Genomic DNA, 71,907 nt, shown 5'->3' on the forward strand with positions numbered 1-71,907 from the left:
CTGTGCACCAGCTAGGTCGGGCCGACGTAGCGCAAGACGATCGGCCGAGAGCGGCCAGAATCCTCGCCTTTATCTCAGTGGGCAGCGGGCAGCGGGCAGGGGCAGCGGGAGGAACAAGCAAACGGAGAGCAAACAGACTAAAAATACTTGGCCCACAAGATGTCTTGTGGAAATTTTATTATGTAGAGTGTAAAATGAATTGTCAGTCCAATAAAAACAACACTTTTTTAAAAAAACAACATGCATAACATTTTCCAATTGCCTTTTTTAATAGTTAGACATTTCAAGCATTATAAGGAAAATAAGGAGAAAAACCCCAGACACTGTAACTTCAGTATATCTCAAACGGAATGTCCCCCAGGTCAATTGAAAAACGCAAGAAAAAATAGCTTCAATTCCGTTTTTCTTTCCTTTAAAAATACATGTTATCTGTACAAGATACACTACAGTAAACACTGGAAATCATATTATCCCTTTTATTAAATCAAAATTATTTAATTCATATTGTGGTTAATGGTAGATTTATTTATTCATCTAGTTAATCTGACAAATATTAAGAAAATATTTAAAAGAAAAAAGCAAAAAACACCTTGGAATTAAAAAATAGTTACTACATTTTTATGCGGTTTAATGTTCCACAGTGTTTGTTAAAAGTTATATTGAATTTATTTTTAATATTAAAAATAACAGTATTTATATTTCTGAGAGAATAGAGAAAGGTTTTTTTGTTTTGTTTTTAAAACAAGCTTGGAGGTCTTAGATACACAATTGCAATCGGTAGGTAATGGAGACATGAAAAAACGTCTGCTAAACACACAAACACATTTTTATATTATTACCCCTTTAGAACTCTAAGAAATTATACAAACCCTATAAAATGCCCCCTCCCGATCCCTGTTGGACAGCAATACAATTATCTGTCTCAATTCAGAATTCACATAATTAATTACAATACATAATAGTTCAGTTTTTAAAAAAATGCAATAAAACCAGACAGCCAAGATACAAGAAATTAGAAGTAAAACATTTAATGAATTTACACATTTAAGAATATTTAAATACTGTTTAAAATTTTTTTTAAAGAATTTGTTACAAGCCACCTAAGACTTCCAAGCCACTTTCTGTTGCAACAGAAAAAACTGTAAATAAAAAGACACGCAAACAAAACAAAACAAAAACACACCATGTTGAAATGTCACTGCTCTGCGGCACATTCTGGTGCCCGAATTTGCAGGTATTGCTCCAAAAAGAATCCCAGAGCTTACACATTTGAAGTAACAAACACAAATAACAAAACAAAAATTATCAGCAATTTTTAGTAACTGATTTTCCCGATTTTTAGAAAAATTCTGTTAATCTAAATATAGTGTTTCACAGAACAAAACAAAGGTTCTTCATCAAAAGGTTTTGCAAATCTAAAAACCTCTGTTACAAATAGGTTTTGCTCACAATGGTTTCGGGGGGGGGGGGGGGGAAGGGAGCTGCAGGCCACTGTCCTACTGTTCCTGCGGAAGGAAGGGGGAGAGCAGTTAGTCTGACGGCGAGTTCTCAAGGGCTGGCCTGGGGTCGGGGGCTCTGTCTGCAGGGAGGTGACAGGAGCTGACACACACACACACACACGCACGCACGCCCGCGGGCACACGCCATCCTTCCGGGCCTCGTCATGGGATCTGGCCCAGACAAAACCTCTCTTGCACAGGAGGCCCCGGGGCACCTCCTTCCACAGGGGATGCTGGGCGGGGAGAGGGGAGTGAGCGAGTGATGCTTCTTCTCAGTCACCTACCACCCTGACACCTGTTCCCACCAGGCCCAGGCGCAGAGGGCCATTTTGGCAGTGAGATGAACGACTGGCCTTGGGTCCAGGGCCTGTGGTAACTGACACACTGTCCACAGGGACCTGACTGGGATCAGGTCGCCTGAAAAATGCACCTGAAATGTGACCTGCAGGAGTAGTTGGTCCTCTTCCCTGCATTTAGAAGAAAACCATTCTGGGCCTCTGACTAGACAGAGCCCTCCAGGTTTCCAGGCAGGGCCCAGCCACCAGAGGGTGTGGACTAGCCCTGCTCCTGCGGCCCCTCACTGCTGACTGGGGACAAGCGTGACAGCCTGGCCACACCACTCTTTTCAAGAACAGGCCTGGGGACTGACCCCAACGCGAGTCCTACTCCCTGGTCACATGCCACGCTGGCCCAGGGTCAGCTAAATCTGCCACGCTCCTCTATAGCTGGGGGACCTGGGCTCCAGAGGAAGAAACTGAGTGCCACTCAGCACTGCGCTCTGGGTCTGGATTTGAGGGAAGATCAGGCCCGTCCTGGTAGGGGCTGCCCGAACAATTCTTCCACTTGGCTCAAACTTGTCCTGTCTGGGGCGAGGAGGGGGCCAGGGAGGCTGCCGCGGGGCACTCTGCAGACGGCGGCCGTGCTGAGCAGTGCTGGGGCCCAAGCGGTTCCTCCACAGCCCAGGGGCCCCGTGCTCTGGCCCCGGGGTCAGGCACACACAGAAGGCTTGGCGGGGCGGGTGGGGGGGGTCAGGGTTGGTCTGGGAAGTCTTGGCAGTGCTGGCGATCGGCTACAGACCTGGCTGTGGGCCTGAGCTTGCCCTAATGTTTGCCCGTAGAATGCGACCTGCTGTCTGTAATACTCCGCCCAGGCCATTGTGTAGTCCGGCGGGGAGCTGGCCTGAGGAGCGGCGCTGGCAGCGTGACCTGATCGACAAAGCAAAGCACGGGTTACTGGGAGCAGGGACGCACTTGTGGGAGGCAAGGACACCGTCAGCCTGGAGGGATCCCTTCCCAAAGCCTCGGGGGCATCCGCAACAAGTGCCCGATGCTCAGCTCTCCCTCCAGACCCCTCAGCGAGCTGCGCCAGGACTGGTCTGCCCGAGCCCGGCTGCAGAAAGCGCGGTTATCAGTCTCTCCTCGCCCGGTCCCCGCTCCACTCCTACAAGACCTTCCTGTCTGTCTTCTCTCTCCAGAATCACATTCTCTGCATCCGTCTGCCTGTCCTGCCAGCTCCCAGTCAGTGCCCCAGGCCGGAGGGGGACAGGGAGGAGGGACGGCGAGAAAGCGGGTGCCCCGGCACGGGGGTATGTGCACCTGCGCAGGGCATCCCGGCCCATGCGTGTCTGGGAATCTGGATGGGGGGCTCTGGGAAGACTTTCACCAGGTGCTCCAGGTGACGGTGACCTCCCTGACCTCCACCCTGGCCCCCAGAAGGGTACTGACCTGGTAATGATCCCAAACACAGGGTGAACATTTCTTTGACGGCCTATGACCTGAGCTCTTCCAACTAGCAAGTAACACCCTTCAGACTCAAGATACGTGAGACACCTCCTTCCAACAATACCCGAACATTCCGGTTCAGCAGTTTTGGGATTCACACCAGAGACTTTAGTACTAATTTTAAATGATTCACTTAGGGTTTTTTTGTTTTTGGTTGTTGTTATTAGGTTTCCTCCTCCTCTTTTTAAAAAGACTGGTTTAGTTAAGAAAACTGGCACAGTTAAGAGCTTACTTTGGAAGAAAAACAACTCAGCACCCGTTCCGACCTTGGACTCCCTGCTCTGAGTGTCACCGTCCCCTTCCTCTTCACCTGTCCTGAAACGGCCAGAAAGAGCCGGGCAGCGGCAAGACCGCAAGGCAGTCAGGAAACGGCTCCCGGCTGGTCTGAGTCCTAACCAAGCGGTTCTCAAGCGGACGGCCAAGGCCGGGACTGTCCCTGAGGGCAGGTGCCATGCCCTTCCGGGCCCTCTGGAGTCCAGAAGAGAAGCGCGAGGAGGGGTGGAGGACGGCAAAGGACGACCGCGCATCTCCCCTGACAGGCACACGCGGGGAGAGGGCAGCAAAGGTAGACGCGGAGATCCGACTCACACAGGGAAAGCGGGAAAGAAAAAAAGGAGTCAGGGGACCACGGACTCTGAAGTCTACAGTCTTGGGGGCTCTGTGGCTGGGGAGCTGCTTGTTAAGAAGGCCAACGCACTCACTCTGTTTTTTGTAATAGTCTTCCCAGGCCTTGCTGTAGTCGGGCTGGCTGCTCTGCGGCTGGCTCTGCTGGCCTGGGCGAAGAACACAAAAGCAGTCAGGCCTTCGGGCTCCCGGGGCCTCGGCCCCCAGCCCGCAGGCTGCAGGCCCTGCTCTCTGCACTCACTCCCTTGCCCCTGTGGCCCGGGGTCGGGGGGGGGGGGCGGTGAGGAGCCAGGCCGACCCCCAAGAGGGCCTCCACTCAGGCCGGCGAGGCTGGGGCTGGCAGACAGCTGCCCCGCAAGGGCGACCAGCAGGCAGGGCCTCAACTCCCTTCAGTCGGGGACTCTGGGCTGCCACGAGCAGAGCCCCCGGGGCCAGAGTGCTGTCTGCGGCTCCCTGGATTGGCCTGCAAACCGACAAAGAATCCAAATGGCGCTGACCACTCCCTTTCCCTGGCCCTTCTGTTCAAGGACTGATGGCTTTGCCTTTGCACGAGGAGAACTACAGGGGACACACAGGGAAAGTGTCCAGAGACTGCGCTAAAGATGACGACAGAAGACGGGGTACACACCTGACCCCCAGCCTCGCGCCTGTCCGGGGTGAAGGCGAGGACGTGTTGGGGGTCGTCCCCGCCCTCCTCTCCACATCACTGGGGGCAGAAAGGCTGGGCTGGGGGGAGCAGAGCAGCAGCCTGCCCAGGGGCACGGGGGGCGGGTAGTGTTTAAAAGACTTGACCACAGCGGGAAGTCGGGACCCTCCTTCTGCCGAGGGCCGCCCCCCACCCGCCACAACGTCCTTTCTTCAGTTAGAAACACAGCCTGCAGCAGGCAGGAAGGACGTGCTCAAAAAACACATTTCACGGCACAATGCTTTCCGCAAGAGTTAATTTCCTCAAGGCTGAGGAGGGGCGCAGGCACGAGGACAGTCGGTGTGTGTGTGTGGGGGACCCCTCCTCCCCGCACTGCGGCAGGACGGGACTCGGACCTGGACACTGGCGCCAGGAGAAGGCAAGGCCTGGGCAACGCGGCAGCAGGAACTGCCCCCTCAGACACGGAGGCTGTGGGCAAGTGGGATTTTTCTTCTAAACAAGATTTCACTGACCAAAACCAATTCTCAATTCCCCTGAATGAACCCAGCGACACCACAGGTGAAGGCTGGTGCACGGCGCAAGGAGCAGGCGCTGGCTGCGTTTTCTCCCGCTCAGCCCACGTGCCTTTGCCAACTCCTCGCCCGCCTGGCCTGAGGCGGCAGCGGAGCGGGCTCTGCGGGAACCGTCCCCCCGCAGGGAGATGGACGTGTCCCCTGGAGCCTCAAGGGAAAGCCTCCCCACAGTCTAGGGCTTCTCCCGGCTCCTCTGTCCTGGGCGATGGGCACTGGGGAACCCTCTCTGGGTTGCCTCCCACCCTGGGGGTGCCCTCTGATGGAACAGGAGGAAACAAAACACGCCCGGGCTGCGGGGTAAGTGAGCAGAGTGAAATGGGGAGGGTAGAATCTGGGTGCTGTGTAGGTGTTCGCGTGAAGTTCTTTACGATACTCTGCACGTTTAAGGTATTCCGTAAGAAAAGAAGAAAGGGGGAAGGGAGGGAACAAACACAACCATGCAATTTCAGAGCTCACAAGTACTTTCGAAATCAAGTCCAAACCCTTCATTTCACAGATGACAGAACTGGAGCCCCAGAGAAGCGGGGACACGCCTCAGGCTGCCCAGCACTGCTCCAGACTCGTGGGGCGCTTCTCCAGCTGTGAACCTGACCAGGCGCCCCGGGGCAGGGTCCCACACCCAGCACTCTGCTCAAGGGGAAAGGGGTAGAACCCCGGGCCCAGCCCCTTGTGGGCAAAGCTGCAGCACGGGTCCTGCAGCCTGGTGCGCCGAGGGGAGCCTGCAGACGTGCTGAAGAGTGCTTTCCAAACCCCACCAGGCTGGCCCTTCAGACGTCAAAAGAACCTAAGGTAAGGTTTTTGTTTTGTTTTGTTTTTGTTTTTGTTTGGAAGGCTGTGCAAGATGGGCTCTACCAGCAGTAAAACTCAAGAATGACTCCTGAAGCTGACGTGGGGGCCGGAGAGTGGGAGGGGGTTTAATTCCAATGAGAACCTTCTCTTTTACAATCAGTTTTCATAGAGAGCAGATTCTCTAATCGTGCGCTTTCTGGAAGTTCAGGAGATAGAGAGTCCGTTTCTAAGATGGTGCTGGGGAGGAGAGAGGGAGAAGGCCACCTTGAGGCCAGAGGAGGGGAGCAGGCGGGGCACCCATTAGGCGGGGCTGCTGGAAGAGGCGGTGGCGGCGGTGGGAGGGGCCGAGGGGCAGGAGGGACTCAGGTCAAACCACACCCTCAGGGCCCACAGGCCTTTCGGACCCGTTTCTGGGGGACCAGAGTGACGGAAGGCCGCAGCTCTGAGAAGGACGGAGTAGGTGGGAAAGAAAGGCCTGAGAAGGTGGGCCAGGAGAGAGGCGGGCCCCCGTCCCCGCCCAGCTGGAGATGCGGCCAGCAGGCCTGTCCCCGGGGGCGTCCCACCTCCTCCCGAGTCACTTACTTGGAACCTGCTGTGTGGGCTGCTGCCACGCCTGGTAGGTGCTGCCCCAGCCCTGGGTCAGAAAGGCCGGAGGACCACTGCGGAGGACAAGAGCCACTCATTCCAGGGCAGGCCACACCCCGCCCCTGACCCCGGTCCGCCCGCCCACCCCCCAGGCAAGCACAATGCTCTCTGCAGGAGAAGCGGGCAGGACAGAGTAAAGGCAGCCCACCCACCTCACAGGGGCGCTGTGAGGGTTTCCATTCACTTTAGCAGCAATGTTTGGGAAGCACCCTGAGCTCCTTGGAGGAAAGGTGCTGAAAGAAAGTGGAAAACAATGACAATGGCTGGGGACCCAACAACAGCTTTTGCAAAAACAAACAAACAAACAAACAAAAACCCCTCCCGCCACCCAGCCCCAGGGCGGTTAAGCTCTCCTCGGGGATGCTGGCGGGACCAGAAGACCCTCCGCCCTCTGGGAAGGCTCTTGCCCCAGCACTGGTCAGTGAGCAACAGACAGGCCAGAGGGACCACCAGTGAGAGAGAAGGAGAGGAGTCCTGCCCACACCCAGAGCTTCCGGCTTTCGGCTGGCACTCCCTGGAAATAGCTGGAAAAGGAGGACCCCTTGGGGGGAGTGAGTTCTTCCAGTCGAGACGAGACTCACTTCTGATGCGGCGCGGCAGGCGGCTGGCTGAAGGGGCTCTGTCCGAAGGCTCCGGGTGCTCCGAGACTGGCACCCTGTCAGGGCACAGAGGGAACTCTCACCTCCTGTCGGCTGCACCTGCACCCTCTGCCCAGGCCCGCCCCGAGGCAAACCACAGCTTTCGGGGAGAGACAAGTGAAGTAAGGATACCCTACGGCACTCGCACTAGCCTTCCTTGCCCACAGTGGGCTTCATCTGCGGAAACAGCTTCTGCCCCTTGAGCGACCGACACCACCACTCAGCCAATACTGGCACCACCGCGACTGCCCTAGCACGTCACCCTGGGGGTAGGGACCAACCTGCTGACTCTCCCGTCAATTTAGGCTGGCCCACAGCTTTCTGCCATTCTACGTCCCCTTTGAGGTGAGCAGTGGCCAATCTGTCCTCCATCAACACTCCCTTTCTTTATCTGCTTTGAGGTGCCTGAAACTAAAGCCAGAGTCAATGAACGCTGCCTGCAGGGCTGGCCGCCAGGGCGATGCCAGTGGGAGTTCAGGGGCAGTGCTGGGGGAAGGCTGCCGCCCCTGGCTGCTCATCTACGCCTGCAGGGCCAACGGCTCGGGGCCTGAGCTGCGGTGGCCTGGGCGAGCTCTGCGCGTCTGGGCCTGGCCCTGGTGTCCCTGCGCCCCGACCTTCCCCCTCAGCAAAGTGGGAGGGGGCTGTTGCCCTCACATCACGTGAGGATCGAGAGCCACAGGAAGGACAAGGTTCTGGGGAGAAACAGGTGCCTTGGACATCCAAATGAAAACCCAGCTACTGTTAGGCCAGGTGGGGAAAGGACCGTGTACGTACGCCGACTTTCTCATCTATGAGATGTCTGGCCAGCTCAATCTGCTGAGGAACCCCCCTGATGGTGAATATCCGCAGGTTGGGGTCCGTGTTGGGAGGGGGGTTCCGCTGAAGCTCCACGTGTGCTCCTGACTGCTGGTTTATGCTTTTGATGTTCTCACCCCCTGTGGGCAGGAGGACACAGAAGAATAAGTGGCTACAGTTCCCTCCTCCAGAGGAGGAATGGGTATTTTCTGCACACCAGCGCTCGTCCTAAGAGTAGACAAGTACTTTCCATTTATACTTTAAAACGGCTCTTGTAGAAACTAGAGCTGTCTCATTTGTGAAGCCAGACTCGTGAAGCAAAGCTGAGGCGCAACGACACCACGTGGCACCAGCTGGGCTCCATCTCAGTGTCCTAGGCAGAAGTCTGGAGTGGCCCAGAAACCAGGTCTGGGCCTTGGCCCACAGATTTGCACACAATGAGCTCAGCTCCGGAGAAGGCACTCCATCCTTCTCAGCATGAGAATGGTGACCTGATGGCCCCTCCATGGCACAATGGGGGCCTTCAGCCCCGGTGTGGGCCACCGCACTGCTGTCTCCCGCCCTCCACAGGTCAAACAGACGGCCACAGGCCCCAACAATACCCAGAGCCCACTCAGGCCTTTAATATCCCATCCTGTCTCTTCTCAAGTCTCTGCTTCCTCCGTGGGTGGGGGACAGGTCTAGACGGAGCGGCAGCCCGAGAATGGAGGTCACAGAAGCCTGGGTGGAGCGGGGCTAATGAAAATGTAGTTGGACTCTTTGAAAAACCTGTGAGAGTCCCAGTCTCTTAATGAAATTTGCGTAACAAAAGCTCCACCAGTGTAACAATGGTTTGATTCTTCTCTTCAAATTTCACAGAACTTACAGATCAGCTCTGCTCAATTGGGTTGGCGGAGCCAGAATTCAAGGAAAACTGGGAGCGCAGAGTTTTGCAGAACTGGAAAAAGGCGACGTGTATAAAATCTGGTGCAGGGTACCAGGGAGCCCCAAAGGGTCAAAGCGAAGACTAAAGGCCAGTCTCTGTGTCACCCCTCCCCACCCAGAGTCGAAACTAAGCTGCAGTGACATATCTCATTTCATTGTACACGTCCACAATCCTTCAAACTCCCAACCTGCCCTCCACCCGCCCTGCTGGAAAGCCACGTCTGAACAAAAGCATCAAGGAGTAGGTAAGTAAGGGACACCAAGAGCAGGCACGGCCCTCTCATCCAGAAAGCACGATGGGATTCTACGAGGGTCAGGATGCAAAGATGGAGCCCGGGTCCGGCCATCCTTCCTGAAGGCAGCGTGAGCGGCCCTTACGCCGTAATAAGGAAACCAGGAGACTGTCGGCATGCAAGAGAGCTTCGTTCAAACGTTAGTCTGGGTAGGATGTTAGCTTGGTTTAGGGTAGTTTTAAATTTAAAAGCAAATTAAAAAAAAGAAAAGCCCAGCAGACCAAAGTGTCGTATGCATGGTTTTCTTAAAGATCTGCTGCAGTTTAAGGGAGGTGTCTCTATACGTTTTCTACCTTGAACAAACACGTGGTCTCAGGGGCAGCACCAGCCAAGGCAAGAAAGTCGCAGAAAGTCTTCAGCAGCTTCACTTTGCTTCCAGGTACGTGCAAGCCCCTCCCAGCCCCACAACTACCGACCTTTACTCAGGTCGTGAATTTTACCTCCTTTGCATCATGAAAAGTACGCAGCTTCGCTCCTAGGCAAGAGTGTTCTGGGGGAGCGGCGAAGAGCTAAGAATAGGCGGAGACCTTCCCACTGCACACCCAGCGCTTGAAGGGACCCCCCACCCCACCCTCTGCCCAGACCACTCGGTCCCGGAGACAAAAGCACAGAAGGGCGCGCGTGTCTAGAACGGAGAAGCCCACGGGCCCAGACCGGCTCCCCTCCATCAGGCACTTGGACCGGCAGCCCCGGACTCCTCCCTGAGGCCTCAGGCCCGTGCTAATAAGGCGAGGAGGCACCGCAAAACTGCATGGGGCCGGAAGGAGTTAATTTAAGTTCATCTTCCTTCAAAATGAGGTCACCAGCCTGGCACATGGTGGCTGTCTACAGGCTCATTCAGCAGCCTGCTCCATTCTTCCACCTGATGGGGGGCAGAAGCGACCCACCAGTGGCCCCCGGCTGGATGTGAAATCGTAAAGCAATTAATCAAACCTGCTAAAAGGCTTGGCTGACAAGAGCAGGGCTGGCCACACTATCTGTCACTATTGCTGTATTTATCATGGAAATCCAGCAGGGGCCCAGGGAGGTGCAGCGTCTGTCCAAGGGCTGCAGGGCCTGCCTGCGTGTGGCTCCCCTCACCCCGTGCCTTTCCCAAGAAACAGGAAGACCTCATACCCAGCCCCTGGGGCGCGGAGTTACAGAAAGACCCCTGCTCCTGCCTAAACGAAACTTAGCCTGGCCTCCCAAGGCTGCTACCGGAGCACCAGGACACAGCATCGGTTACTGCTACGTTCTGCTGTCTCTTCCCTCTGGGGGTCGCTCAGGATGACTTTGTAGAGGACAAACTATGAGCGACTGTCCTGTGAGCACCGAGGTTTCACTGACTAGGAGGAACCGTCACAGTGAAGACAGCAAGGCTCTGCCAGGTGTAGAGAAGACACTTCCCATGAAAACCTCGTTGACAAAACGGTTCTCAAAAAGCACAGAAAAACTAGATCCGATTCTCGAACTCCAGGCATCAGCTGGATTTAACCTCATGGCAGCGGGCCAGCTGATGGTCTGGGCAGCACGTCTGACTTATCACAGCATTTGGGCAGCCAACAATGTCCATTAAACACCTCCCAGCATGTACGCCCTGCCAGAAAATTAAAACAAACCTACGTCGTTCCTACCACCTCTGAGAGGTTAACCACCCAAGAGACAACACAGATACAGGAGATAAACGTTTTAAAAGAGCATAAAACACACACTGTCCAAGAGTGGGACCCAGTGCAGATTCTGGGAGGTGAGTGAGGGGGCCAGGAGGAATTCCAGCCCTGTGCCCGCTCGTGACGACGTGCCACGGCAGCCTCAGCTTTCTGCTGGTGAAGACGTTCCCAAGTCAGTTTCCATGGGATGCTAGCACCCCTCCAACAGCTAAGAGATGTCTGGTGATCACAGAAATTGGGGAAACTCTAGGGAGAAAACTGTATCTATTTCTTCCATATGTCGTCAAACACACACAAAGGGAATAAACAGGCAAATACAAAACCCAATGCTGAACAGGAGTTTCCCACCAGGTCAGGGGCTTTGCTTAGAGAGCAGAGAAGCTGAGCCCACTGCCCCGGGAGCCCCCGACCTGCTCTCAGCAGCCTTCCTCGGTCGAGGCCAGCCCAGGTGAGCCCAGGCGAGCCCGCAACAGTGGCCTAGAAGCCTGTCTGCTCCCTCCCTCGCTCTTCACTGAAGGGCAGGAAGGAGCCACGTCGGCCGTTAACGAGGGTTCCCACCTAACGTTCTCGAAAACGCCTAGAAACAACTCACAAATCAATTTTTATTTCCCTCCACAGGGTGCCTGAGACTCATGGTAAGTATGTTGAAAAGATAAAAACCACTTTCACATGTTGTGTCAACAGAGAACAAATACCCAAATCCAGTAAGGAAAAAAATGACGCACTTGTCAGAAAGCAATCTTCGCTTGAGGAAATTATCTTAACGGTTCCTCTAAGCTCCCTGGAGGTGAGTTAATCACCAATCAGTCGATCGACAAACATTCAGAGGCCCCTCACCTGTTCAGGGTGCCTCTTCAACAACCTAAGCTGCTTCCACAGGCAGTGGGGTCTTCCTGACCATCTGTTTACACGCTGTAATGAAGTACTGGCTTTGCCCCATTCATGAGAAGGCCCGTGCAGAGGACGGTTCCTGCAGAAGGCAGCGGATGCCTCGGACCTGGCCCCTCAGTCAAGTGCAGCAAACAGAAGGAACTCTGTGCTTCAAAGGTATTGGACGTGGCCTGTCTGCTCTCAGGTCAAACACCTGGAAGGGGAACACCGAACTCCAGCGACCGCCTCTTACCTTTGCCTATGACGAGGCCGCACTTATCTGCCGGCACTGTGTAGGTTATCTCCTGGATGCCACCAGGGGTTCCCACGCTCCAGTCACCGCGGCCACGGCCTCTTCCTCTGGCTACCGCCAGGCCCCCGAAGCCATCTCTTTCCTGAGAAGGAAGCAAAGCTCAGGTGACATTTCTGTCACTGTCACCAGCACTATTTTTCACCTCCGGGGAAGAGGTTAAGTGACAGGATGTAATCAACGCCACGCATTAGAACCTGAGCACCTTTCCACAGTTCAGATTCTGAAGCGCTCTTTACAAGTAGAATTAACACAAATCACAGGCGCATTCAAGGAGACGTGCGCGGATAAATCACGTGGTTACGTAAACAGCACAAACACACCCAACTAAAACAGGCAGTCAGATATAAATTCCTAAGTCTGAAGCCCAGTGCCCTTATCCCTGGAGTTTTAATTACTGGGCCTTAATCTACAGGCATCAGGAGCTGGTTTTCTTCTCCATGCTGGGCCTACCAGAAACCAGATACTAGATGCTAAAGAGCTATGAGCTTTTGAAAGTGACACATGAGTAGCAAGGATGACTTCTGACCCTCCCCCGACAAAGCTGCTGTAGAGGACAATTCAGACACCGCTCTAAGAGTCAGAATACCCTGCAGTTCAACCAGCAAAAAGAATAAAAGGGTTTCAAAGAAAAATTGGTTGTCTCGCTCCCCAAGAGAGGGAGGAACAAGCCAGGCCCATCCGCCCATGGTCCGGGGCTGGAGAAGTCTCCCGACTTATTCTCACAGTTTCCCCACCAGAGAGCGAAACCCACATCCAACACCTAAGCAAGGAAGATTCCTTTCATTCGAGGGCAAAACACCCCATTCCGGCCTCTGTCCTTTGAGTCACTTTGGAGCAGCAGCATTTAAAATCTTGTAAAGGTTGAGGGCAAACCTGGTCAAGCCGAGCGCTCCTTCACGGAAGGAAGAAGCTGTGCAGGCGTTCGGCACAGCCTGCTCCTGTCCATTAAGGGTAAACTGAGTGTTCACCCAGAATCGAAACCAGCAGAGAGCCGAGCTCACTGGAGCGCTTTCTGTTGCACTCTGCTTTCATGAGCGACAAATGACAAGTAAAGAAGGTGATTTCAGGGATTTACATTAGAACACAAACACGTGGCCAACTTTCTGGGTATGCCACAGATTCTCAAAGACAAGCTGTCCCCTCATCAGCTCACAGCCTTTGCAGTCCTGGGATCAACAGTTCTTACTACTAAAAAGGATGCCAGAGATGAATTAGTGACGCTTCTCTGAACTTGCCTCATCCTAAGAACTGCCTGGGGCTGTGGGTGAGACCCAAGCCACCCTCTTGGATACTCTGATTCAGGAGATCTGGGGCGGGGGGTGGGGTCTATAAACCTGTAACCTCAGCAGGTGCCCCCAGATGACTTAGGGGATCATGTGGGGTGCATCACCTGGTACAAACCCCTTGGTTTGCCGCTGAAAAAACTAGGCCAAGAGGAGTTCAAAGGCCCGCTGAAGGTCACATGAAAAATGCCAGAGCTGGGATGGTGATTTCTAATCTCTGGCTTCTTTCTTCAGCTCCTATTGTTCTCAGACTTTTCCTACAAACCTGGGGGACATGATGTGCCAACCTGCCACCAGCTACAGTAGTTCTCCAGAGCAATTTACAACGGGGGCAGGTGTATCCTAACAGCATCACACGAGCCCGCTCACATTCCAGCGAAAGACGTGCATGGAATCAAGTGCATGAAGACAGCGTTAGGATTTTGGCAGATCGTGAAGTGCCTTCTAAAGCTGAGATCAGACTTTACTTGTAGTTTTATACTAGGTACACTGAACTGTTTGAAACCTGGCAATCTGCACTGTTACATCCCACAAACAGTTTAAATAGTCAGGAACTTTGTAAAAAAAAAAAATCTAGATTCTGAGATATTAAAGGCAGAAGAATAATAAACTAGCAGGAAAACAAAAACAAAAACTAAGGCGGGAAAGAGACAGATGTAGAGAAGCCCATGGCTATAATCTTGGAGGGGGGTAACTGACAAGAGTACTGGTTTCCAAAACCGTGGCTTGAGAGGGGGTGACTGCTCCAGGGTGCTGCCCCGAGAGCCCCAGGTGGCACTTCTGCCGGTGAGATATTGAAGCTCCAGAGAGCCAGACCCACCTGGGCTGTAAGAATAAGCTCGTTGATGACATGTGCTGCATGCTGGCATCGCTCTGGGGGTCCCATGACCTGTGCAGCTCTCTCTGGACTAATACCATCATCTGTGGAACAAGGTGAGAGATGGGATTAGGAAAAGCCCAACTTCAGAAGGAAACAAACGTCAATCTGATTTGCAATCAATGTTCCTACCAGTGCCAAAGGGGTAATAAGAACATCACCATATCACGGAACCTTTTGGATAGGGAAACGTGTACGGCTACATCTTTTTGCATGATCCATGTCAATACTCATTTCTTATGCAATTACAGCCATTTAAAAAAAGATATCACTATAGAAACTAAATTAAACTTAAAAAAAAAAAAAAGTGCCAAGGAAAACAGAGTTGAGCTACAGCAGTATTCTCCCAGAACTAGTCCATCATGATGTTTTCCCATCTTCAGAGAAATGAGGGAAATAAAGACATTGTAGATGATTTTGCTCATAAAGGTAAATTTATAAAATTTAAAGAACGGTCCTTGATTTTACGATTTTTTTTAATGGTTTTAAGTTACCTTTAATTTTATGAAATCAAAAGAACCGTTTTTTTTTTAAGTCTTTACTTGGCAAAATTAAAAACTGGAAATGCTATGTTGATTCCCCCCAATTTTACTAGTCAAAGGAAAAAAAGAAAAAAGCCTGGACACCCCTGGGCTAGAGTGTTCTGGCACAAGAAGGGTGACCCGGCCAGCAAATCCACAGAAAGAAAGGAGGGACCAGAGGACAAACCTAAATTGGAAATTTGGTAACAGAATGTTGCAAAAGAGAGAGAGGGTGAGGGAGAGCAAAGAACACACAGTGGGCTAATAACAAAGTCCTTGTTTTGTGAGGTGTTCTTTAATTCTTCATAATGCTGAGGACTTTTGAGAACCATCAAAACCTACCTGGTTTGAACTGAATTCTCACACCGGCATCGTTCTGGATCTTCTTGATCATTTCCCCATTTCTTCCTATTACAATCCCAACTGCAAACCTAGGCACGGACACCTAAGCACAGAGAAACAAAACATCAGAGTTTTTCTGCAAACCTGGGGGGGGTGTGTGTGTGTGTGTGTGTGTGTACACACAATGATTTTTATCACAGTGCATTTCTGGAAATGATACAATGAAGCATTTTTTTCCCTCTTAGGAAAATACTGTGGTTGATGACTGCATTCCTGTGCATTAAATGCATCCAACAGGTCTGAGACCTGATCAAAAATAGTTATAAAGATGAAGTAAAGTAAGAATAAACCTCATAGATAAAAGATTAAAAAAAATTTTTAAGATTAAAAATTTATCTTCCAAATTCTATGAAATAAACATAAATGTACCACACACGTTGATTATACTATGGTCCTATAAAATGTTTTTCTTTTCCTTCACTCTTTTATTGTAGTAAACTATATATAACATAGTATTAATCATTTTAACCATTTGTAAAAACACACTTCAGTGGCATTAAACACACTCACAATGTGTGTAACCACCACCGATGTCTACACCCCAAACCTTTTCATCATCCGCAATAAGAACTCCTGTGAAACCACAGTGCTTCCTTCCCCAGCCCCCGGTAACCTCTACTTCACCTTCCGTCTCTATGAATTTGCCTATTCTAGGTGCCTCATGTAAGTGGAATCATAACAATGTTCATCCTTCTGTACCTGGCTTATTTTACCAAGCATAACGTTTGCAAGGTCCACCCACGCTGTAGCGGACGCAGACACCAAGGATGTATGTCGATCCCATTCCCCCTCATCAGTAAAACGGGCTTAGGGGTCTGATACTACCACAACGTAGATCACCACGAAAACCTGGACTTCGGTCTTCACCTGGGCAGTGGGGCACGCTCTGAAGCACAACCCCCAACCAGGGGGAGCGGCCCCACCCCCTGAAATGCACGCGGCTGGCGCTCCTCACTACAGCCGCCTGCCCCACTCCTTCCTCACACCCACCCTGGGAAGCGAGTGTACTCGGAGGGTTTTGCAGGTGAGAAAAGAGTTAAATAACTTGCTCAAGGTTAAAGAGCTAACAGAAGCGTGCCCTGCAACCTTAAACTTGCCTACTAACCTGTAACTCAAGCATACCTCTATACTGCCTCCTCCCATTCGGGAGCTGAAATCACCGCGTACACCTCGAAAATCAGCTTGGTCTTTTTCTCGGATGATCTCTAATACCATTTCTCTTGCTTGCTGCATAGACACAGATAAAAGGCATTAAGGAAAGCAAAATCCTGAAAAAAGACATGACACCAGGTGAAAGATCAAACCCTCTTAAATTGATGATGGTCGCTCCACCGTATTACTGACGTGCCATTTCTTTCTAGTGGGCAAGGGTGGGGTCTGAGAGCTCTGGCAGTGGGCAGTTTCCATGGGAAGGAGGACATTAACAATGCATCCCATGGCACAGACGCTCCAGGGAGGAAAAGGGAAAAGGCCAGCCTGGGAGCCCGAAAATACCTTCTGGCACTCAGAGCTCGAACATCTTACCAACTGGCAAGACCATCCCTCACACCTGACCGTCTCTAAGGCGCATTCAGTGTCCTCACCCCCAAGAATGCACTTGAGTCAGTCCATCCCACCCATGCCAGCACTGGCCCCATAGGAGCCTGTGCTAAGGAGCAACCGTGCACAACTCAAGGTCATGTTAGAACTGAAACTGAGTCCCAGTTCTGGAAAAATCAAACCAAACGAAAACAAGAAAACCCAAAGCAGCAATGTCTCATGACATTTGGAGAAATCGGAACATGGACTGACTATAATATGATGTTATGGGATTACCGTTATTTTCTTAGGCCTGGTTTTATAGAAGCAAGTTTTATTCTTAGGAGATACATACTGCAGGATTTGGAGGTAAAAAGTCACAGTATCTGACATTTACGTACAAATGGTAAAGCAAAAAAATAAAACATAAACACACAAACAAAACAGTAAGTAGGTTGAGGGTATTCAGATATTCGCTACGCTATCTTTTCAACGTTTCTATATATTTGAAGTTTTTCATAATAAAAAGTTGGGAAGAGGGAAAAAAAAAAAAGAAACCCAAAGAACAATATACCCTAAATAAAGCAGATAGCTTCTTCATAATAAAAAATATGGAATACACAGTTTTAAAATAAAAAAAATACTGAAAACCTTTCTTTATAATAATTTTCCTGCAAATTCATGAAACATCAATGAAATAAGCTCTTTGCCCAGGTATTTTTTCTACAAAAGATAAAGCCAAACGTTCCACTGGAGAAGGCAAGAGTGGAGGGCTTCTGGGAGGCAGGCTTTCTGTGTCCAGCCAGCTCTCCCCTCCGTCCAGAGCTCTACGACACACAGCAGAGGAGTCTCAGGCTGGACTGCATGAGCCGATTGAGGAAGATTAGGTGCGGTCTGTTTTTTTTTATTAAAGCCCACCTGTTTACATCTAAAGAGGTTAGAAACTCTGGGGGACCTGACGGGGCAGTAGATAGTGAAGGGCTGCACTGCTGACGGGAACCTAAGCAAAGCAGCCATTGTAATCACCGGCCCTCAAACCTGTTTTAAAATCATTATTTTACATATAGAAACCTTGACCAAAAAAAACTACCAGTGATATCATTTGAGTTCAGCTGAACGACAGCATTAAGAACTACGGGAATTCTTTTGCCAGAGACTGGTAACCTCTGCTGGATCAAAGCCCCAAAGCCCCAAAGCCCCTGCAGAGGGACAGCTGTCGCTGACGGGCTGGCTCACCAAGGTGTGTCGCTCTGGAGCTACTCTAAATGCAGCGAAGGTCAGACAGGCTGCAGTGGGCAGAAAAAAGAGCACTCGTGTCTCACGGGGACAGACACACTCCCACACCCACAGCCCACACACATGCCTGCTAACAGCCCAGGTGCTGGAAGATGGAGCACCTGGGTGATTCAGACCTAAGCCCCCGCTTTCAGCACCTGCGGCTGTCCTCTGAGGCACACAGGACGCTTGCTACGAGGGCACACACGTGCCTTGTGTGGTACTGGCACCTTTGGTCACCTCCCACCTCAGCCAGTGATCTTGTAAAAATGGGTTTAGAGAACAAACAAATAAAAGCCAGGGGGAGCCTGCATCTGAGCTGACCACAGCGCAACATCGAAAACTGCACCTGATCAGAGCTGTGCCAGCCAATAAAACCTTCTGCGTTTATGGACAAGTTCTGTACATGGGCTGCCCTGACAGCAGCCACCATCCACACGTGGCTCTGAGCACTCTGAGCGCTGAAACATGGCCGGTATAAATGAGGAACTCACTTTTTATTTAATCTGAACAAATTCCAACAGCCACGCGGCCAGCAGCTCTGGTACTGGGCGGCACAGCCCCGTTCTTTGCATCACCAAACTTGGTTTGGGAAAACAGCTCAAGGAACACCCAGTTTTATAATTTCTTGAATGACATACAAGCTCTACAAGTACTACACCAAGTGATACCGCCACACCCAGGACCTGCCTGATCCATGGTTTCTCTCCTACCTGTACTTTAAACGGGTCTCCGGTGATGCGAAGAGGCTTGTCTGCTCCCGTGGGCAATGGGCCGTCCTGGATCATGACCATCTTCACACCTGTCCGCTCCTGTGAGGGCACACACACCGGTACAGCCCTCACTGTCAGCAAGAGGCACGCAGGATGGCACAAGCTGCACGGGTCGGGGCGTGTCCACAGTAAGACATGCCCCACCACCAAAGGCACTGCCCTCTGATCCGGCCCGTGAGGCCGGCCTCCGAGAATGCTGATGTACATGCCATGCTTGAGGGCGTCCAAGCCTGACAGAGAAAACCGTTTCCCAAAACTCTCCTCCCTTTCCAGTCCCTGGAATATCTAAATATGAATGAGCTACTTTTACAAAATGCTAATAAGCACTGAGGTAGACAATCTATTTAACGTCACGTGGTCAGAGCTCACGCACAGCAATGGGAGGGAAGGGCCACCACTTCCCGACCTCACAGAGGAGAGCTCTGAGCAAACTACCGAAGGCTCCAGAGCTGATGAGCGCGGCACCAAAATTTGGATTCTGGGATTCTAAAGTCTGAACTCTTAGGAGTCCACAGTAGAATGCCTTCCACATCCAAGGACTGGGCTATGCGAGAGCACACAGGCAGGCCACAACCCCGACCCGCAACTTTGAAAGCCCAGAGCTCGGAAAGAAGAGTTTGCTCCTAACTAAATCTGGCAGCAAAACTACCCTGAACTCACGTGAGCGTACTTCCAGCCCTCCTCTCATGCAGTGTGACTGTTAGGTTTAGCCATGGAAACCTGCACTTGGTTACGGGATGCAGCCCCAGAACTTGCTGGGGCTATGAAATTCTACAACACGTTTGGCCCACGTGTCTCACGTGAGGGATTCTGGAGCTCAGAGCAGCAAATGTTCACGGGGCATTTACTCAGTGGCGGGCTCTGCACTGAGCGTCTCATGTAAATCAAAATAACGGGTATTATTTCAGCTCATTACAACAGCGAGGCCGGCCCCTCCCTGCTCTTACAGACGAGGACCCTGAGCCTTAGAAGAGCACACGAACATAACTCTGATCTCACAACTAACGAGCAGGAGTGCTCCTGGCTCAGGGCCCCCGGCTCTGAACACAGGATTTTTATCTGAGTCCTAACAGGGCTTCATCGCCACAGTGGATGCTACCACTTCACGGGGACCCCAGGCCTTGGCGTCACAGCTGGCATCAAGCCTGGCCACAGAAAACGTTCAGAACCGCAGAGGCACTCGGGCAGAGGTTTCGAGGGGAGCTCTGCACCGTGGTGCACAGCCAGCCCAGCTCGGACACGCCAAAGCCGCGACAGAACCTCCCAACCCGGGAAGATGGAGGAGGATGAGGGCCGTCAAGCGCTGCTCTGCCAAGGGCTCACGCACCTGCAACTGCTTTATTGTCTCCCCTCCCTTGCCGATGACCAGCCCCACTTTAGACGCAGGGATGAGAATCTCCTGGATCGTGCTGTTGCCGTCTATGTCATTATGAAAGCCAGGTCCATTCCGACAGCGGTCCACAATCTGTCCCAGGAGCCGTTTGGCTTGTCTTTGGGAGGGAAAAGAACCACAAGAGAGCCAGCATTAAATGAATGCTGTAGGCGCCCAGGAAGGGGAAACAGCACCGGGGGAACACGCGAAGGAGTCAAGGCAGCCCTCCATCCAGCTTCAGCTCCTGCCCTCACAACCCGGGAGGTCTCTGCCATCCGCCATGCTACTGGGCTGGAATTTAAAAGCAACGCACACCACAACAGCAACGTTCCAAAACAGCCCCTCCACATCTGCCCTCTGCTTGCGCTTGTGTCTCGCGTGCACTCCACAGACACGCCTGTCTCCAATTCGAATGTCAGCTGCTCTGGTGGCAGTGTCTACCTTTGACCCCTCTGCACCTCTTGCTGCTCCCCGATCCAGCATTACCCCTCTCACAGAGCATATGCTCAACAGATATTTGTTAAATAAGAGCAGGAGAGAAAGCAATGAGAAAGACGGGAAGAGAGAAAGCAAGGGTTAGTAATCGTCATTTGAATTCTCAAACTCCAAATTTCTTCTCCATAACCAACCAGACTGCTCGATGACTTCTAAGCTACGGCTACGAATCACCAGTTTGGTTTCAAGGGGTGGGAAAAAAAGGAGGCAGGGCCCTGGTGCAGCTGTACAGTCATATACACCTGCTTTGTGCTTCTCATGTCAGATTGTCAAGAGCCTGCATCTCACATGGGATTTTATGCTGATGTACCTGGAGACTGGGGAGGGAAATGGCAATGCTGAAATAGAATAACCCAGCCTACCGAGGTCATCTGTTGGGCCAATTTCCTTTTCTGCACCAGAATTTCCCATGGCTGTTATTTGCAGTATTTATTCTTTAAATCACCACGTACAATCTATTTTGTGGTTCTTTTAATAGGGAAAAATTCAGCTACTAAACAGGCTGGCTATACTGCACACTGAAGAAAAAACTGTTTCCTCCTAAAGTTATAATCCCATTGCCTCCACTGCTTGGGTAGAAGAGGAAGCAGGAATGTTTAGAAGAGCAGGAAGAAAGAAGCGAATGGCAGGAAATAGATGTTGCCTTCTGTAGTCTTGAGCCTTTGTGTAGAGTCAGCCTTGTGTATCTTCTCAGTTACAGCAGCTTTTTAATATTTTGCTTGTGTACTAGATTAACCTGTGTTGGAAGAAAAGTGCCTTGACTCCAGCAAAAGCATCCTGCTTGCCCTATAATGCACACCTGCCAGTGATATTTATTCTGGTTCACTGCTTGCAATGTTACAGCAGAACAAGAAAATTTAAACTCATCTAGACTCCCTGAGAAATGGAAACAATAAAACAGCCCTACCTATTGAGCCAGACATAATCTCAGCACCCCTGTCCCCAAATGCAACGCTACTCGGTAGACTGAAAGAGGAAGGAGAGCAGACTCTAAGTTAGTACCTCCCCTTTCCCCAGGGGCTTCTTGGATTTACGAGGCCTGCATCTGGTACAAGACTCCAAGCACGCGTGTACCAGGAGAGCAATGCTCGTCTTAAGGCTGCAGTAAGGGCCCCAAAAGTCCAAACACCCCCGGCCGGTCCATATGGCCCTCTGAGTGGAGCAATGGCCACAAAGAGTAGATTCATTTGGTTCACAAATATCAGAAGGGCAACGGGATCAGCCCCAGGCCAGAGACCTGATGCCAGGATTCTCAATGCTTCCCCAAGTGAGAGGCTTACTCTGATCCAGACCTGCTCAGGTAGAGGAGATATCAACACGGAAGAAGCGAGTTAATGAGAGCATTCAGGCAGGGCGAAAGTACACTCTCGAGGACCTGGTTTATGAAGCAGATGTTATGACAGCTGTGAGAAATTCTGTGGGGTTTGAAAAAAAGGTGATACCTTATGTGTTTAAGGTAACAGAACAACAACTCCCCTGGCGTGGCAACCTCCCAGATCCTTCTCTAAGGAAGCACCTGCTTTCGTGGCCAGATTGCAGCACAGATCGACAGTGTTCAGTAACAATTCTGCCCTTCCATTTCTCCCCATCTGGGGAAGGAGGAAGAAGAGTGAAAGGAAAAAGTAAATAAAATAAACTTACTCAATACTTTCTGGGGTTCCGGTAAGTACACAGGGCCTCTCTGGAATCCCAGAACTCTCTATAAGAAGAATCAAGAAGATGAGGTGTGTTGGTGGGCATCAGGCAACCGTGCACCTTCGCCTCTGTGTACAGACTGTCTCTCTGGGCTGGTTCCTACACCAGCCCCACAGAAGGCCCGGCTCCCAGAAAAAGACAGCTTGCTTCCACTTGTGGAGAGAATATCAAGATGGTAGCTCCACCCTAGATTCTCCAAATGAAAACAAGTCCTGCAGGGGAAGCTGGGAGGACGCAGCAGAGGTCTCTGAGTCGGTCCTGATTACCAGCCTCAGCTGCACATCTGACCCGCTTGCGTGCTAGTAAGTGCCAGAGTCACTTAACCCGCTGTTCCTCAGTTTGTCCATCTGCAGTGTAGTTTAATGGTTATCTGTTTGCAGCCCTGAGGCACACTCGTAAGGAATTTAATGGCACGCACATCAGAGTTATGACCAGTAATTGCATGAACACTTCAAGAGAATAGTGACACCCACGTGGAACTGGTTCCAGGCCATTTGACAAGAGAGGAAAAAAATCTTACTTTCCAACACCACACACGACGCTTTATTTTGTTCCTAAAAACAACTGCCTCTGAAAACTCATATTCAAAAAAAATTAAAGAGAAATAGCTAACAGCAGTAACTGCCTTCAAGACACTGTACTAAGTATCTTTTAAAACGACAAACATTTCTGTGGTCGAATGTCCTCCAAATCCCATCCTCTGCTGTGGAAAGAGGTCAAACTCAGATGATGAAACTTATAAACGAAAGTAAAAACTCTTCTTCCTCAGTTTGTCTCTCTCCATATCACATGGTCAAAATGCACCAGGCTGGGAAAGGTCCTGAACCGTGTTTAACATGTGCTAACTTAGCCAGCACCTTCAGCTGGCCTCTTTCGACTAAGGGCAGGGACGGTCTACTCCAGGGGAGCTGGCGAGCAGTCCCCAGGCGTGAGCCCAGAGCCCCAGGACTCGTCCAGGCCCCACTATGTCTGGCGTAACATTCTGGTGCAGAAAACAGAGGTCCTGGACCAGCAGGTGTTTGCGAGGGGCCACACCGGGCCCAGAGCTGCAGAGGGTCTCCCCAGAGGCCAGACGGGCAGCATCATCTCTGGGCCCACTTCCGCTCTGGTTTTTCTGGTTCTCAATTGGGAGGTCAGCTCCAAAAGTGCAAGGAAAACGGCAATCACATATACTTACCCAAGCCCCTAAACTTCTAAGCAACAAGCAAAGGTACTAAATATGAAAAACTCAGTTAAAAAAAAAGACTGATTTCTACCAAACTGAGATCTATGAAAAAAAAGTAGCCCTTACCCGAGGCAATCTGAATTTTGCAACCAGATTCTGCTTGAATCCGTGAAATCTGCTCACCTCCCCGGCCGATAACTGAAACAAATTAAACAGGGTGAGAACATGCCCCCTTCATTCCATATTTAACCACACATGCGTGACAATTAATTCAGCAAACATTCCCACTTGGCTCACGGCACAACAAATCAAGTTGGCCTCAGAGAGCCCACAGGAACTGCATGTGAAACACAGCCGACGACACGGGGTTCTCTAGCTGAAGTGGGGGCGGGGGGACCCAGGGCCCAACCTTCCGGTCTCCCCCTCAGCCTGGAGAGTCCTGCAGTGCTCCGGGGCTCTAGAGAACACGGTGTGCAGAGCATTCTACCACGAGTGACACTCACACTAAGAGATTAAAATGAAAATAAGGGACAGAAATGAGAGAAAAAGTAGATAATGTGGATACTTACTAAATCCAACCATTTTATCAGGCACTTTGAATTCTTCTGTTATTACTGCCCTAAAAACAAAGAACATTTTGGAAAAATACACAGAATAAAGAATTCTGCAGTCATTTTAGGTTCCCTGAATTTCCCATATTGGCAATGTTAGAAGATAAAGGCTTAAAAGAAATCATGCCAGTTTGGCTAACAAGTCCACAACCATCCACAAAGACTGTCATCTAATGAACCCTTTGGTCCATCACTCCTTCAAAAGATCCAAGCCTCCCCTTTCCTTGTGTCAGAGGAGGAAACCTCTATTTTTTTTCATTAAACCATCAACTGCACTAACAACTGCCTTTTCTTCCTATAGCTACCCTCAGCATTGCTGAACACTTGAAGATCCTCTGGGGAGTGGGGAGTGCGGAGTGTTTTAGACTTCTATTCAAGTCTCCCTAGATGAAGAGGGACAACTACTCTTCAATATTCCTTGTTTCCCAATCTTTTTATTGCTTTCTGGCCTCCTTCTAATTTATCTGCCTTCTAGTGTGAGACGTCCCAAGTGGAACCGGTATCCAACCGAGGCCTAATCAGTGCTGACCAGTACAGAATAATTACCTTGCTTACTTGGCAACGTACTTCTGTTAAATGCTACCCCATCCATTACGTGTTTGTTTTTTTTTTTTTTTTAAAAAAAACAACTACTGCACTGGTTCTTTCAAACAAATCTTCAAATTTGCTGTATAGTGTATTGTGGACAATATCCAATTTGCCCAACACCTCAGAAAGCAATTAAATCTAAACATTTACCTTAGGAGGAAGCTAAATGCAAGTAGTTTAAAAAAAAAAAAGGTAAGCATTTTTAAACATCTCTCACACAGCTGGATTTTTCCCCATCATGGAAAGGAATGAATAAAGTGCATGTTTTCAGGGAAAGTGCAGCACTTAGAAGAAATGCAATATCATAAATAGCACTGCCACTGTATCATTCTGATGCGAGCAAACAGTCTTCTTGTGTTTACATCCTCAGATTACATATGCACAGGGGCTCTCTCTACCTCTTGGGATATCCAAATTCACACCGAAATCAGGCAATTCCCGGCTTCCTCATGAGTAAGAGTGTGGCCGTTAACGGCAAGGCTCGGCCGGCCTGACAGGACGTCGCACACTAGACGCGGGTCCCTGTCGGGACGCTCCCTGAAGGCGGGGAAGGCTGACAGTGCTCCTGCACGTGCAGCCACCCGGCTGCCGCTCACACGCAGCACACGCTGTCTACTCCCAGGAAACAGCACTGGGGAATTTACTAGAAGGGGTTCAACACCAGCACAACTCAAAACTCAGGCAGTTCCTCAGCCCGCAGGGACAATTTTAGCAGACTCTCTTTGAGGAAAAAACGTATTAGGATGAACTGCTTTGGGCTTCCTGGAAGACAAAGCTCTATGCTAAATGCAAGGCTGAAACTGGTCTAACGCACAAAGTATAAACATTTTGGAAAGTAAAATCCTGATTAACTATGGCTTTATAGGGAAGTTACATTTGATACTGACACAACCTCATTTCAATGACTGTATTTCAATTCATTAAAAAACAAAGCAAACAAAGAAACAATAACTAAAAAACCCCAGAACAGATCTTTTGGTTATCTGATGCCTGGTGATTTCTAGAAACTCCTAAACATCTGCACAGAACACAAGAGGATATAACTGTATCACTGCTGGTGAAGGTTAAGGATAACATGTTACAGTAACAAATACACAGCATAAAATTTCACCCCTTGGGGAAGAGAAGCCTTCCTGGCGGTTTCCTGTATATTTTATCCTTTTTTGAAGGACAACATTGTGACCACAAATATTCCATCTTACGGACTGGTCTTTTTAAAGCCCAGAGGTCTTTGTCTCTCTCTAAATTCTCAGTGTTTAAGGGAACTGTGTGAGGGGAAACTAAGGAAGGGAGTCAGCCGGGCAGCCATCCAAGGTTCCGGGCGAGGCCTCTCACTGCAGTGGGGGGACCCGGGCTCCCACCTCCCAGACCGTGATCACTGGAGCAACACCAGCTCCATCTTGTGAAAGCCCAGCAAGTCACACTTCTTCAGCACAGCTTTGCTCAAGCGAAGAGGTTAGGGTCCATAAAACAAATACTGGGAAAACCATCCAACGGGGAGGACAATTCTCACATTCTCTACTTTTAAATTCAACGTATGTGGGCAGAAAGAGCAGCGCCAACATCCCAGAAGTCTTCTAAGTTTACAGACGATAATGGCTGCTTTTTAATACCTTGTATTAGTTTATCCCTTCAGCTTACGCTGTCTTGGAAAGGACTACAAAAAAAGTTGAGTCTTAAGGAAATCTAGCCCATGTTTTTTCACACTCTCAACCTCTGACTTTCTAACACTCTAGTACAGATGGTGGATCAATAAACAATTAGAAATGATCAATAAATAATAAAACATAACCCACTGCTTACCTTTGATGTACCAAGGCCCCTAACTGGTTACCTACTGTGGCAAAGAGAAAGAGAAAAGAAAAATCAAAGCATTAGCACGGATAAACTAACTTCATCCTTACACAAGTTCTTACCATTTCAGGGGGGAAGAAAAAGAAAGGCAGAAAGAAAGCAAACAGTAATTTAGGCTCAGTGGCTGAAATGAACACGTTACATGATATGAAACAGGAGGGGACGTCGTGATCAACACAGTCTCTAACCCACTGTCCAGCTGAACGCAGGATAAGAAATTGATCTGTGTGTCCACATGCTGAGAGGCCTGGGAGAAAATCCTGCTCGCCTAAATCCCTCTCTCTTCCTACCTCCCTCCCGCTTGGGATCCAAACTCAATGTAAAGATGGCGAGGGTCCCTTCTTTCTCTTTTTAAAACAAATGAGAAGATTTAACCTCCTAGCTCGGAAGCATTGTTAAAGGCTGCTCCGTGGCAGCTGCAGTCCCTAAGAAAGTGCACATATGTTCCCGCCGGCCACGCCACGGGGCACCCCCCCCCACTCTCCCTACCCCCTCAAGAGCATAAGCATCTCCAGGAGAGGATCCGGCCTCCTCCCTCCCCGGGCCGTTTCACTGAGCCGCTACCGCCGTCTGTATACAGTGGACACGAAGAGTGAGCAACTGCCTCTCAAGCCCATTTCACAGAGACAACGGTGCCCAACAGGCTCTCACGATGGAAACCAACTCTGTAATCATATCCCCACACCACCACTTCATCTACGCTTTTCGCTCGTTTCTCCTCTTTCAGCTATTGATGAGTGTCTCCACCAGCCATCAGCAAAAAATGATTCTGTGGTGTTTCCCTTTTGGAAAATGCAGCCCAGGAAACACGGTCAGCAGACAACAAAAAAGTATAAATCCTAACTGTCTTACAAGGAACTGAAGGAATCTTACAATATGCTAACAAGAGCATTCAAAAATATGTCTCTGGGGAAAGTTATAAGAAGGACAGATATGCGATAAGTGGGGAAGGATCAATTACATCAACCTCAGAACAAAGACTGAAATGGTTTGACATCCGAAATCTAGGTCTCCAATATAGCTCTTCTTTCTGCTTGAACTTAACCCTGTCATTCTCTGACCGGTCATAAAACGACAAAGGAAAAGAAACCAGATCATCATGTTTTAAAAGGAGAATAAAAAAGCACGGGGAAACATGCTAGCAAAAAGTACACGAAGCTACTGAGTCGATGCCATCTTTCTCCTGGATCAACAGCAACATAATGGTCTACAGCCGAAATACTGACATTACATACTATTAACCTGCTTATCTCAGGGATAACAGAATTGTTTTTTATTGAATCTTAAAATTTTCTTTTTGCATTTCCAGTTTGAATATGACAAACGCCCTCACCTGGGATAGGCAGTGTTCATGATTCCCATTCCACGTGAAAAGTGGACATTGTGAGAGGGGAACGCCCACACCTAAGGCAGTGGGTATGAAAACAACACACTGAAGGAGAAGGTCCATGACAGAGTGTTGCTGAGTTTGGCTGGCCCCCTGTTCCTATTTAAGGGTCAAGCTCAGCTTCCCTGCTTACTGTCAGAATTCTTCTCGTAGGGGTAAAGAATCCAGGGAAGACAGAGGAACTAAAATGTCCTGAAATGATGCAAACACAGAGGAGAGGTGCCCAGTCCCCAAACGCGGCAACGTGGCCGGACCTTGGCTCCTGGTCCCCTGTGCTATTTGGTAAGAGGTGTCAAAGGGCTGATGATTTTCTGATATTTCAGCTAGAAAAGCCGCAGAAACACAGTAAAGGGCTACACTACCATAAAGAACTTCATGAGATTCACAAGAACATTCAGAGGGCTCGTGGTCAAAAGCCATTTGAAATTTTGTGCTCATCAAAAAAAAGGAAATTCCTTTTTGTTGGCAAAGTACGTGTGACGGGTGTCATGCACACCGTATCATTTCTGACAGCCAACTGCTTTGCTGCCAAGTGGAGGTGCCTACAGAGATCGAAAATAAAAGTGCACACACCACCATCCCACAAATAGATGGACTGCTGAGAGCCACAGCACCGAAGAATGAAATCAAATTCAAAGCCAGATCCAACTCTTTGAGTTGGTGGACTCTTAAGCAGGACAAATCGTCTCCCTCCTCCATGCAAATGCTGTAGCCTGAGGCTGCAACGCCATTTAAAGTTTCATTCCCTTTGGAAACATTCCCATTTGATGCCTAAAAATGAAAACCAGCAGTTAGATAAGGGGCACTGGGCACTCATACAGCAAACCGCTAACGTCCGACTCCACGAATAGGGGGCCTTCTCTGCGTCTTCAGGATGAAAAGGGGTCAGGCGAGGGAGGCACATGGGAACGCCTATCAAGCTCAATTTATGGTAACTACCGTCATTTTACTGTAAAAAAGGAAAAGTGCTGAATAAAATCAGTCCTATTTCCTGTTAATGGCACCTGCTGGTCGACCACGGTTCAGCCTGCCTCCGAAGTGCCCCTCGGCGCAAACGCGCACAGGTGTGGTTCTCGTGTACCCTGCGCGCTATGTAATGGGAGGCCGCCCGGGCGATGGGAAGATGAGCTTCCTAGAGAAAATATTCACGCTACAACATGAGAAATCCTTTCTGAAGAGTAACCCTCTGCCAATTTCAATCATGATCTTTGAAAAAAAAAGGCACTGGACACATTTTTTCCCCATTAGTGAGGAGGAAAAAAGTCTCCATTTTCTTCCCCCCAAAGAAATGCTATCAAAATATCGCTGGGGAACACATCCAGCTTTATAATACACAACCATCTTAACGGTTACCCCCTCCCACTCCCCCTCAAAAAAGCTCAAGGGACCAAAGCGTCCGTCATCCCTCGTCACAGTGCAGACAACAGGCCGGCCTCCCGCACACAGCAGCAGACCTGCGGCAGGTGAGCAGGCAGGTCTGGAGAGGAAGCGCCGGCAGTTCTTACGTGACCCGTGACGCGCAGAACAAAGCAATAAACCAAACCTTCCTCTTCAGCCTCTGAACACAACCCTCCTGCGCCCGTACTTGGATTCCAGTCTCCTCGACTCTGACCGATGCCTTTCCAAGCCCCGGTTAAGGTCAGTGAGACTTGCAGTTAGCTGCAGGGACGTCTGCAGTTTCCAAGCCCCGGTTAAGGTCAGTGAGACTTGCAGTTAGCTGCAGGGACGTCTGCAGTTTCCAAGGCATTTTTAAAAAGCTTTTCTGCCAAGGACAATACGAAGGCTTCCTGCGTTCTGAGGCAGCAACCCCCATCCCAGAGTCACAACACACTGACGCGCTAAATTCAGCTGAAAGTCCCTAGACACATAATCTGTAACTAATTTGGCAAATTATTATTTTTTAAAGGTGAGAGTAAATCCAAGTTTATCTCAATAATGTCACTTTCACTTGCAGTTGACATGGTCTGTGAGTGGAAAAAGACCACCACTAGCTTCAAAGGGCGCTCCTCTAGGTGCCTCACCTGCAAGAACCCACTTAGTCCTACAAGAGCCCTGCGAGGCAGATGCTGTTACTACCCATCCCATTTGACCAATGGAGGCGCGATCACACCCAAGCCCTCAGAAAAGGGCACAGGTGAGCGAGTGCCCGTGCCCACGTGACCTCTGCACCGTCACGCCTTTCAGGCACTGGGCACTGTGCCGGGTCCTGGGCGTGAAATGGTGAACGAGGTCATCTTTGCCTTCAAGGTGAGATTCTCATGGGGAAAGCAGACGGCTCTGTGATGGGCAGCAACCTACCCTGGTCTCCAGGAGTGCAGAGGTGTTAGGAACCCCACCTGCACCCCTCCCCAGTTCCAGTGCCCACCCAAGGGTCTCGGGAGAAAAATTAAGAGGAAAAATAAAGGGTATGATACTTACTTACAGCACTATGCCTTATTTTTATTTCATCCAGCGGTTATGAAATCGATTTAGGGGGTCATGACCAGCTTTATAAAAAATGAAATAGAAAACAGAAGGGACCATGTATATTAAGGGTATGTATTTCATAAAGTTTAAATTTCAATTACACGTGTGATTTCAGTATGTGTGTAGTAACTAGTTCTGATGGAGATATGAGTATTTCTTACATTGTGAGTAGTATTTTAAAAGTGTGAAAATAACTTCTCACAATCCTGATGATAATTTCATGAGGTAAATACTATCTCCATTTTACAGGCGAGGAAACAGACTTAGAGAAGGGAAGCAAGCTGCCCAAAGCCACACAGCTAACAACACACAGAGCTGGGATGCAAACCCCAAATTCAGACTCCGGAGTCTCCACTTGCAAGCATACCCTATCACAGCACATGAGACAGAGACCCAGGTTCAAGTCTTCCTTCTGCCACTTATCAGGTACCCGCCCCTGGTCAAACCACTTCTCCAGACACCTCTACAATAAGGAGTTCAGGCTCCAGGGCTTCTTCCGGCCTCTTCTTATTCTGTACGGGCCCTCCCACCACTCCATCTCTAAACCCTGGCGATCACTAATCTATTTTCCGCTCCAAAAATCTCATAGAGGTGGGATCATACAGTATGTAACCTTTTGGGGTTGGCTTTTTTCACTCAGCGTAATTTCCTAGAGATCCATCCAGGTGGCTGCAGGTATCAACAGTCTGTTCCTTTATATTGCTGAGCGGTAGTCCATGGAGACCATGGAGGTACCAGGTTGTTAACCAGTCACCTGTTGAAGGACATCTGGGCTTCAGTTTGGGGCTATTATGAATAAAGCTGCTATGAAGATCTGTGGGCAAGTTTTTGTGTCAACATAAGTTTTCTTTTCTTGGGGATAAATGCCCAGGAGTGTAACCGTGGCCTGAATGGTAAGTGCATATTTAGTTTTGCAAAAAGCTCATCAGGGGGCTTCCCTGGTGGCGCAGTGGTTAAGAATCCGCCTGCCAATGCAGTGGACACAGGTTCGAGCCCTGGACCAGGAAGACCCCACATGCTGCAGAGCAACTAAACCCGTGCGCCACAACTACTGAGCCTGCGCTCTAGAGCTTGCGTGCCACAACTACTGAAGCCCGCGCACCTAGAGCCCGTGCTCCACAACAAGAGAAGCCACTGCAATGAGAAGTCCGCGCACCGCAACGAAGAGTAGCCCCCGCTCGCCACAACCAGAGAAAGCCTACACATAGCCATGAAGACCCAACACAGCCAAAAATAAAAATTAAAAATAAATAAAATTTAAAAAAAAAGCTCATCAGGTGGTTTTCACATACAGCCAGGGTCAAGAACCACTCTGGGTCATATATTCCCTAAAGGAATTTTGAAAAACTACGAAACCCTCTTGATTTGACAATTAAGTTATTTTCCTAGGTTAATGGGTGCAAATAATACATCAGGTATTGTACATGGCTTCAGTTATATCTCTGCTGCAACACTGATACTGCAGATTTAGCTCATTTATTTTCATGGAAGATGTCTACGATTTCATCTACTTGGCTAAGCCAACTGTCAAACCAACCAGTCAGATCATACTTTGCCAGGAAAAAAAACACCTCACTTCCCTTTTCCAACTCACACATGTGTTAATATGCACTCACGTGACTACAACTCACTTCTGAATTATAATCCTACAACGGATGGATCAGATGGAGGGGAGGAGGGGACAGCATGAGCCTTTGCCATGAGCTGCTACCTGGATAAAATAAAAATCAGATCCTGACCCCTTTAATATTTCTTACCAAGACTCTCATGCTTTTATCATCTTGGGATTCCCCACTCGGAATCCTGGACTCACCCCTTTTGAGGCATTTGAGGATTTTACCGCTCTTGGTGACGAACCGCCATAAACTAAAGAAGGGCGATGTGAAAAGGGGCATGGAAAGGAGAAGGCCCACGTGGCATCCCCAGCAGAGACACAATTCTCAGAGAGATCCATTTTAGGGGAGAGGGTGTACAGAAGTGTAAGAGCTGGAGAAGGATCCCGTGAACCTGTCCACACCCACCCAACCCTGGGAGGACATCACGCACCCCAGCTTGAAGACTACTGCTTGACAACACCCCTGATTTACTTTCCCTACTTTGTAAAAGGCAGATCTTCCCCCACCCCCTCCAACTCTCAGGGACTGGGTTTTAGTCTTGGCTCTTCATCCCTGCAGCATCATTATTACCCTCCATGCAGGGAGAGTATGAGCATCTCTGAGATGCATTTTTTTCTCTTTCCAAAGTAGAGGCTCTGGCCCTTGCAGGCTCCTGCCCGAGGTGGTGCAGGCTCCATGCTTGCAGCTGCACGGACGCCCCTGCCACGCAGCTGCAGGCACACTGGCCCTCGCCACTCCCGAGCACGGGCACCTCTCATCCCTCTTCTCTCTCTGAAAGTCTGGAATTTAAAACATTCTTTCCTCCTCACTCTTTTTTCCTCCTTCTCCTTGCCCTATGCCACAAGTGCTGAAATAAAACTTGGAAAGGACCGTAGAGGTATTCTATTCCGATCTTCCTGTAAATCATTCATTTGGCAGTACCCCTAAGAATTCTCCTTCCTTCATTCCACAAGAAGACCAGAAAGTGTGGTAAATCTAAGATGGTACTATGTAAGTATCAAAGGTAAGTCTCTGGTAGAAAAGGCAGGCATATTTTCAAAGTCACTAGCATAACACTCCCCGCCCCCCAACCCCGATCCTTTGCAATGGCAGGAATGGTGCTTTATTCACCCCAAGTTGTGATTTTGGTGCCACTCTTTAGAGAGAAGACAGGAAGAGTGTGGTCTGTTTGAACTGAAAAAGCTCAAGGGGACGTGATTACCTAAAACTCTCCCAGAGTAAAAAAAACTGGAGAAGATGCTCTCATTGCCCCTCGAAATATGGCGGGGACAATGGGAAGAGTGCCTTTTCCATCTGTCAACCAGCTCTACGTAAACAGTAGAAACCACTTGTTTTCTCCAGCAGTCAAGACAGAGAGTGGTACCTGAGACAAGGAGATTTGTTTAAGGAAATTAGGGGAGGGGGGGACCCTCTGTACACCTTCCTAACTGACGATTAAGCAAGTGTTAGAGTTAATCATTTGACAAGGCTGATTTGAGATCAGAGGTTGGCAAACTACGCCTGAGGGCCAGCTTTCCACTTTTGTAAACAACCAGTTATTGGGACACAGCCATGCTCGTTTGTTTACGTACTGTCTAAGGCTGCTTTCGAGTGCCAACGGGAGAGCTGAGTGGGTGGGACAGAGACCATACCGCCTGAAAGCCTAGAATATTTACTACATGGCCCTTTAAGAAAAAGCCTGCCAACTTCTGATTTAGATTAAACTTAAACTTGCATTTCTAAATCAGTTAGCTAATACTATTCTCTTAAATTTGGAGCTTCCATTTCACAAAATTTCCTAAATGCTAATCATAGGATACACAGAGGGAGAACTTAGGTATCAAGCATTTATTCACTCACTGCATGAGGTAGGTAGGGAAATAAACTGTCTTTATGATCATGGCACGTGGAATCTGGTAGGAGAGGGACGTGACGTTCCCGTCACCTGCAGAATAAAGAAGATGAAATGTGCCCCAAGAAGGGGACAAGTGAACTGCTGTCAAAGTTCAGAGCAGAGTGCCATTTACTATTTCCCGATGAGGTGGGCGTGTGAGAACGGGAGGAAGAGGGGGAACAGGGAGGGAGGAAGGAGTAAAGGGGACGAAGGAAACGAAAGACGGGAGGGGGCACCCTGAGGGGGCACGCGAGCAGGGCACTGAAGAAAGTCAAAACGTGAGGATGAGGACAGGTTTCCAGGAGGAAGTCACATCACACCCGAGACTAAGGGTGAGCAGGAGTCAGCCAGGTAAAGGGCTGGGATGGGGGAAGTGTTTCTGGAAGAGCAAAGAGAAGAAACCTGACTAGGCCGCTGCAGAGTGCAGAACGGGGGAGCGAGACAAGAAGGGCAGGAGGCGGTGGCCAGGTTAGGAAGGGCTGGCCCCCCTGGTTACCGGAAGCTGCCACAAGTCATAGAGCAGAGGGATGGAACTGGTTCGATGGGCTCCAGCAGAAGCATGAAGAAAGTACTGGATGGAACCACTGTCACACCAAGACCAGCAGGGAGCTTCTCGAATCCGTAGGGTGCACCTCAAAACCATGAGAAAGCGTGGGTGCCAAGACAGAAGATGCTGATAGTTAAAATGACCTGACCCAGGGCTTCCCTGGTGGCGCAGTGGTTAAGAATCTGCCTGCCAATGCAGGGGACACGGGTTCGAGCCCTGGTCTGGGAAGATCCCACATGCCACGAAGCAACTAAGCCCGTGAGCCACAAGTGCTGAGCCTGCGCGTCTGGAGCCTGTGCTCCGCAATGGGAGAGGCCGCGACAGCGAGAGGCCCGCGCACCGCGATGAAGAGTGGCCCCCCGCTCGCCGCAACTGGAGAAAGCCCTTGCACAGAAACGAAGACCCAACACAGCCAAAAATAAATAAATAAATAAATAAATAAATTGGGAAAAAAAAAAAAATGACCTGACCCAGAGGGGGAGGGCAGCAGAATGACTGCTCTTCCCAGATCAGGGACCAAGGCAGGCTCTGGAAGCTGGGTGTGAAGCTCTTGCTGGGTTCCAAGTGAGCTCATGAACTGGCAGTTTGACGGACAACTCACAACTGCCTTGGAACACACCTAACCCAAATCGCTTTCTACATCAGAACACAACGAACTCAAATCGCTTTCCTCCTGTTTTACTGCCTAGCACTTTAAAAAATCCTCCCATTCATACACGTGTTTGCACATCTCAATGTCCCGAATAAGCCCTATGTTAAGGTTCTTTATGGTTGACTTAAGAGTTGAAGTACCTTTAAACAGACCCAAATAACACCTCCAAAAACTTCTAGGGGACTGAACTTTAACCTCCCAGAGGTCAAAGAACCTGGCTTCACGGGAAAAGTCTGCAAGTTCATATTGCTAAAGAAGTGATCTGGTGAACTTCCGACAAAAAATCCCAAGCCAAAACAAACAAACAAAAAACTGCAAAGCCCTCGGAAATCTTTACTGCTAAGAAAAAAGTGCCGGCATTCCTGCTTGTTGTTCGTCTCTGCTTTTCTAAACTTTCATGTCACAAACAGCAAGACTGTGACCCTTAGAAAGCTGTCGGGTAAACACGAACGTCACTTTCCTTGACAGGATCTGTTTATCCACATATTTATTCAAGAGAACAGAACTGGCCCAGGGACCTCACCCCTGTCGGGAGACAACTGACAAGAGGCTGGGGCAGGCCCCAGATGCCCAGCTCTCCTTAAGGTCCACAGCGAATCTCAAACTCTACACAAAGAGACCAACTTGGAGAAAAACAAACAATTTGTGTAATTCTGCTATTTAAACAGAAGAGAGGATTAACTTTATCAAACCGTTATGTAGAACGTAAAAAGCCTGAGAGAAATTTCTCATACTTCAAATACAGTCTGTCGTCATGGTAAAACACAGGCCTGGGGATGACAGGAGACGCGGTTCAAGGCGGAAAGGGTCTCCCTCAGTTCTTTCCTACTAAAGGAGACTTAATATTTTGGGGGAGGAAAGAGAAAAATTGTATTTATTCTCTAATCACAAGAACTTAGTCCCCCAAAATGCAAAAACTTATGGTTCTCAAAAAAAAAAAAAAAAAAAAAAAAGGTGACAATACACATATAATAATGAACTGGAGTTTCAAGTGAGATTCTGGACTTACTGGTAACTTAACGAGCCGCATTCTTTCAAATGGGTGTGCAAAGGATTAATGGCAGAAAAAAAGTCTGCAAGATGCCAGAGGTTTCATTTGCACATTTTTAGGCATTCATTATGCAAAGGACATAGTGATACTATTCTCTGTGGGCACAAGTTTTAGACTTCAACTCCACGCAGTGGGTGAAAACAAGGCTGAGAGTTGTGGAATGTATTGATCTCAATTTCTGGAAATGGTGGGCCAGAGAGACACACTGTCCATTAATGAGACATATGCTCAGAGCCAGACAACTTAGTGTTATTTTTATATTGATGTCCCATAAGAGGAACTGAAACATTATTGCCCCGAAAAGGTAAAAAAGGTTGCTTTGCATGACAGCTTTTTGCTAAGGCAAAAATGCAGATAATGCAATCACTCACGTCTGGTCTAAGAAATCACTAATGCCAATCAAATATAAGATGATCACAAGATACCGTTTCAGAGTAGCAGTGTAAATCGTCACCTCAGTTCCAGTGGCCCTGAGGTAGATTTTCTGTGAGTGACCATAAACATTAATAATTTTTTAAAATAGACAAGAACTTTTACACCCAAACTGCGGGTTGTTCCATTAAAATCTGCACCGTGTGAGTCTATATAATTATTCCAAAAAGGTTCCCACTTACAAAAATGATGGCGATCTCTTTTTTAGAATCTCCAAAGAGACCAGAGCAATTAGTCATGCCAAATTACATTTTTTCTATGAACATAAAACATGCACTTTTTTTGGGAAAGGAGATTACAAAATATATACTGTTGTATACCTTGACTGTTTTTCACTTAATAATGTATCACAGAAATATGAACACATACGTGGCTGGGTACACATGCAGATTGAGGACAGGAAGAGAAGACACTGGCCCACCCACTATGTGCATATTCACGTGCAATCTAGTGTATTTCAGAATCCCCTTTACAGAGCTACTTTGTGGGAGACGAAATATGATAAAGGAAGTCCGAGTTCTCTGCAGAAACACATCTGATACTCTTTGCCAAAGTGCTGGTAATGACGCACTTCTAAGTGGTCTCAAATTCTTTTGGGGATGAGTAGGGTATATAAACAAACCAATGAAATAAACGAAGGAATGAATGAAAGAAAAATGGATGCTGCTAGAAAGAGCCTGTTATAAAATGGGAATGGTGGAAAACAACCAGCAGATGAACTGTAAAAAGGTCATCACTCCCCTTTCCTTTCTTTAAGGTCAGTATGTAGCCACAGCCTCCCCAGAGCCACGCACCAAATCTCAGTTTTTCTTTGGAGAAAAGTGGGAACTTCAATTCCCACGTGTGCACTGAGGAATAACTGAGGGCTAAATCAAGCAAAACTCTCGAATCAGTCAAATTATTTCCAAGCTGGTGCTCGAAGACTGTCTTTTACCTTACAGCCCAGCCGAAAAGACTTCCTGTATTATCAAGGCAAGTAAGAACTCAAATGCCGTAGAACTGCTGAGGAAAATCATCTTAAATACTTCCCTGCAACCAGTCTTCAGAGAGTGACGCTGGAGAAAGCTGTTAAGGAAATGGCTGACACAGACTCCAACTTAACTGGCAGGTTCACTACCACCTGAAAGGCAAAGATATTTACAGCAACTTACCTCCATCATCCAAGGGCCGTTTTTGTACTCCATAGCCATACACTGAGGGGTCCACTAGAGGTGTGGAATTATTCAAGTGAGGAATTGAATCAATTTTAGCAGCAATCTACAGAGAGAATCAGATTTAAATACTCAGTAACAAATCATGGCTCCATCGAGGGAGAAAGACAAGAGTCTTCTTTAAAGGGCTGTTACCCCATTTCTCCCCCCGACGGAGATTAATGTAAAGCAATGTCGTGACAGGACATGGACTTTGCACTATTAACTGAGTTCCCTTTTGGTCTTAGTAATAATGTCTCTTTAGAAATGATACTTCCAAAAAATTTGTCTTCTACAAGCAAATTTTTAAGTCATCACTTAAAATATAGGTATACCACATTTTAAGGAAAAAAGCAGGCCAACAATATGAAGAACTCTGTTCAAAAGGTTTTAGCACAGGATTCCCTTAAGGAACAAATTCCCCAGCAATATTTAAAAGGCCATGTTTGCTCAAATGTTGACAGCTCTTTAGGAATATATTCGTCCTATTAACCTTAACCCCTATAAAGTGACGATGTGATCTACAGAAACATAAAACAACAAGCTGCTCTCCACTGGAAGTTCAAACAGCAGGGGGGGTGACCATCTGTCCAGACGAGTTTGGAAAGATTCCTGCACTGGAGAGATCGAGATAACCTCTGAGAGCTATTCTAACTTTTAACATTTATCATCAAAGAACAGAACATAGCTATTAAATTTTTCCCCTAGAAACAAATGCTATGCAGAGCTTCCTACACTTATCTGCTTTGTTTCCGTTAGGAATTAAACGTGATTTTCACAATAAATTAACTCTTTGATTTAATCAAAGGAATATTTACAACTGGTCTTGATGTTAGTCCCTCAGTTAAGCCTAACAAGCAAGGGTGGATTAGGGGCAGCCAGCATAGATGTCCCAGACCTATGTCTTCAGTGGTAGTTTTTCCTGAGGTTGTCCAAATGTGCCCAGAATTCTGAGACTTTCTGGGACCAACATAAATTACTTTAAACAAATAAACAACCAAAGACAATCATGATACTGAAAACCTAAGGCAGAATTTAAATGTCAGGTATCCTGGGTCAGGTCTCGTCCTTTCCATTTCCTAGTTCTGCGGTGTTGGGCAAGTCCCCTTCCTCTCTGCCTAAGATCCTCTGGGTATAATACCATCTGCTTCATAGTTTTGGAAAAGATAACAACATACTCTGAACACAAAGAAGCTCTGTACATGAGAAAGCACTTCACAAATACCAGGGCTGCAAAAGAAGGCAACTCACCCAGCAGTGCTGAGTGTCTACTATGTCCTGGGCTCTGCAGTGAACAAGAATAAGCAGGTCCTTACTCTCCCAGAGTTGGCAGTCAGTGGGGAGTCACAGGTACACAAGCTAATCAGTAAACTGATCATTTCAGCTGGTGATAAAGCATGATACTAATAAGAGAAGACAAGGACATACAGAGTCCTCAGGAGAGCTACTTTAAACAGGGCGATCAGGGAAGGCTGCTGTGAGCTGAGATGGGATCTGAGACCTAAATGATGAGGACGAGCATTCTAGGCAGAGGGAACAGCTTGTACAAAGGCCCTGAGGCAGGAGCAAGCTTGATAGGTAAGTTGACGTCACTAGAATAGAAGGAACTAGATGTGTTCCAAGGGGTGGGCAAGGGCAGTTCACATAGGGCTTCAGAAGTCATGGGAAGGGGCTTGGGTTTATTCACTTACTTACTTATTTATATTTATGTATATATTTAGCTGCACCTCGCACTTTGCAGGATCTTAGTTCCCCGACCAGGGATGGAGCCTGTGCCCCCCTGCAGTCGAAGCATGGAGTCCTAACCACTGGACTGCCAGGGAATTCTGGGGCTTGGATTTTATATGGAGGGTGATGGAAAGCAACTACAAGGCTTAGTAAGGGGAGTAACCTGCTGATTTATGATTTAAAAAATTGTTCCTGGACAAGGAAAATATCAATAGATTCTAAGGGGACAAGAGTCACAGGACCATTTAGGAGGTATTCTAGGCCAGGAGTCAGCAAACCCCAGGTGGTGAACTACCTGCTTTGGTAAATAAAGTTTTATTAGAACACAGCCACACCCATTCACAGAGATCATATGGTGTGCAGAGCATATATATATATCTATGTATAAAATTTACTACCTGAACTTTTTTTTTTTTTTTGGCCGCACCACACGGCTTGTGGGATCTCAGTTCCCCGAAAAGGGACTGAACCTGGGCCCTTGGCAGTGAAAGCGTGGAGTCCTAACCACTGGACCACCAGGGAATTCCCACTATCTGGACTTTTGAAGAAAATGTTTGCCCTGTCTAGGCTACAGATGATGGTAGCCTGGACAGGTGCTCGTTGAAAAACACTATTTTAAGTTAAATAATTAAAATACTAAGACTGCTGATAGAAGCCCCATCTCTTATATTCAAATTTCAAGGCAAGTGGGCATTTGCTCTAAAACAGAATACTGTATAAATCTCGCCTAACAGCATTCTACCACCAGCTTTCAATCTTGCTCTCCATATTTGTTTTGGATAAGCTTGTGGAGGTTGGCTACTTACTTAAGATGCAAAACTTATCTTTAAGGACTCAGCTCGGGAAGCAGGCAGATTAAAAGGTGAGAACACTGCAGTGGCTTATGCCCCACCGAGGCCCTTTCGTCTGCCCAATAAACTGAGCGGTAAATGGCCAATGTGAGGATTTTCAAGATTACTGGCCCAGTTGTCTGTTTGAAGACAGACCAAAACATTGGCAAGAGACAGTAAGGATGACCCCAAAACACAAGAGAAAAGGCTATGGTTATCAGTGGAGTCCCCCAGTAGTGTGCATGTCAGATCACCCTCAAAGACAGGACCCTAAATGTAAGCTCTACATATCTGGCACTCTCTCTACCCTCTTCTGATGAGACCTCTTAGCTTCCAGACCTTTTCTCTTCCTTCCAAATTAGCTCAGATGTCATTCCTGAGTCCTTGGCCTTCCTTATAACTTATATGGTATGTTTCATATGTTGCTGGAATGTAATTTTCTCCCCAAAGCTGATATGCCAGAAGTGTTACAATAGTTTTCTATTCCTAATTTTGATTAAATCAACAAGTGACCTTCTAAAATGTGACTGAGGATTTCAGATTTGTTTTTAAATCATGTTTGCTTCAGGTTATCTATAATTTGGGAAATTTTCACTAAGAGAAAAGCAGTACAGGATAATGGTTAAGAGGTGTAGCTCTGAAGTCAATAACTGCATTTGAACTGCGGCTAAACAAATGTTAGATGTGAGTTTAACATTATAATATACAATTATACCATAACTTACATTGATATCACATTATATATTATATTACAATATGCTATAAAGAAACAATGTATTCCTTTATTCATACAAATGCTACCTTGTTCTAAGACATGATTTTAAATGCCTACTGAAATGAGTTAAAATTCAATGAGTGCTTACTATGTGTAGGCACTCTGCTAAGAACATTTTAAAGATGCTATCTCATTTATTCCTCATGATGATTCTTTAGGTTAGTATTATTATTTTCACTTTAGGACAAGGAAAAGTGAAGCTCAGAGAGGCTGAGTGACCTGCCCAAAGTCACACATCTTATAAATGGCAGAAACAGCATTGAAGCCCAGGCCTGACTCCAGAGTCCATGCTACTAACCACAGCACTAGGCTAACTCCCTTTCCTCCACCTAATACTTTCTTAAACATAGTCACTTCCCGAGGACTTAAAACCTAATGATTTCCAGTACGCAGAGCTCAAGTAATTCCTCATGTCCATAACTGACCATTCTGAACAGTAGCTGCTTAAGGGAAGTGAGGTACGTTTTCAGTTAACAATGGCGTAGGCCAGAAAATAGTCTCAGAAGCCACGATATTCCAAGAAAACCAAGGCCACTCCAGTGCTTATCTGAAAGCAAGACCTTGAGGGGACGCTGCTACTGATTTTCTACTACTTGATTCACTTTCCCCCCTTTCTGGGGGGAGGCGGCAAGAATGGGTTACCTCACTACCTGTGCTATTTTAAGCACAGCTAATAGATGAAATATAAATCAACGTCACAGACATTTAACCTCCACTGCCAGTAGTTAGTGGAAACGTGGAGGAGGGGAGCACTGGACCAGGCATCAGTCAGGAGTCCTGGTTTTCCAGCTGGCTCTTCCGGTGTACGACCTTGGGCAAGACCTTCGGTGGTCTTGCTCCCTGTAGAATGCAGGGATGAACTAAACCAGTGTTTTCTAAAGAGTACAAAGCAAACTGGGGAGGTGCATGGATGAATGTTCAAAAATATTTTAAATAAACCTAAATTTAAAATGATTTTAAAATACAAAGTAAATAGAATACTGAGGGTTCACTGATATGACAAGAATCATAATAAAGGTGGTACACGATTCACTAAAGTTAGGAAACATGGCAATTAATTATTCCCAGTGCACATCTTTAAGTTTTGTAATCAGAGTAGCTCACCCTATAAACCCAAACAGAAAGCTGTGAATATTTCCACAACTTCACATTTAATAAAACTTTACACTAAATGGAAACAGGCAAAGCTATCTGAATGGCGGCAAGTCATCCACACACTGATTGGGTCCATGTCCTTCAACATAGTCACTGTCGATTCTAAAGTAGAGGTGAGAGCTCACACCACCACTTAGGGAGGAGGAACCCAACCTGCTTCCCTGGAACCTCTGCTCTGAAGTCACCCAGGGTGGCCCCGCCCTGGCGAACTGACAGACTGAGCTGAAAGTCTCTACTCCCCACAGCAGGAGGACACAGTATGTGGCCAGAGCGGTCGAGCCCAGTGGCTGGGAGTGAGCAAGTCTCGGAGGGCAGGTCTGGAGCCGTGGTGCACAGAGGCAAGTCCTCGTTCTGCACCCACTGCCTAGGTTACTATGAAGACAGCAGTGTATCAAATTTATTGTGCACTTCCTAAGTGCCTGATGGTGCCGTCAATTCATCTTCACGGTGACCTCAGACAGTAGCTACTAGTCTCAATTCTGTGGGATCTGGAGCCAGTCTGCCTGGAATTGTACCCATGGGGATACCAAGATAACAATGTAAAGCACCCAGAACAATGCTGGGCACATCGTAAGGAACGAGAAATGTTTGCTATTTTAACCTTTTATTGAAAAATAATAAAATAATAATACAAAAAAAGTACATGGGTGAGTTGACAGCTTGAATTTTCATGTACTAAAATGCCTGTGCAACTAGCATCCAGATCAAGAAACAGAACATAACCAGCACCCCCGAAGCTGGCCTCATGACCCCTTCAGTCACTACCCACCTCCATCTCCCAAGGGTAAACTCCTAACTTCTAATATTAGCTATTCCAAAAAAAAAACCCACAAAACTATCTATCTATCTATCTATATAGATATACATAGATGGATAGATATAGCCACCATCAATGATTTCCCTTTTACAGATGAGGAAACTGAGGTTTAAAGACGTTAGATAACTTATCCAAAGTCACTAAGCTAGTAACTGGCAGAACCAGAACTTGAACTCATATAGACTGAATCCAAAGCCTTAATAACCACTTCACTATACTACCTCTTGGGTATTCTGCAACCATCAAGTGAGAGAACTTATATGAAAGTCCTTGCCTGGCACCCAGCACAACACAAGCTCAATGAATGGTAGCTATTGTTGTCATTAGAGATGGGGCCCTGGCTGATTCTGCCCTATTAACTGGCATTAACCAAAACAAGGAATTCTATATGTCAGTCGAATAAGATATCAGCTCTTCTTAGTAGCTTTTGCTGACAACTTCATGCCACCCACATTTGGGGAGAATTAAATACTCCCTTATCTGTTTGCAAAGCACTTTACAAACTACCTTTAAGTAGCGTGACCTCACTGAGGAAGTTGCTGGTTATACTGTCTCCCCATTACAGGGAGCTCTTTGAGGTGTGGACCTGTCTCAATCATCTTGGTACTCCCAGGACAAAGGTTCCTTGACTGGGAGCTCCAGGGATTAGCTTTAGGGAATTCATGAACCTCCTGAAATTACATACAAACTATTTAAATATTTCCGAGGAGTGGTTCAAAGTTTTCAAGAGTCTTAAAAAGGTCTATGCTCCAAAAAAAGTTCAAGAACTTCCCTAATGCACAGCAAAGTGTTTGGCACATAGAAAGTACTCATTAAACGTTTGCTAAAATTAAAGTGAATACGGAGAAGCCTGTCAGAAAAATGCTAAGATGACCAGCTGAGGCTCCAAGCTGAAATACTGTTCCAGCTAGCATCCCCCCTCCAAAGACCCTCAAGATGACATGACCATTAGTTTTCTCCCCTATGTCCCATCTAATTCCACCAGCATCCCTTTGATGCTTTGAAGATTCTGCTGCAGAATTCTCATTGAGATGGAAAACTACCCAACTACCTCTGCAAAGGAACCGAGTCCCTCTTAGAATGCAGGAGACATGGGTCCAAGAACTACTGCATATATTAACTGTTTGTGTGCCTCCGAGAATACTGCTTTATCTCCCTTTGGCTTATTACTTTCAAATATAAAATGAAAATTATAACCCTTGTCCTGACTATTTCGCTTGGTTGTTGTGAGGATCTAATTCCACGGTAAGATAAAACCAGCAGCAAACTTGTCTTATTTATCTTTACACTGGCCCGGCATCCAGCAAGAGGCCTTGGACTCAGCAGATCCTCAAACAATAGCAAGCAATCCCCATCACTTCACAATTTCCATGAGCACTACTCAGTCTTGCAAGTGATCTGCTATCATCTGATACTAGGATAAAAATGTAGTTCATGCCTCGAAAAGTATTGGCTATTCTTTCCCAAGTGTCTTTAAAACAAAACTCTAAATGTAAAACATTTTCAAGAGGGATGAGTAACAGAGTAAAAGAATTGCACAGCAAAGCTAGGGAGAGGGGAGCTTGAACAGACACCCAACACATTAGAAAGTAAAAGAACCAAAATAATATGGCCAAAACTTTTTTCAGATCTAGCTAGATGGAAGCTCTGAATGTTGGTGAGCTTGAAGGGACCACTGAGATTATCTAGCTTAATATTTCCTGAAGTTTGATCCACAGACGGTGATTCGGTTTTATGAAAAGAGGGTATGAAGTGACAGAACTTGGGTATATTTACAATGCATATCCCAAACCCTAGTAGGACTTAATGCACAGAAGCATACTAAGGGCTCTGAGAAGTCCTGCAGTAAAGAAGCCAATTCACCTTTATTTAACCCTGTATCCCCCAAACTTCTCTGTCCATGAGCCCTTTTCCATGGAAGATCTATGAACAGCCTGTAGATCAAATGCGGGGAAAGGCCAACCTAGCCCAAGGTCATGCAGCTACTTGCAGGAGACTCAGTCTCCAGCACAGCTCTTTCCGTTAGAAATTTAAATTATTGTATGGGCTCACAATTTGGAAAAGGATGAGGAAAAAAAGCTGCTGACTAGGCATCCCGATGGGCAGTGCAGAACAAAAGCAAAGTGGTGAGAACAAAGGCAACTCGGAGAGTCAATGCCCCGTGCAAAGGGGCAGCTGCTACCCAGCTCCTGCCAAATAAAGTCACTGCAGAACGTGGGAGCAGTATGGCCAAGTATTAGACAAAAATCTCACTTTTTACGTGAAATTGTTCTAGTTTCTAAGTGTTGGCGCTGTGTGGTCAAACAAAGCATGCCTGCAGGCCCGCTCTGAGCCTTCTCCAGCCCACAAGCCACCAGTCTGAAAACTCTGGTCTAGGCAAATTTGTATTTGGGACTTAAGAAACCTTACTTTGATGATACACATGGGTTATCAGATTTTAAAAGAAAGATAAAGAAGTCCCAGCTGAATATCAGAAAAGCGTTAGAGGCATACAGTGGAACGTACTGTTCATTTACCATCTACTTTTCAATACCAAATATGAAGTTCAGTGCTTCCATTAAAGTGCGGTGACCCAAATGGGCTCAGTCACATCATGAAAACCCTTCAACAAGAACTCGCTCTCTGTAGGGTACTCTACTGGGTCCCATCAAAGCAAAGACACAGAGCAACCCACAGATGTCCTGCAGACATTGGTTTTCTTCAAGTGTCTGAGAAAGTTCAAATGAATGTACATGCAGGAGTGAGTCCCTTGTGAAATGATGACCTGAGCTACTCAACCACTGGGCACGTCTGAGACAGTCTCAGTGGAGTAAACTTAAAAGCCACTGAGCATTCAGCACACGTGACTCTGCCATGAGGCACAAACATCACATATGAGGTGAGCAAAGGCAGTATCTCTCAAGGAGTGCCCAACAGCCAATGAACACAGGCCTTTTCTTTAAATGGTAGAGGCACATTCTTTTAAAGGAAATTTAGCGTTTCTATACGGCACACGTGCCAAATCATCTACTGCTCAGGCTCGAAGTGTGAAACAGCAGCACTGGGAAGCATTTTGTGCAGGACTGTGGAACTTCGGAGGCCCCACACCAACCAACTGTTCCAAAAAACAGCGCTAGTAAAGAACAGGCTCTAGGCCTTAGAATCTGTCAAAGGTTACTTTCCACTGACTCTTCAGTGGCCTGGTCACAATCATTTGGGAGCAGAATCACCATGATGCCCAACTCCATGAGGTACCAATGAACACTGTATTTCTGTGAATAGAACACTCTGGAATTACGCAGTGCAGAGGCACTGACTGGGTCTAGGACAAAATAGGAAGGAGCTTAAAGCCCTAAGAAGCCCTAGCAGTTTGATAAGAGAACGTCTATTTGGGTGATGACTGGCAGGTGGTTGGTCCAGCTCGTGGAAGGAAGGCTGCTGGGAATGTGAAGTACACTGTGGTGTGACATCGTCCTGTTAAAATGCAAATGGGTGCACTTGGTGATGGATGCTACTAAACTATCAGCAGTGGGCTTTCCAGGAACTCTTTTATATTTTTAGAAAAGCTAAACAAAACAGATTTGTATCTACTCATCCATAACCTCCATGAGGTCCCCTTGAAAGCCTGACAGACAGTAGTCAGCGTAGAGGTGCAGTGTGGCCACAGAACAGGATAATCTGGCTTTAAGTCCACATCCCATTCTTATTAGGATCCTGTGCTCTCTAAACAACAAGTTGAAGGAACACTTTATTTTTGCTAACCAGCCAATGACTTCAGAGAACTGGACATGATTTTTTTTTTTTTAACACCCAGCAGTTTTAGATCTTCACCAGTAGGAATGAATCAGATCACATTTCTACATTTGTGTACTTCCCTACAAAATGACTATGTTATCCCTTTGGCCAAACACTATTAACTCACTGGACTTCACACTGCTGCAGAAATTTTAAATTTTATATGACATCTTCAGAGACTCCCTTCAGATCTAGGAATACCATGCTTAGAGTGATCTAACAGCAACAATTGGTTCCCTTTGTTGGAAAGAGTCCAAAGGATACAAAAGGAGGCTTCAAGATGCCAGGAGGGAAGCTTCGTGGATTAGGTGCTGGGCTCTACATATCAGACTTAATAGAAACTGCAGGTTCAAACGCCATCAGGGTCAACTCAGACTCTACTGTGATGTTCTGGATAAACCGAGCACCAGACAGCTTACTGCTCCCTGACAAACTTATGAGGGCCTTACAGACCGTCCCTGGTGTTTACGAGGGCACCTAAGAGGAGAGAAAGCTTTCCAATCATTTAAATAAAGAAATGCACTGTCTTTTATCTCCAGTCACTGGGGGGGAAATCACATTTCTGCAACATGCTGTGTATACAATGGCGAGGTAGAACCACCATCATCAGATGCCCACAGATATGAGCCCCTTTGAGGTAAGCTTTACTATTGATATAAGCACACAATATTTTAGATTTCTAACATTCCATTCTTGCCCAATGCAAATCTATAAATAAACCTAAAATTACCCACAAACCTGTGTTTTCTTTAGTTTTTAAAGGCCATCAAATCCTTGGAGATAGTATCGCCCTCCAGCTGTTAATATTCGGAAGTAATACACTTACAGCACTGTCTCCATTGGGCTTACAACTGCTCCAGTCAATGGTGCATTTCAGAGCTGGGAACATTTCCAGTGAAGTTTCCTCTGCTAGTAGTAAACACCACTGCTTCAACAATCCACATTAGGTCAGCATTTAACAGAGGGTCTCCCTCCCTCTTGAGCAGGTTGTCCAAGAATATGAGTTCAACCACTGGCTCAAGAGAAGCAGAAAGTCTTCTCAATGGTTCAAAATTCATTTTATGTTCAACTACAGGCCTTCTGCAAACTGAGGATCTGAGCTCTTTAGGGTAGTGACTATAATTCTTCCTGGATACAGAGGCCGACAAGGTGATTGTCACACATCAGCACAGAGTGAAAGCCATTACATATTAGTAGCCAGTGAGAAACAAGGTTCAGGACCCTGTACGGTAGAGGAGAGCAGTGTAACACGCCGGCAAGCAGAGTGCTGGAAGGGGAGCTGGATGGCACTGTTCATCCATTACAGCCACTGGTTGGCTCTGAAGTCTAAGTAAGATGGATACTCACTATATATTGGTTGGTGCCTAGGCAGTAAGTAACAAGTCATCGGATAAAATTTTAGGCGGAACCACAGGTTTGGAAACTTCTGGGATCCAATGTAATGTCTATAGGAGCATCAGTATTACAATGAAAAGTCAGTATCTGGGAAACAGGTAGGGTTCCCTCCCCTCGAATACTGGAAAGAGGTGTAAAGACCATATCTTCAAGCGACCGAGTGGAGGCTTTCTTCTAATACAATGAGTCCTGTAGCTTTCTGTTAGGAATCAAGCAGTAATTAGTTACAGCCCAACTTTAAAAGTATCCGTTAGTATGCCTACAATTAAATAGGAAGAGATGATGAGTATAAGACACTCAGCAGAAGAAATTTAAGTGTTAGAGCTAACACTTAAGTTCAGTTAAGTTTCACACACAAGGACATGTTCTGTTCTAAACATCATACCAGAAACCAAAGAGTATTTCTGGCAGGTCCCATATTCATTCTCCAGGGAAGCTTGCAACCTCTTAAAAATCAGTTTATTTAACTCTGACAAAATGCACGACATTGTCAGATGGTCAAGTTTCACTGTTGGAATGACTTCATATCACATGCTCCCTGAAAGAGGAAAAACTATTGCCCGTAAGGAATTTCTACGTCTTATGGACCACCCACACCTATCTAACATCTTTCTTTCTCTCCTCTCCCACAGCACCCTCAAAAGTAAAATACCCTCGAATTCCTTCCACTCCACCCTCGAAATATAATAAGTCTGAAGAGAATGTTTTCCAAGTTTTAAAAAGCTACTGGGCCTGAGACAGTCCCCTTCTGTCTAGACCGGGTCCTCGCCGTGAGCTCCCCTAGCCCCCTACCCTCGTAAACCTCAGAACCCCACGCTGGCTGCCCTGCGGGTCCAGCCCCGGCGTGGGGACGCGATAGAGCCAGGCGTCCTGGACAAATCTTTTCCCAAAGGCTGCAGGCACCTGGGAGACCGGCCCGACAGGCTGGGCCTGGGCCTCCCAGTGGTGCCTCATCCCTCGGCTCCTCTCGGCTGCAGGAGCCACAAGGAACGGCCGAGCCCAGCTGTGGCGTCAGCCCAGGTTACCTCCCGCCCCCAGGCCGGACCCCCTCCTCCCCATCAGGCCTGACCCAGCCCCGCCTCGGGCTCCCGTGCTCCTACCAGCCGGCCGCGCCCGTACCTGCCGGACCCGGTGCAGAGCGTCCACGAAGCCCTCGGCCTTCATCCCCACCGGAGCGCTCTGCCCCTGCACCAGCTCCGCCATTACCGCCCCCGCCGCCGCCGCCGCCGCTCGGCTCCCCCGTCGGGCCTCCCGCTCCGCTTGGGGACCCGTAGCCGGAAAAGGAAAGTCGCTCCACTTCCGGCGGAAGGGAAGCCGGGACGCTCGCCGACGCGAGAGGAGCCGCGTCTGCAGGGCGGGGTCAGGGCACGTGATCGCGGTCCGGCCGGAAGTGGGGGGCGGGCCCTGCGAGCGAGGCTGTGATCTGGTTTCGAGGGATAGGTTGCGATCCCTTCATTCCCAGACGTGATTTGGTTCAGGGCCGTCGATGATGTCGTGACAGACCCTTGAGGCGTGTGTGTGTGTGTGTGTGTCTCGAGGTGTCCGGCTGTCGACCGTTTGGAAACCCAGAGAGGAGTGACCCGGCTTTCCCTAGACGGCACCCTGGCTGCCCCTCTCAGAAATGACCATCGATTAGGAATACTGGGACTGAGCGCTTTGAAATGGCACCGTGAGGACCCAGAGGGAGGGCAAGGAACAGCACCACAAAATAGTGCCCCACGTTTGCAGAGTCCTGGGCCCGAGTTCTTGCATCGTAATCAGTTTCCTCGAGGATGGGCTAATGCCACACCTGGGGTTGCCTAGCGACACAGCTTAGGAAGGGCGCTTCTACTGGAAAGACAGCGTGGTGTCCTCTTACACATTCCTTCACGAACTCTGGGACTCTGGGGATACAGGAAATACCACAGGACCATCATTGCTTCCCTGCCTGCTGAGTCAAAGCAGTATTGCAAGAGGGCTTCTTGGAATGCTTAAGTAACTTTTTAAAATGATGGTAACTAGATATAGATATTTCAAAGCAAGGGAAGGAATCTTAAAGCTGGAACACACTTGAGCTTTTGAGGTGGATTTTACAAATGAGCAAACAGCTACCCCCCCCCGCCCCCACCAAGAAACAAGACTTAGGGGCTTGACACATTTTGTCAGTGGCAGGTCCAAATAGAGGTGCCCCTCTTTGGATGAACAAGATTGCCCTCATGATTAATATTTCCAAGCTCTATGGCGCCAAGGAATCGAATTTAATGGAGAGTCATGTTGTCAACCATTTTATGCCCATCTTGAAGTTATGAAGGAAGATGAGCACTAAGAAAGGGGAAATAAAGAAGTAAAATCCAATGTGACTTCTCTTGAGCTCTTGTGTCAGCATGATAGGAGAACTTTAGATTTTGGAAAGTAGTATGAGCAATAAATGGCCAATAATCAAAGAGCAGTTCTTCATTTGTTAATGACTTCACTACTAGACTGTGAGTTCCTTTAGAGCAGAGACTGAGTCTTATTTTTCCCTGTATCCCTAGGTGCTTAGGAAACTTATTTTGAATTGAATAAAGCCAAATCGGATTAATTCCTAGATTATGGTAAAATAAAAGAATTTGACAAAATTGCAATATTGGAGAGTATCGCTTTTGGACAAAATGTTTCGAGCCATGTAGGAAAGCACATAGTTGGCAATGTTGCTGTTGTTGAAGTGCTATTGTGAGGCAGGACCAACACATGCCAACATATCTATTTGTGGTCCAGCTTGGGTGTGTTGAGTGTTTTAATTTGCTATCCTTGTAAAAATCAAGGATATGGCATCAACCTTCCCAAACAGGGATGGTTCTGCTGACCCAGTATCAGTGATACTTGAGTTTTGAATACTTTTAAAAATCTGAGGTGAGTAGGTTGATTCATCCAAATTCCAGCTGGCTCTCCCTATGAGTGAAAACAGGGTTATTGGCCCAAATATAAGGCACAGTTCAAGGTTTGGTCCAAAGATCACAGAATGCCTAAGTAAGAGGATGAGGTTCTTGTTCTTCCCCCTTTTAGTTGTTGAGTAACTTTGGGCAACACACTTATTTCTGGGGGCACCAAAGAGGAGGATGACCCAGACCCAGTCAGGTCCAGTGTTCTATGTTCTACTAACACCATAGACTTCATCATCTTAGCATTTATCACGACTGTTTTTAAATCACTGTGTAATTATTTGTTTATTGTCTGTCTTTTCCACTAGAATAAAACCTCTGTTGAGACAGGGACCACACTTGCCTTGTTCATTGCTCTTCCCAGTACCTAACAAAATGCCTGGCATTTTGTTGGCTCTCAATATTTCTGAAATGAATGAATGAGAATGATTTTGCCCAAACTGGATAGGAAAAGATTCTCAGAGGTTAAAAAAAAAATCCACATACTCTGGTTGTGACTCGCTTTGCATATGAGACTGTCACCTAAATAAGCCATCCCACCCTGGGATTTAGAGGTACATTACTGATGACATTGAAATGCTTCCTTAGATATTACCAACTAGAAGCCACTCTAAAATAAAATTTTATCTGTAAGAGTCTAGGTTATGCTTCAGTAACCTCAAAATATCAGTGGCTAATAGCAAGAAAGGTTATTTTTCACATGAACATGAGCATTCATACTACATGATGAACATTGCTGGTAGGTTGTGCCTCTGCTACACATTGCCTTCACTCTTCAACCAAAGCTGATAGAACAGCCTGTCTCAAACATTAAACGTCATTGAGGCAAAGGGAAAAGAAAGTGTGGTAAAGCACGGACTGTCTATTAAAGCTTCTGCCTCACCTCAGAAATGCTATGCATTACATTTGCTCACACTTCATTGACCAAAACAAGCCAGTGGTCAAGTATTGGCCAAATGGCAGAGAAATATAATCCACCTCCAGGGAGAAAAGACGAATATTTCTGAACAGTGATATGATTTTCTAAAGAAATTAAGAGGAACAAAATATATATGGGGAATGTTGTATAGTAGACCCTTACCCTAAAGGATATAGTATGGGTATTTCCAGTATTCATTATGCTAAGGATCCTTGACATCTGGTCATTTGTAATTTGGGGAAGGCTTGCATTCTTATCGCAGGATCTGCACTGTTTTTCTTTCTCTCTGAGGTAGAGCGAATTCATAGTAGTAACTCTTTGTGAGTGGGGTGTTCTCCATTTAGAGGTTTTCATAGGCCCCCTTTTCTATTGTCAAACATCTACTGGAATTTCAAATGCAGACTAAAGAGCATGTCAGCATCAAATCTAAAAATAAAGAAGAGTTACTAAGAATCTCCAGCACTGATGAGGAATAAGGACATTCCTTAGAGCAATGTTAAGACACAGGTACCCTGTGTCTTACCATCAGAGTAAGAGTACCAGTCTTGCCCTCATACCACCCTACTCTTCACAGAGTAGTGCTACATCCTCAAGTAAGTTCCTATGAGGGTACATGCCGTAAATATTTTGGGGCCATGCTTGTCCAAAACAATCTTTATTCTGCTGTCTCAATTAACAATTTAGATAGTTGTAGAAGTTGGTATTGCAAATAATTCTCCTTTAGGACACTGAAGTCATCATTCATTGTCTTCTAACATCCAGTATTATTTTTACAACAGTTTTATTGATAAAATTTGATATATAATAAAGAACAAAAAATGTTGATATACAATAAACTGCACATATTTAATGTGTATACTTTGACACTGTTTTACATATACACCCAAGAAACCATCATTACTATCAAAGTCATGAACATGCACACCCCCCAAAGTTTCCTCATGCCCCCTTGTAATTTTTCCATCCCACCTCTCCCCGTTCTCCAGCCTCCCCGCCTTTGGCCTCCTCATCCACAAATAACCACCAATCTATTTTCTGTCACTGTAGATTAGTTTGTGTTTTCTGGAATTTTATATAAATAAAAGCACACGGTATGTACTCGTTTGTCAGAGTTCTTTCACGCAACATAATTATTTTGCTATTCATCCATGTGGTGCTGTGTATCAGTAGCTCATTCCTTTTGATTGTTGAATAGTGTTCAATTGAATGGGTATACCACAATTTGTTTATCCATTTACTTGTTGGTGGATATTTGGACAGCTTCCAATTTGGGGCTGTTATAAATAAAGTTGAATATCAGTCTTTATTATGGACATATACTATTATTTCTCTTGGGTAAATAACCTAGGCATGGCTGGATCATATGGTAAGTGTACATTTATGATGAGTTAGTGTTTAATGGGTACTGTTTCAGTTTGGATGATGAAAAAGTTCTGGAAATGGATGGTGGTGATGGTTGCACAACAGTGTGAACATTCTCAATGCCATTGAATTGTGCACTTAAAATGGTTAAAATGGTAAATTTTATGTTATATATATATATTACTGCAATAAAAAATTTAATCACCCTAGGAAATAAAATACTGAGGTGTCAAAAAAAGGGGGCTCTGTTGGAGTGCTGCTGTGGGAAGCTTGTGAAATGCAGGCCATGAAAGGAATGGGTTTGGCAATGGAGCAAGGCTGCCAAGTCAGGAAGGGTTCTCTTTTCATCTCTCACCTTGGTAACTGTCTTGTGCCTTTTGGGGCTTCATCCTTTCTTGTGGCCAACTTGCTATTTCTGCTCCTCAGACTGGAAGATGGAATATCGAAGCAAACAGCACTGGAGTTTACACAACATCATTGCCAGCCACCTGAAGAGAAACTGACTTCTTTATCTCCATTCCAGTTTAAGAATTCCAGGGCGGGGCTTCCCTGGTGGCGCAGTGGTTAAGAATCCGCCTGCCAATGCAGGGGACACGGGTTCAATCCCTGGTCCGGGAAGATCCCACATGCCGCGGAGCAACTGAGCCCGTGTACCACAACTACTGAGCCTGTGCTCTAGAGCCCACGAGCCACAACTACTGAGCCCACGTGCTGCAACTACTGAAGCCCATGTGCCTAGAGCCCATGCTCCACAACAAGAGAAGCCACCGCAATGAGAAGCCCGTGGACCGCAATGAAGAGTAGCTCGCGCTCGCCACAGCTAGAGAAAGCCCGCGTGCAGCAACGAAGACCCAATGCAGCCAAAATAAATAAATACAATAAATTTATATATATATAAAAAAAGAATTCCAGGGCAAGATTCTGATTGGCTCAGAAAGGTTGGGTGTCCACCCTAAACCAATCGGCTGTGGCCAGGAGTGGAGTTCCCCATCAACTTCAGAGTTGGAGTGGAAGGGAGGCACCCTGCTCTCCAAATGCACTGTGTGCCTGGAGATGTTTGCTGGGCAGACAAAAGTCAGTGTTGATAACAGAGCTAAGCAGAGAAAGAACTGGATTCATATTTGTTCATATTTTCCTTTTTAGGAGGTGAAATTACTCTCTCTCTCATACTCTTGTCTTTTCCATCATCTTTGTGAGGCAAAGTAGGTGAGCATCCGATCCATTCTAGTAATGGAGAAAGTAAGGACATAGTGAAGTCAAGTGACATATCCAGATTCCTGATAGAAATTACACTGTGTTGTATGTCGGTATGCCCAACACCAAGTATCTGGTCCACAGAGACACTAAATTATGTTGAGCGGATGAATCCCAGTTTATCAAATCCCAGCATATTATCATTTGGATACAATTTCCCTCAGATGATCTGCTAGAATTTAAGTAGTAGAATCAGTTGCACTCCTTTCTGACAGTAGGAAAATTACTCTAGATCGTTACTGATCACTCTCACCATTGATGCATAGATTGGCTGGGTATAGAATTTTAGATTGAGGCAATAATTTCCAAGTCATTCCTTCATTATCTTCTAGCAAGCATTGTTGCTGTTGAGAAGCCTGATGCTATTCTGTTATATTATCCTTTTGGACTTTCTCCCCCTTTTCTTTGGAAATCTAATAGACTCTTCTTTTTTTCTCCAGTGTTCTGAAATTCCATGGTGATGTGTCTTGAAGTGGATCTTTTTTCATCCATTATGCTGGCCACTCAGTTACCCTTTTGATGTGGAAATTAATGTCCCTCAATTCTGGGATATTATCCTGAACTATTTAATTGAGGATTTCCTCCATCATTTTCTCTATTTATCTCTCTAGAGCTTCTATTATTTGGATACTGGACCTCCTTTACTGGTCCTCTAATTGTCCTATCTTTTCTGTTTCCCATCTCTTTGTCTTTTGCTTTTCTTTCTGGAGAAAAAAAGAGTATTCCGTCAATTTGATCTTCCAGTCTTTCTGTAGAGTTTTTCATTTATGCTGTCATGTTTTTAATTCCTAAGAGATCTCCTTTGCTCTCCCAACAGCCCTTTCTTTAAAAAGTAGCCTTCCGTTCTTGTTTTGTGGATGGAATACCTTCCCCTATCTCTCTGAGGATGATAAACATAGTTTTTTAATAAAAGTTTTCTCTCCCTGCACAGTTCATGTTGCACTGATCTCAGTTGTTTTATGTATGTATGTATGTATCTAAGTAGGTAGGCTTTATGGTCCCTATCTTTCGTGTTACAGACTTTCCTCAGATGTTTGGGAATACATGGTGGCCTGTTCATGCTTCTGGGTGGATGAGGATTGTTGACTGTGGGTTTCAATGTAGAATGGTCCAGCTGGGCTGTTTGTTGGGCATCTCCCAATGTCAGCATCTTTAAGTTGTTTCTCTTGGACCAGTTAAACCCCTCCATAGAAAACTCCCAGTCTCCTTCCTGGAAGTCAGAGCACCTATTTTAGTTTAAGTTATACATTCATTCACCTGATTATCTGATTAAAACTTGTCTCCCCCACAAGATCATCAGCTTCAGAGACAGCAGCACTGTATCCATGTTGTTTGCCATTGTGTCTCCAGCATTGAGCCCATAGTATGTGTTCAGTGAACAATGATTTCTATAAATTAATGCATAGACCCTTTTGGCAATGTCCCATCATATTCTTTTAATCTCTGATTTATTATTTTTTATTATGAAATATCTCAAGCAGACAAACAAGTACATAGAATAATGTAATGAATAGCCATGTACCCAATGCCAACAAAGGAAGTCAGCACTGCAGTTACTAGTGAAGAGCCCTGTGTAACCCTCCATGATCCTAGTCTGTTCCTTCCCTCTCCAGTGGTAACTGCCTTCCTGAACTTGGTAATCTACATTCTAATGGATGCTGTATTCTTGTGTGTGTCTGTGTGTGTGTCTAATGCTTTTAAACATTACATTGATATAAATGGTATCACGCTCTATGTATCCTTCTGTCATTTGTGTCTTTTTTTATTTTTTGACCCCACGTGTATTTCTGAGGTTTATCCAAGTTCACCCATGTAGCCATATTTCAGTTACTTTCCCTGTTATTCCACTATATGAATAAACTAGAAATTATGTATTCTTTCTCCTGTGAATCACCATTTAAATTGTTTCCATTTTTTTCTCTGCCACAAAATGATGTTGCAGTAAGCTTTCTTGAACTTGTCTCCTTATGCAGTGTTTGGCAGATTCTCTAGGATATACAACCAGGTGTGAAGTTGCTGGGGGTGGGGGAGGGTGGTAGGGAATATGCCACCTCAGCTTTGCTAGAGAAAGCCCAGTTGCTCTCCAATGTGGACAAAATATCTCCAGAGTGGGACACACATCCCACCAGCTGCAGATGAGTTCTTGTTACTCCTCATCCTGGCTGACACGTGTTAATATCACAATTTTTATTTTTTGAAATCTAATGAGTTAAATTTTAAAAATAAATATTTAAATTTTAATTGTTATATTGTGAATATATACATATATTACCATTTAAACTGTTGTTAAATGTACAGTTCAGTGACATTAAGGACATTCACATTGCTGTGCAACCATCACCACCATCCATCTCCAGAACTTCTCTCATCTTCTCAAACTGAAACTCTGTACCCCTTAAACATGAATTCTGTTTTCCCCTCTCCCAGGCTCTGGATACCTCCACTTCACTTTCTGTCTCTACGAATTTGGCTACTCTAGGTACCTCATGTAAGTGAAATCGTACAGCATTTGTCCTTTTGTGACTGGCTTATTTCACTTAGCATAATGTCTTAAAGTTTCATCCATGTTGTATCGTGTGTCAGAATTTCCTTCCTTTAAAAAAATTTTCTTATTGAAGGATAGTTGATTTACAATGCTGTGTTAGTTTCTGGTGCACAGCAAAGTGATTCAGTTATATATAAATATATATCTATTTTTTTCAGATTATTTCCCCTTCCTTTTCAGATTCTTATCCCTTTTTTTCAGATTCTTTTCCTTTTTTCAGATTCTTTTCCCTTATATCTATTTTTTTCAGATTCTTTTCCATTTTTCAGATTCCTTTCCCTTGTTATTATAAAATATTGAGTATAGTTGCCTGTGCTCTATAGTAGGTCCTTGTTGGTTATCTATTTTATGTATAGTAGTGTGTATATGTTAATCCCGAACTCCTAATTTATCCCTCTTCCCCTTCGCCTTTGGAAACCGTGTTTGTTTTCTATGTCTGTGGGTCTATTTCTGTTTTGTTTTTTTTTTGAAGGAGACCAAAGAGGCATAACAATCAGATACAGTTCATGCGCCTTGATTGGGTCTTTTTTTCTTTTTTAATACATTTATTTATTTATTTATTTATTTATGGCCGTGTTGGGTCTTTGTTGCTACTCACGGACTTTCTCTAGTTGCAGAGAACGGGGGCTACTCTTTATTGCAGTGCGTGGGCTTCTCATTGCAGTGGCTTCTCTTGTTGCGGAGCACAGGCTCTATGTGGGCAGCCTTCAGTAGTTGTGGCACGCAGGCTCAGTAGTTGTGGTGTGTGGGCTCTAGAGAGCAGGCTCAGTAGTTGTGGCGCACGGGCTTAGTTGCTCCGCGGCATGTGGGACTTTCCCGGACCAGGGATCAAATCCGTGTCCCCTGCATTGGCAGGCGGATTCTTTTTTTTTTAATTTTTATTTATTTATTTATTTATTTATTTATTTATTTATTTATTTATTTATTTATTTATTTATTTATTTATTTATTTATTTATTTATTTATTTATTTATTTATTTATGGCTGTGTTGGGTCTTCGTTTCTGTGCGAGGGCTTTCTCCAGTTGCGGCAAGCGGGAGCCACTCTTCATCGCGGTGCGCGGGCCACTCACTATCGCGGCCTCTCTTGTTGCGGAGCACAGGCTCCAGATGCGCAGGCTCAGCAATTGTGGCTCACGGGCCCAGCTGCTCCGCGGCATGTGGGATCCTCCCAGACCAGGGCTTGAACCCGTGTCCCCTGCATTGGCAGGCAGATTCTCAACCACTGCGCCACCAGGGAAACCCCGGCAGGCGGATTCTTAACCACTGCACCACCAGGGAAGTCCCTCTATTTCTGTTTTGTATATAAATTCATTTGTATCTTTTTTTTTTTTAGATTCCACGTATAAGTGATATCATATGATATTTGTCTTTCTCTTTCTGACTTACTTCACTTAGTATGATAATCTCTAGGTCCATCCACGTTGCTGCAAATGGCATTATTTCATTCTTTTTTATGGCTGAGTAATATTCCATTGTATAAATATACATCTTCTTTATTCATTCATCTGTCAGTGGACTTTTGGGTTGTTTCCATGTCTTGGCTGTATATAGTGCTGCAATGAAAATTGGGGTGCATGTACCTTTTTGAATGGGCAAAAATTTCAGACACATTCCAAAGGAAGATGAATAAATGGTCAATAAGCACAAGAAAATGTGCTCAACATTATTAGTCATTAAGCAAATGCAAGCTAAAACTGCTACACACCCACCAGAATGGCTAAAACTAAAACTGAAAGGATATCAAATGTTGACAAGGTATGGAACAACTGGAACGCTAACACATGGTTCTTAGGAGTGTAAAATGGTACAGCCACTTAGAAAAAAAGAGTGGAAGCTTCTTAATAAACTAAAAATATCCCCACTCTTTAACCCAGCAATTCCACTCCTACATACTTACCGAAGAGAAATGAAAACATGTGTCCATAAAAAATGTTGTACGGTAATTATCATGGCAGCTTCATAATAGCCTAAAACTAGAAACAGCCCAAGTGGAAAGATCAGAACAGTAGTTGCCTCTGAAAGTTGAGGATGGAGATTGAGTGGAAAGGAGCATGAGGGAATGTTCTATATATTGATAGGAATTTGGGTTACACAGTATATACAAAATTCAGCATATGTCAAGATTTGTATATTTTATTGTATGTAAACTTTATAATGAAAGAAAAAACATGCAGACAAATATTGTACTCTAGTCAATGATACACATTTAGGAGGAAATGTACTGATGTCTGCAATTTACTTTGAAATGCAACAAAAATAAGATGGATTAATTGCTTGACGGAGGGGCAGATAGATGGATAGACATGAGATAAAGCAAATGTAGTGAAATGTTCATGGTAGAAACTAGGGGGTGGGTTAATGGGTGTTCATTATTGAATTCTTTCAATTTTGCTCTGTTTGAAAATTTCATAACAATATGTTGGAAAAAAGATTACATAAGCCATCTTGCGGGGAGGAAGTTGAGTCATGGATCTCAGCCATAGAGTTCTGAGAGCTCAGAGATCTCAGAGCCATAGATATTGAGAGAGAATGAAGGGATGGAGGAAAATATAACTGTTACCAGAAGAAAAGTGGATACAATGGAAATAAACAACTCTTGTCCACTAAATATGGTGACACAAAACCAGTTTGAGGGTGTGGGAGAAGAAACAGATTTGGTTGAAAGAGGATGCATTCAAATGGGTCATGCTCAGACAGCATTCAAAAATATATGTGCCCTCAGGGAACTATATTCAATATCTTGTGATAAACCATAATGGAAAAGAATATGAAAAAGAATATATATATATATATGGGAGTCACTTTGCTGTACAGCAGAAATTAACACAACATTGTAAATCAACTATACTTCAGTAAATTATATGTGCCCTGCCGGTCACATCCATCCTCCCTCATCCTTAGCTAAGACTTGGATGGACTTCTTTCCTGGCTAGACCAACACAAAATCATTTGATTGCATATGAAACTGTTTCTTTTCCTTCTGCATAGAGAGTAAATAATGATTGCCAGGGATTATTACATTAAACTTTCTCCCTTCCATCCATCCATCTAACCATCTATCCATCCACCTGTCCATCCATCCATCCATCCATCCACCCATCCATCCACCATCCATCCATCCATCCATCCATCCTCTATCCATCCATCCACCATCCATCCATCCATCCATCCTCTATCCATCCATCCATCCATCCATCCACCCATCCATCCATCCACCCATCCACCCACCATCCATCCATCCATCTATCACTCTCTATCCATACAACCATCCATCCATACATCCATCCATACATCCACCATCCATCAGTCTATCCACCATCCATCCATCCATCCATCCATCCATCATTCCAACAAAGGCTCTTCCTGTGGATGGATTATTGAGGTATGGTCTCTGAAAGGCCTTTGTCTTCAATAATCATCCTCACCAAGATGGCACGATATCAGGAAAAAGATAGCTAGGGTGGGGGCTGGAAACAAAATCCAGGAAGGAGTTGCAAGGAACACAAGATAATAACCAAACCATAAAGAAAGCCTGCAATTGATATCTGTGACAGGAGAGAGACATGAGTCAGCAGACAGAAATGGGCTGGAGTGGTGGTGGTAGCAGTGACGAACACTGCAAAGAATAAACTAGGTGCGGAGGCTGAGTTGCTTGTTATAAAGGAAAAGAAGAGTTTCTATCAGAACATATGCTATATTTGTTACACAGAGATTTCTAGAGATTCTCAAGACTTTTGGTCCCACAAAATTAGGGATAGAGTTAAAAGTGTGTGTGTGTGTGTGTGTGCACGCGTGTGTGTGTGTGTGTGTGTGTTGAATCTGGTTGAGCCTGGAAGTATCTGGAAAAGAGAGAGGCAGGTAGGCAGGCTTCTCTCTCCCAGTCACATAGGTGTCCTGCTTCTATTCTATGTCCATTTTAGGAACACCAGTTTTCTGCTCTGCGGCTTGGTTTTTTGTTTTTGTTTTTTTTAACTTTTTTTTGTTGTTGTTTGTTTTTTATTTTTATTTTTTAAATTAATTTTTTTGAAGTATAGTTGCTTTCCAATGTTGTGTTAGTTTCTACTATAAGCAAAATGAATCAGCTATACATATATCCCCTCTTTTTTGGATTTCCTTCCCCCTTAGGTCACCACAGTGCATCAAGTAGAGTTCCCTGTTCTATACAGTAGGTTTTCATTAGTTGTCTATTTTATCTGTGGCTTGGTGCTTGACTCAGCTCTGGACCTGGAGGCCAGGGGGAAAAACAGTGACTACTTCACTAGAACCAGGCTGCCATGAAGCAGGAAAAATGTGATGCTTCCGAAGAAAATTCTACCCCAGGAAGTTAACCTGGCTGCATTTTCAACAAAATGTCACTCTTGGTTAAGGGCTTTTCATCCCTAAGACAAAATCAGTGGCTGGGATTGCCTCAAGGGTCAAAAAGTCTTAAAGGCCAGGTGGTGGGTTATCCTTTCTCACCCCAATGCCTGGAACAAGGTCTGATTCCAGGGTCAAATCACAGGCTGCTTTTGTAACATTCGGGTGTGTTTTCCATGCTTCGCAGTGACACATGTCTTTCTGGTTTTTCTTGTTGATGATCACAGCTTCCAAAAACTTGGGGCTCAAGAAAAGAGGCCTTGACAACAGGCCTGGGCCTCATAGCCACAGACCCTGAGCTGTCTTTTCATAATCTTGTAAAGAAAGCCTCCCTCCCACTGGCTGGGTTTGATGGATACTCTGGCCCGACTGAGTGGAGAGAAAGATGTTTTCATGTTTTAGAACCTGAGGCTTGCAGGTGATTCAGACAGAGAACAACTGTGGTTTGTTTGCAAAGATAAAACAGATAAGTCACAGGGAGAGCAAAGGTGAGCCCAGCAAATTCAAGTGCCGCAGTGGAATGACTAGTCTGTGAGATGCAGTCTTTGGTCCTGAAGTTTCCAGACCTAGGATGCCCCTCCTTCTTCCTTTCTCACTGACATTAGTAAATCGAAAGAGGTGTTATTGAGTAAAAAAAGCAAATAGTAGAAAGATATGATTGGTCTGATCCCTTTATGTAAAAAGCAAATCAAATGTACTGCACACACATAAATTCATGTGCTGGCAAATGCACAGAAAAAAAAAAAACCTGAGGCAGAGGCAGCAAATGATAATAGAGATTACCTTTGGAGAATGATGGGGAAGGATGGGGTGGGGAGGGAAGGGATGAGAAGATGGCAGAGCCTATAGGACAGGCACTCAAAAGAGACTTTAGTCTTACCTAGAAGATGTGGCACATATATATACAATGGAATATTACTCAACCATGAAAAGGAACGAAATTGAGTTATTTGTAGTGAAGTGGATGGACCTAGAGTCTGTCATACAGAGTGAAGTAAGTCAGAAAGAGAGAAACAAATACTGTATGCTAATGCATATATATGGAATCTAAAAAAAAACAGTACTGATGAACCTAGTGGCAGGGCAGGAATAAAGATGCAGATGTAGAGAACAGACTTGAGGACCCAGTGGGGGAAGGGGAAGCTGGGATGAAGTGAGAGAGTGGCATGGACATATGTACACTACCAAACTTAAAATAGATAGCTAGTGGGAAGCAGCCGCATAGCACAGGGAGATCAGCTCGGTGCTTTGTGACCACCTAGAGGGGTGGGATAGGGAGGGTGGGAGGGAGGCTCAAGAGGGAAGGGATATGGGGATATATGTATATATATAGCTGATTCACTTCGCTGTACAGCAGAAACTAACACAACAATGTAAAGCAATTATACTCCAATAAAGATGAAAAAAAAAAGAGACTTTAGTCTTACCTATAATGGTAGTTTTTAAAAAACAAACAGTATGTATTTGTGCATTGCTCATATAATTAACAGTCAATTAAAATTTTTTCCTTTATTTTTTAATTGAAGTATAGTTGATTTACAAGGTTGTGTTAGTTTCAGGTGTACAGCAAAGTGATTCTGTTTTATGTATATATAACTGAATATTATATATATATTCTTTTTCAGATACTTTTCTATTATAGGTTATTACAAGACATGGAATATAGTTCCCAATTAAAAATCAGTTTTGAAAAAAGATCTTATTCTTTAGTGCATAGTGAGAATATCTAGCCGGGTGAAAAATATATTGTAGGTCAGATAAAGGAAGGATAGAAATGAACATTTGCCTGTCGTTTGCCCCTCATCATAACAAGTGACAATGGTGACGGTGGTGATGATGATGTCAAGTTTATTGAACTAGGGGCAGCTTTATCTAATTCAAGTTTTATGACCTATGAGTTGGGTACTGTTAATTACTCCCATGTTACAGATGAGGAACCTGAGACTCAGAGAGCTGAAGGGATCTGCCCAAGGTTAGTACAATGCAGAGCTAGATTTCAAGGCCATGTCTGCTGGACTTCACAGCCTCAAATTTTAACTACAATGTTACACCATCTGGTAAAAATTTTCCCCTGCTACTCAGACTCCCTTATCTTCTAAGAATGTTAGGAGAGCGATGGGAGTGGGGGAGGGAGGAAGAAGAAGGAAGAGAAAGAGAGACAGGGCAGAGAAAAGAGGTGCTGGGAGCCCTGTGGGGTGAAGGCTCAAGAATCCCGAGGGTTCTGAGCTGGTTGGAAACTTCCACCAGGTGCCACACCTGGGCTGAGGCAGGGTTGCCCAGTGGCTAGGAGCACAGGTTCTGGAGTCAGACCTGGCCCCAATCCCAGCTCTGCCACTTAGTAACTAAGTCACCTTGAACAAGTCCCTTAAGTCTCTGACTGAGCCGAGCGATCTCGCCTGGAAAATGGCCATGTCCCAAGGCTGCTCTAGGAGTGCACATGGGATGCACGCAGAGCACTCCAGCAGACGATGGCAAGAGGATGCTCGGAAGTGCCCGTTATTAGGATTGGCATCACCGATGAGGCTGTGGGCTGGGTCCTAAGCAAGCACCGAGCCACCGAACTGTGCGCACTTCCACTCTGTAGCAGAGACCAAGGAGGATGGGGCCTGTAGCACAGCAGCAGGGAGGTACTCCCATCCCTACCAGGCCTGCCTCTGTTGCCTGAGGGTTCTGAGAATGGGAGCTTGAGGGCGGGGACTCTGCCTCTCTAGTTTGCACTGTAGCCATGTGCCTGGAACAGTGTCCAGTGCACAGTAAGTACTCAGGGATTATTTTTAGCGGAGCAAGAAGGGTGGGCACTCAATTATGTTTCCCGTGTGAATAAATAAATGTATGAGTATATAAATGAAGACTTCTCTGCGACAGCCCAGTCCCCACAGCCTCCCCCTTCTCTCGGGAGGTCTCAGCATTTAACACCCACAAAAAGGCACGTCTCTAAGTCTTTCTGGCTTATCTTTGCAGCCTTGGTTTTATCTCTAAGCAGTAAGGGGTTCCCAGTAGCGCCTGTGTCTACAGGAGCTGAGCTATCACACGAACTTTATAGTTCACATTTTTTTATATCCCTCCCATGCTTTCTACATAAAAGCACTGAACATTCAAAAAAAAATTTTTTTTGTACAAAAGAACCTATTTGCAAAACAGAAATAGAGTCACAGATGTACAAAACAAACTTACGGTTACCAAGGGGGAAAGGGAGGGGGAGGGATAAATTGGGAGATTGGGATTGACATATACACACTACTATATATAAAATAGATAATCAACAAGGACCTACTGTATAGCACAGGGAACTCTACTCAATACTCTGTAATGACTACAATACATGGGAATAGAATCTAAAAAAGAGTTGATATATGTATATGTATAACTGAATCACTTTGCTGTACAGCAGAAACTAACACAACATTGTAAATCAGCTATACTCCGATAAAAATTAATTTAAAAATTTTTGAAGATGAATTCCTGATTTACACACGTAGCAAGTTATTAAAGGAAAGGTAGAAATGGCCGTTGCCAAATCCTGATTCTGTGACAGTGATATATGGATGGATTAAAATTGCCAGAATTTAATTCATGACTTTTGCATCTGTATTTGTAAGACACATAGACTGTGATTTTCTTTTTCTGTGCTGTGTTACCATTTGGCAATGAAGTTATGCAAATTTCATAAGATAAGTTGGGAGGCTTCCATTCTTTTCTCTGCTGTGGAAGAGTCTGAATCTTGGGATTACTTATTCAATGGATATCTGAAATAATCCAGACATAAAACTATCAGGGCCCGGATACTTTCTTTGGGGAGGGAATTCTTGGAGAAAATGGTCTACCTCTTCCATAGTTAATGTATTATTTGGTTTTCCACTTCTTTTAAAGTCAATTTTAGTAATTTTATAATGTCTTGGAAACTGTAAATCATTCATTCCATCCAGATTTTCAATTTTACTAGCCAGATCTATACATGGAATCCTCTATTCATTTTTGAAATCTCCTCCATCATTGTATTCCCTTTCCCATTCCTAATGTTTATATTTGTTGTTTTTCTCTTTTCTTCCTTTTTAGTTTTTTTTTAAACGAAGCTGAGTTTTCTTTCTAATGTACAAAAAACTTTTACATTGTAGTGAAATATACATAACATTTACCATTGTAACCATTCTTAAGTGCACAGTTCAGTGGCATTAAGTACATTCATACTGTTGTACAACCATCACCACCATCCATCTCTAGAGATTTTTTCGTCTTGCAAAACTGAAACTCTGACCCATTAAACATTAATTCCCCATTCTTCTTTCCCCTCAGCCTCTGGCAACCACCATTCTACTTTCTGTCTATATTAATATTCAACTTCTTTAGATACCTCATATAAGTGGAATCATACAATATTCGTCTTTTTCTGTCTGGCTTATTTCACTTAGCATAATGTCCTCAAGATTCATCCATTTTGTAGCATGTGTCAGAATTTCCTTCCTTTTTAAGGCTGAGTAATATCCCACTGTACGTATACCACATTTTGTTTACCCATTCATGTGTCAGTGGGCACTTGGGTTGTTTCTACCTTCTGGCCGCTGTGAATAATGCTGCTATGAACATGGGTGTGCAAATATAGAAGCTGACTTTTGAAGCCTTTGTCATGGCGGGTGGTGGGCGGAAAACCAAGAACTCCCCCTGCTGGTTTCTTGCTGGAGAAATCAGAATTAGGGGAACCCCTGGGTGGCAAAGACCTCATCATTTCTTCCACAGATGAAGAATTGAGGCTCAGAGGGGACAAGCAACGTTACTGAAGCCACACAGACAGGAAGCGGAGGACTCAAGGTTTGGATCCAGAACTGCCGCAGGAAATGCTGCTTCCCAGCCAGCTGGCCTCTCTTGTCCATCCTTCTGGGCCATGCTGGTGTCTGCTCAGTGATGGGCCTGGCCCAAATGTATCCTGGGGAGAGCTGCTTCTCAGTACTGGGCAAGCCAGCTGAGGGAGTCTGAAACCCATTTTGTTCATTACAAATGAAAAGCAGATGAGACTTTAAACGTTATGCTTTGACTGCCATTGCTGCATGGAGCAGGGCCCCTGTGAGCAGTCACACCAAATAAAACATATTATTTAGGAGTGATTGGAAGGCAGACAAGCTGAAAACACTGTGCACTAAGGACTGCCGCTATCTGCTCACGCGCATCAGAGCCACTTTCCCCGGGCTTGCACGTGGACTCACATTTAGGGCAATTTCCCTCGTGGTACCACAACTCCGTGACTAGACTTGGGCTTGTGGACAAGTGATTTCCCAGCCACATGGCTTCCAGCCCCAATACAGAGCATGGGGCTTGGCTTCCTGGGTCTGCTCTGATGCTGCCTGTGGAGACGTCATCTCAACACTCAAGATTCATCCTCCCAGTTTCTGTTGGGATGAGAATGGTGGGCAGAGCCTTGACCCCAGGCATTGGTTGAGCACTTACTCTGGGCACCGTAACCAGCAGCCTGGCCCTAGGAGCAGCAAAGTAGGAAACTGAGGCTCAGAGAGGTTAAGGTGCACATCCAAAATCACAGAGCTCCCCCGAGGAGCTCCTAAATGGTAGGAAGGCAGGGCTGGCTAGCAGGTGTGGTCCTGTGTGGTATTGGCACCCCTCACACAGACATTTAGAGAGAGGAGGTAGGGTAACACTGCCAGCTTATGGCATCTGATTCAGGGGGTTCTCAGGGCCTCTGAAGCCAAATCCTGGGAAGGTTCCTTAGACCCCTGCATAGGAACTCTGAGCCTGGGTTCTGAGGCATGGCCATAGTTTGGGGAATCCTGCAGTGGGTGTTGGCACATCTTTCTCACATCGTGAGTGGAGGCAGGGCTGAGTCTACAGCTATAGGGAGGAAGGTTACTGAGGCCAGGAGCCACCAGACTGAGGTATCCCTGACAGAATGACAGGGAGCCCAGCTCTTAGAGACTGGAAGCCTGGGAAGGGAAAACTGACCCAAATGCTGGACACAGGTACACAAGGCATCTGATGTGTATTTATGAGCATCCACTATGTGCCGGGCCCTTGGAGCTCACACTCCAGCAGGACGGAGCTGTGGAACAATGATGGTAACTCATTAACCAGAACTTCATAAGCACCAAGTGCTGTGCTGAGCACTTTGGAGAGATTCACCCTTCAGTCCTCATGAGAGCTAGATGGGGAGGGTGTTCATAAGAGCAGGCTAACTATCTTAACAAATAACCCCACAATAAGAGCTCATTTCCTGCTCATTTCATAGTCCAATGTGGGGCAAGGGTGTTGGGTGGGGACTCTGTTCCACATGGTCATTCATGGGCCCAGGGTACAGAGTGGGAAGAATGGTGCAGCACGTTTTAGGAGCCAGGCCTAGAAGTTGTGACGTCACTTCCTCCTACATTCCATTGGCCAGAACTCTGTCACATGGTGCCTGCAGGGGAGCCTGGGAAACGTAGTCTGTCTGGGAGTGCCTGGGAGGAAAAGGGAAACAGCTTGGTGGACAGCAGCCAGTATTTGCCACTGGTAGGAGCCATTAGTGTCCCAATTTTGCATTGAGGAGACCAGCGCTCGGAGTGGTCCCGTGGCTCAGGTGGGAGGGGATGGAGCCGGCATTCGGCTGTGGGCAGCCTGACTCCAGAGAGCATGCCCTGATCACCAGGTACACTGCCTTTCTGGAAGTGAGTGCTGAGTTAAACAAATGGGTATTGTGGGGGGCCGTGTGTGTTGAGAGTGAGGGCTCTGTCCCAGACTTCCTGGGTTCAATTCCCCGATTCCACCTCTTACCAGCTGTGTGATTTTGGGCAGGTCATGTAACCTCTCTGTGTCTCAGGTCCTGGGGAAGGGCCCTGGCCTTTTCTAGGCCCTTCTCTGTTCTCTCCCAGGGACAGCAGGACAAGAGAGGAAAGCAGGACAACACAGGAGAAAACCAAGCAGCTCACACGAGGAGCCTGGGTGGACCAAGGAGGAAGAGAGGGGATTGAGAAGTGGGGGCTGGCCCTCCACCTCATCCACGTCCGTCCTCATTTGGTGACTCTGGTCCCAAGGTGGCCACTTCTCTGCAGTCTCTGTGCTGACACATCAGCTGCACGGTGGGATGTGTCCCAGAGTGGATGTATTGTCACTCAGCCCCCTCAGCTAAACAGTGTTCTGTACACCAGGTGCTCTGTGAGGGCCATTAACCAAGGGGGCAATGGGGGAAGAGCTGGGGAACCAGGAGCTAGCTGACCTGTTTCTTCTCTTGACAGACTCTGGTGGGGGCCCATGAGGGACAGGCTGCATCGTGAGCCCCAGAACCCACTGGTGAGTAAACCAGGCCTGGCTCTGGAGCACACGCTGAAGGGGAAGAGAAAGTAAGGGAGTGGGAGAAAAAAGACGTCTCACCCCCAGTGCTTTCTTTGTAACCAGGGTGTGCATTTAACAAAGCTCATCCCGAAATGCAAATCAAAACTACAATGAGGTACCACCTCACACAGTCAGAATGGCCACCATGAAAAAATCCACAAATAACAAATGCTGGAGAGGGTGTGGAGAAAAAGGAACCCTTCTACCCTGTTAGCGGGAATGTAAGTTGGTGCAGCCACTGTGGAAAACAGTATGGAGGTTCCTCAGAAAACTAAAAATAGAATTACTGTATGATCCAGCAATCCCCACTTCTGGGCACGTATCTGACAAAACTATAATTCAAAGAGATACATGCATCCCAATGTTTATAGTAGCACTATTTACAATAGCCAAGACATGGAAACAACCTAAATGTCCATCGACTGTTGAATGGATAAAGAAGATGTGGTACATATATACAATGGAATACTACTCAGCCATGAAAAAGGAAATAATGCCATTTGCAGCAACATGGATGCAACTAGAGATTACCAAACTAAGTGAAGTAAGTCAGAAAGAGAAAGACAAATAACATATGATATCACTTACATGTGGAACCTAAAATATGACACAAATGAACCTATCTACAAAACAGAAACAGAATCATGGACATAGAGAACAGACTGGTGGTTGCCAAGGGGGAGAGGGTTGGGGGAGGGAGGGAGTGAGAGGTTGGGGTCAGCAGATGTAGGCTTTTATATACAGAATGGATAAACAACAAGGTCCTACTGTATAGCACAGAGAACTATATTCAATACCTGTGATAAACCATAATGGAAAAGAATATTTTAAAAAAAGAGGGACTTCCCTGGTGGTCCAGTGGTAAAAAATCTGCCCTATAATGCAGGGGATGTGGGTTCGATCCTGGTCAGCGAACTAAGATCCCACATACCGCGGGGCAACTGAGCCCATGCGCCACAACTACTGAGCTCGTGCGCCTCAACTAGAGCCCACGTGATGCAAAGTACAGAGCCCGTGCGCTCTGGAGCCTGTGCACCACAACTACAGAGAGAAAACCCACACGCCACAGCTAGAGAGAAGCCCGCGTGCCACAACGAAGAGCCCGTGCCTCAACGAAAGATCCAGCATGCCTCAACGAAGACCCCGCATACCCCAACGAAGACCTGACACGGCCAAAAATAAAATAAATAATAAAATTTTTAAAAATCTTTAAAAAAAAAGAATATATATATATATGTATAACTGAATCACTTTGCTGTACAGCGGAAATTAACACAACACTGTAAATCAACTATACTTCAATTAAAAAAATTGAAAGAAAACAATGTTCATCCCATCCCACCCCCTTTCTGCTTAAAATGTTCTCATGCCCTCCCCGCATGCCCCCGCCCCCCACCCTGCTCTCCAGATAATGTCTCCAATTTTGCAGGATCTGGCCCTGCTGTATTCCAGCCCCACCCCTTTCAAACTCCCAGCACCCACCTTGCTGAATCACACGCACTTCTCAGAACATGTTGTTTCATGCACTCCAGGCATATTAGTTTACTGGGGCTGCTGTCATAAAGCACCACAAACTGCGTGGCTTCAACAGCAGCATTTACTGTCTCTCAGATCTGGAGTCTAGAAGTCTGAGATCAAGGTGTCCACAGGGTTGGTTCCTTCTGAGGGCTGTGAGGCAGAACCCAGCTTCTGGTGGTTTGCTGGCTATCGTTGGCACTCTTGGGCTTGTAGGAGCGTCATTCTAATCTCTGCCTTCATCTTCACGTGGCCTTCTCTATCTGTGTGTCTGTCTGTGTCATGTTGGATTAGGGTCCCCTCCTATTCCTGTGTGATCTTATCTTAACTAATTACATCTGTCAGGATCCTATTTCCAAAAAGGTCATATTCTGAGGTGCTGGGGGTTAGGACTTTGGCATATGAATTTGGGGGTTACAATTCAACTCATAACACTAGGCTTTGCCCATGCTGTTCCCTCTGTGTGGAACTCCCTTCCCTTACTTGTCTGGCAGGCAAGCTTCCATTTGCTTCCAAATGTCAGCTCAAGCACCACTCCTTGGCAAAGGCTTCATAGTAGCTGAGCTACTGTGACCTAGCCTCCACTGTACCCCACTGTCCTTGCACAGCCACCGGCCAGCACACCAAATGCTTTGTACCAATCTGTCTGCCTTCCTGACTCTACCAGATTGTCGTTTCCTCTAGGGTAAGGATTGTGCCTGCTGACCTTCATGTGTCCAGCACCCTGGCAGGATGGGCACGTAGGAGGCGGCCCTGGCTCAATGCCCCTTGAATTAATGCATAAATTAAGAAGGAAAGAAAGATGAGAGAAAAGATGAGAGAAATGGGGAAGAGTGGGCCAAATCAATGTCACTTGTCCCCGCTGGCCCTCCCTCTACCAGGGGAGACGTGAGTGGTTCCCACGCTTCTGATAGAACCTCAAGCATCAGTGTTGTGTTTGGGGTCTAGGTTTTCTCTGGTGGACGGTTGGGGTCGGGGTGGGTGGCGAGAAGAGAGTGGTGGGAGTCCCTGAGGGCTCAAGGGGGTGGACCTGGGGGTGTGCATGGGGGAGGGGGGGGAGGAAGCTGGAAACCTACAAGGCCAGGCCCAGTTTCCCAAAGAAGCAAACCACAGTCCTTAAACACTCCCCAAACAAATTTATGATGTAAATCTGGTTTTGAAATAATAACAATAATGATAAATAAAAAGAGTGAGCGGATGCAAGAGGGAGGGAACAGGGGCTCAGCCAGGCCCCTCCCCCGGGACACCGAGGGGGGAAAAGCACATGGAAAAATTGAAATTAGTTGTGACAGCTGAAATTCTCTGCTCTGCAGACGACATTTGACAGGGTACTTAAAAAAATAATAAGAAAAGGGAAAGTGGATTGGGCTGCCCGGGGAAGGGGGAGATGGGGGGATTTCAAGTGACACAAGACGCATAATTCAAGCTTCTTAGATTGCAAAAGCTCTTCTTACCTAAGGGGCCTGCTGCCTTTATTTTTATCCAAATGGCTCAATTACCTCAAAGCCCCACAGAGAAAATTACGGATGTTTGCCTCTATTTTTCTCCTCTTGTCTCGACAACTGTAGACATTTTGTTTTCCTTCTTTCTC

At 46.3% G+C, this 71,907-nt stretch overlaps 1 protein-coding gene across 3 annotated transcripts; it reads right to left on the minus strand.

The window, feature by feature from the left end:
- Positions 1-1,012: 1,012 nt before the first annotated feature.
- Positions 1,013-49,421, minus strand: FUBP3 (far upstream element binding protein 3). Of its 3 annotated transcripts, none has more exons than XM_061199758.1 (19): positions 49,275-49,421; positions 37,643-37,748; positions 26,417-26,447; positions 23,984-24,033; positions 23,541-23,612; positions 22,196-22,253; positions 20,015-20,177; positions 18,628-18,726; positions 16,244-16,348; positions 15,062-15,164; positions 14,142-14,242; positions 11,979-12,120; positions 7,969-8,129; positions 7,138-7,211; positions 6,709-6,789; positions 6,494-6,570; positions 3,982-4,053; positions 2,577-2,704; positions 1,013-1,505 (listed from the first exon to the last, which is right to left on the minus strand). In XM_061199758.1, the coding sequence occupies exons 1-19, from the start codon at positions 49,356-49,358 to the stop codon at positions 1,497-1,499; spliced, it is 1,716 nt and encodes a 571-aa protein (XP_061055741.1). In that variant the 5' UTR covers positions 49,359-49,421; the 3' UTR covers positions 1,013-1,496. The 3 variants fall into 3 exon arrangements, with proteins under 3 accessions (XP_061055741.1, XP_061055740.1, XP_061055742.1); XM_061199757.1 differs by having other exon boundaries at positions 26,417-26,450; XM_061199759.1 differs by lacking the exon at positions 3,982-4,053 and having other exon boundaries at positions 26,417-26,450.
- Between the last annotated feature and the right edge of the window lie 22,486 nt (positions 49,422-71,907).

The sequence above is a fragment of the Eubalaena glacialis genome, chromosome 9, assembly GCF_028564815.1.
Source record: "Eubalaena glacialis isolate mEubGla1 chromosome 9, mEubGla1.1.hap2.+ XY, whole genome shotgun sequence".
NCBI lineage: Eukaryota > Metazoa > Chordata > Mammalia > Artiodactyla > Balaenidae > Eubalaena > Eubalaena glacialis.

What these genes read in the sequence shown, in the direction of transcription:
- FUBP3 (XM_061199757.1), bottom strand. Translation starts at nt 49,358, where the DNA reads ATGGCGGAGCTGGTGCAGGGGCAGAGCGCTCCGGTGGGGATGAAGGCC. An exon ending in GGAACCCCAGAAAGTATTGA is followed by an intron (nt 20,178 to 22,195) that starts GTAAGTTTATTT and finishes TCCCTCCCAAAG; the next exon opens with ACAAGCCAAACGGCTCCTGG. An exon ending in AGACAATAAAGCAGTTGCAG is followed by an intron (nt 18,727 to 20,014) that starts GTGCGTGAGCCC and finishes GTGCCCTCACAG; the next exon opens with GAGCGGACAGGTGTGAAGAT.